The 60,524-nt window shown below is 53.8% G+C and overlaps 5 protein-coding genes across 11 annotated transcripts in view; 2 read left to right on the top strand and 3 right to left on the bottom strand.

Moving 5' to 3' along the window:
• Positions 1-5,619, bottom strand: part of PITPNM1 (phosphatidylinositol transfer protein membrane associated 1) — a 13,580-nt gene extending 7,961 nt beyond the window's left edge. For 2 of the 3 annotated variants that reach the window (XM_025286784.3, XM_025286785.3), the window contains exons 1-6: positions 5,408-5,619; positions 4,385-4,503; positions 2,691-2,905; positions 2,486-2,607; positions 2,058-2,282; positions 49-375 (exon numbers count right to left, since the gene is read on the bottom strand). In XM_025286784.3, the coding sequence (XP_025142569.1) occupies positions 49-375; positions 2,058-2,282; positions 2,486-2,607; positions 2,691-2,905; positions 4,385-4,462 (967 nt within the window). In that variant the 5' untranslated portion in view covers positions 4,463-4,503; positions 5,408-5,619. The remainder of the gene's footprint in view (positions 1-48; positions 376-2,057; positions 2,283-2,485; positions 2,608-2,690; positions 2,906-4,384; positions 4,504-5,407) is intronic. The other variant, XM_006072717.4, reaches the window with a different exon arrangement.
• A 1,264-nt stretch (positions 5,620-6,883) lies between these two features.
• CDK2AP2 (cyclin dependent kinase 2 associated protein 2) lies at positions 6,884-9,120 on the bottom strand. 2 transcript variants are annotated; one of them, XM_006072720.4, is made up of 4 exons: positions 8,556-9,120; positions 8,143-8,243; positions 7,922-8,054; positions 6,884-7,416 (listed from the first exon to the last, which is right to left on the bottom strand). In XM_006072720.4, exons 1-4 carry the CDS (start codon positions 8,635-8,637, stop codon positions 7,349-7,351), a joined length of 384 nt encoding a protein of 127 aa, XP_006072782.1. In that variant the 5' UTR covers positions 8,638-9,120; the 3' UTR covers positions 6,884-7,348. The 2 variants fall into 2 exon arrangements, with proteins under 2 accessions (XP_006072782.1, XP_006072783.1); XM_006072721.4 differs by having other exon boundaries at positions 8,430-8,568.
• A 5,538-nt stretch (positions 9,121-14,658) lies between these two features.
• Positions 14,659-21,535, bottom strand: CABP2 (calcium binding protein 2). Of its 3 annotated transcripts, XM_044943771.2 has the most exons (7): positions 19,979-21,529; positions 19,308-19,496; positions 18,722-18,752; positions 17,750-17,884; positions 16,948-17,057; positions 16,701-16,848; positions 15,324-15,572 (listed from the first exon to the last, which is right to left on the bottom strand). In XM_044943771.2, the coding sequence occupies exons 1-7, from the start codon at positions 20,033-20,035 to the stop codon at positions 15,547-15,549; spliced, it is 696 nt and encodes a 231-aa protein (XP_044799706.2). In that variant the 5' UTR covers positions 20,036-21,529; the 3' UTR covers positions 15,324-15,546. The 3 variants fall into 3 exon arrangements, with proteins under 3 accessions (XP_044799705.2, XP_044799706.2, XP_025142573.3); XM_044943770.2 differs by lacking the exon at positions 19,308-19,496 and having other exon boundaries at positions 14,659-15,621; positions 19,979-21,535; XM_025286788.3 differs by lacking the exon at positions 19,308-19,496 and having other exon boundaries at positions 19,979-21,521.
• A 6,132-nt stretch (positions 21,536-27,667) lies between these two features.
• Positions 27,668-30,539, top strand: GSTP1 (glutathione S-transferase pi 1). 2 transcript variants are annotated; one of them, XM_006072724.4, is made up of 7 exons: positions 27,668-27,878; positions 27,988-28,023; positions 28,438-28,544; positions 28,638-28,725; positions 29,740-29,843; positions 29,939-30,046; positions 30,292-30,539. In XM_006072724.4, coding segments are annotated over exons 1-7 (633 nt in total). In that variant the 5' UTR covers positions 27,668-27,877; the 3' UTR covers positions 30,481-30,539. The 2 variants fall into 2 exon arrangements, with proteins under 2 accessions (XP_006072786.1, XP_044799707.1); XM_044943772.2 differs by having other exon boundaries at positions 27,870-27,887.
• A 27,712-nt stretch (positions 30,540-58,251) lies between these two features.
• The window catches only part of LOC102395607 (glutathione S-transferase P), a 2,917-nt gene continuing 644 nt past the window's right edge, over positions 58,252-60,524 (top strand). The window contains exons 1-5 of the mRNA XM_025286789.3: positions 58,252-58,376; positions 58,575-58,610; positions 58,883-58,989; positions 59,113-59,200; positions 59,763-59,866. Coding sequence (XP_025142574.2) covers position 58,376; positions 58,575-58,610; positions 58,883-58,989; positions 59,113-59,200; positions 59,763-59,866 — 336 coding nt within the window. The 5' untranslated portion in view covers positions 58,252-58,375. The remainder of the gene's footprint in view (positions 58,377-58,574; positions 58,611-58,882; positions 58,990-59,112; positions 59,201-59,762; positions 59,867-60,524) is intronic.

The following is a 60,524-nucleotide window of genomic DNA, read 5'->3' on the forward strand; positions in this document are numbered from 1 at the left end:
GGCCGCGCTCCCAACACCCCACCACCAGTCCCCGTGCCCCAGCCTCACCCCCATGCTGGGATGAGTAGGAGGAACGGGAGGATGAAGACCACTGCTTGCTGAAGCTGGCATCAGGCGAGGCATCGGGGCCTGGGGGGGCCTCGGGCCCATCGGGGGTGCCGGCGTGGCTGGCCCCGGCCCGGGCCTCAGAGTTCGGCTTCCCCGGGGGCTGGGCCTCGGGGCCCTCACTGCCTGTGTTGCACTTGGCCATGCGCTGTGCCAGCATGCGGGCAGTCTCCTCCTCTAGTGCCCGGATGTCAGCCATGCTCAGCTCTGTCCACTCGTCCTGCCAGCACCAGGCCTGTCGGTGGGCCCGCAGCATCACCCGGCGCAGACCTATAGGTGCCCAGACATCAAAGCTGTGCCCTGCCCACCCCCAGTGTCCCTGCCCTGCATACCAAGCCTTGAATTCCCTTGAATTTGGGTAATGGCTCCCTTGGGCACACCACCCACCCAGAGCCGCAAAGTAGGGAAGGGTGAGTGCTGTCCAGGTGATGGCAGTGGGAAGTGGGGCATTTTTCTTCCTGTCCTACCTACCTCCCTGCCCACAGCCTCTTTTGTCCCTCCAGACACCCCAACTCTTAGCTCTGAGCTCACCCCGACACCCCAGGAAGCTGGGAGCAATGTTTGTTCTTGCTCTTTCAGCTGGCTCCCTGCTGACTTCATCAGAGGAGTCAACAATTAAGGCGTTAACAGTTAATGAAATTGTTGATGGTTAATGAAGGTGTTAATAGTTAATGGAAGTGTTGGCACTTAGTGAAGCAAAAACATGATACCCATTCTGGGATATTTTCATCTTAAGCAGAGGAGTAAAGTTAGAAACCTCAGTATCTAGGAAATAAGGTAATAATGATTGAATTATAAACTTCTGGAAGGAAATGCATTAGAATCTTAATAATGGTCATATGTGGGTGATTTTCACTTGCTTTTTTTTGGCTGTACCACATGGTGAAAGTGAAAGTGAAAGTTAGTCACTCAGTCGTGTCCGACTCTTTGTGACCCTGTGGACTGTAGCCCATCAGGCTCGTCTGTCAATGGAATTCTCCAGGCAAGAATTCTGGAGTGGGTTGCCATTTCCTTCTTCAATGGTATGTGGGATCTTAGTTCCCTGATCAGGGATCAAACCCAAGCCTCCTGCATAGGAAGTGCAGAGTCTTAACCACTGGACCTCCAGGGAGGCCCCTAATCTTATTTGTGCTTTTTGGACTTTTTCCAAATTTAGGATAAAGAGCCTGTATTACTACTCTCTGAGCTAAATTTCCTCATCTGGAATCATAATAGTCTTTACCTTGAGGGGTGTGGGGGGTGTGAAAGATATCTTGTATGGGAAGTGATTAGCAGAGGATTTGGCATCTTGTGATAACAATATCAGCTTTTGCTATCAGGCCCAACCTTTTCCTCATTTACAAAAGGGACAATTAAGGAAGCAGCTCCCTGGAGGGGAGATTCCATGAGAGTCCGTGGTGGAGTGGAACCCAGGTCCCTGGGGGCCCCCGTCCTTCTTCCTGTGGGGAGCCCAGCATCAGACCTGGGAGGTGGGGCAGGGCTAAGCCATGGGAGTATGACCTAGGGCCTGCTGGAGACCAGAGCAGGAGGATGGAACTCAGAGCTGGGGTGGGAGGGACTCTGACAGCACCCAGCTTCGGCCTGCACTCCACGGCGTGTTGCCAGTTACAGCTGGAGACCCTCCTGAGAGTCTCTAAGCCTCGCTTGACCCACAGAACATTGGCGTCTTAGAATTTTAATGGATGAGCAGATGCATCTCTGAGTGTCTGAACCGGCATGAACCTCAGAGATTATGTTGCCAGCTTCTTGCCCTTCTGACTCTTCCCTGTACCTCAAGGCAGGCTCCCCCAACCCCAGCTAGGCTGCGCTGCTCCCCTCTGCCCCAGCACCCACCCTATCAAATGGAAAGGATGGTTTTATGTTTCTGTGTCCCCGGCAGACTGGGAGCATCCCTGGCTCAAACACGCGGCCTAGTGCATGCTAAGTGGAACCTCCCAGGACAGGGTGCTCACCAACATCGTGGATGAACTGCTCGATCTTGGCCTGCATGCCCCAGTAGCGGAACTCGACCTTGCACAGCTTGTAAGCGCACATGAGGGGCCCGGTCTGGGCTGCTGTGCGCGCCCAGTCATCAGCCAGCGGTCCTCGGCCTGTCTTGGCCGAGCGGTACAGCCGGGGGTCCTCTTCTGCTTTGTACTCGCCTGGGGCCACAGCATCCCGCACAATGTCGATGGTATCTGGGGAGGTTCCAACAGCCCTGAGCAATATCAGCCCCCTCCAGCCCCTGCTACTCCTCCCCCACCTCAGGATTGGGAGGGCAATTTTTCACGCACAGAAAGCCAAGGCCAGGAAGTGAGCCTGGGACTTGTCAGAGGCCACCTCTCCAGGTGGCAGGTGGTCTGAGAGGGGCTTTGGGGTCATAACTGGCTGTAGGTCTCACCCAAGATGCGCTGTCTCCGCTCAGCTCCACTCAGGTTGAAGACATTGGGCTGCTGCCCCCCATCGGGCAGGTAATAGGTCTCAATTTCAATGGAGAATTTCTCCACAAAGGGGCAGGTGTACCTGGGCAGAGGGCAGGGGTGAGGGTCACTACTGGGCCCACCAGCCCTTCCCCTCCTGGCCCCTGACCCACCCCACTCACTCACCGGGTTCGGGTGTAGGGATAAGCATTCCAGGATTCCTCCTCCACCTGCAGGGCAGCCTTGGGCAGCAGTGCCCGGAACCAGCCTGGGATGTGGGAGCCCACGTGGTATACCTTGTGCGTGTACTGTCCACTGCCGCCCGGCCCATCTGTGTAGGGCCGGTTGGCCAGGATCTCCACGCCACTGCCCTCGCCACTCGACTCCTCTCGGCTCTTTTTCTGCAGCCCAGGGCAAGAGGAGGATGGGCAGCTCAGCCCTAACTCCGCTCCTGGGATGGGCTCCCCAGTTAGGCCTGGTCCCCGGCGCAGCTCTGAGGCCCGAGTCCCAGCTTTTCTAGGTCTCTGAAATCCCACTCTGCTCCCTTATAGCTACTGGGGTCAGGATTATAGCCTCTGACCAGTCCCCTCTGGGGTTCTGCAAGCCAGGACTTGTTCAGTCATTCAAGTATTTGCTGTCTGCTCTATTTCAGGCACTGTCTGGGCTTATATTCACTGGGATCTGGTGATGTACAGAGTAAAGACCCCTGCCTGCCCTTGTGGAACTGTACACTCCAGCGGAGGGAGACACAGTAGACAGAAAACAGAAAAAAAGCATCCTAGAGGGTTCTAAGTGCCATGGTAAAAAGAAAGCATAGACTAGGGTTAGGTGGATAGAGTTGGGGGTTGCAGTTTTGATAGGATGGGCAGGAAAGGCCTCACTGAAAAGATAACATGACCCTGATTTGAAGATGACTTGGGGGGGAAAGGAGGGTGTTGGGCAGATATGGGGTGGGGTGGGGGGTGTACTTCAAGCAGAGAGAGAGCCCGTGTAAGCTCCTAAGGGGGACAAGCTACATGCCCTGCCAGCAAGGGGCCAGGGTGGGCAGGCTGGAAGAATCAGGAGAGTAAAAGGGATCCCTGCCTTTCTAGGACCCCAACACCAGCTCCTGCCACACCCCTCCTAGTTGGAGAGCACTAAGATCCTGTCCTTATGTAGCTCAGGAGTTTGAACATGGCTCACCCAACCCTCTGAGGCCAGATCCCAGCCCTCTTGCCTGCTCAGATTCTGGTCCCACATTTCAGGGGATGCCTCTGGAAGGGGCACCGGTCTCCTCCCCTCCCCGGGCGCCTGCCCTGGCTCACACTTCTCCGCCCAAGCCTGGCTCCCTACCTGCTTCCTCTCAGCCCAGACCTCACCCTCTGGGTTCCCTGCCTACTCCTCTGACAGTCTCTGGCCCTGAGCCTCAGCCCATCTCCCTGACCGCCGGGGGTGGCCAGGTTCCTTCACCCTCTGGGAAACCTCTCCTAGTCTTTCTCTACCCCCTGGGACCCCTCCTCACTTTCTGCCCCCCACTCTTGCCTCCTTATGCGCTCCTCTCCCTACCCCCAGAGGATTACGGGTTCTAAGGAGGATTAAAGGAGATCAGATGGGGGCTGAGCGTTCAGCAGGGGCTGGGCACTCAGGGTGGGGAGGCACCACCAGGCCCTTCCGTCCCTCTTCGCACAGTCCTTAACCACCCCACCCCTCCCCCACATCCGACTGGGGACGGGCTCTCTTCTGCTCTGGCCTGAGCCCTCCCAAGCCCCGGGGCTGGACTGGAGGGGGATTGAGCTGGGCCTGGCCCCTTGTCCCAGGTGTGGCCTGCGCGCTCCTGCGGATACCCAGCATGAAGCATGCCCCCATCCCCTCCTCGGCCTCCTACTTGCCACCGCCCTCACCTGGATCATGTAGAGCTGGGCCACCTGGTACTCGTCCAGGCTCATGGGCAGCAGGATGTGGTACTCCTTGATGAGCATCCTGAAAGCGCTCGGCCGGCCGCGCGCGGCCTCCGCGGCTCCTGGCGCAGGGCACCGCGCGGCCGTCAGTGCGGGGCGGCGGCGCGCGGCCCCGAGCCCTGCGCGCGGGCCGAGGGGCTCAGGCGCGGGGACCCCATGCCCGGGCTCGCCACAGGGCAGGCAGCGGCGAGCCCAGCTCTGCAGCCAGCGCCGCGGGGGGCCGGGAGCCGCCGCGAAGCTTAGCGCTGACCTCTTTTCCGCGCAGCCCCCGCCCCCCACCCGCCCATCGCCATGGCAACCGCGCGCTGACGCGGGCCCCCAGGAGCCGCGGGAGGTGGCCGGCGGGCTGGCGGGCCAGCCTTGCTTCTCCGGCCGCGGCGGCGTCCTAAGCCCCTCGGAACAGCATCCTTTGGGGACCCGCCCCTGGGAACCCTGGGGCCCCTCCTTCCGGGCCGCCTTCCACCACCCGCCCCTCGGGGCCCGCCCCCTGCATCCCTTTCCCCGAGTCGGTCCGTGTCCCCCACTCCTGGACATCCACTTAGAACCTTGTCCCCCGCGTGTCTCTCCGCGGAGCAGCCCCGGGCGCCCCCCGCCCCCCACCCCCGAAACTACCTTCAAAGACTAGATAACACCTCCGCCCCGAGACCTGTCTTCCCCACCCTGACGGGCAGCCCAGGCCCCAGCTCCCCTTTCCCCGCTTCGTTCCTGGCCCCCAGGCACTCGTCTATGCAGCTGCCTCATCCTCCTTCTCCAGGGCTGATCACTCTTCAGGCTCAGGCTAGAAGTACCCTACGGGCCCCCGCCCTGCAAGCCCTGCTCCGTCCACCTGCGCCCCGACTTCGCTGCCGCCGTACCCCCACCTCGCACCCACTGAGCAAGCGAGAGGCCCCCACTTCCCTCTGCTCCCCGGTGTCCCCGTCCCCCGCCGTGCTCTCGATCGGCCCGCCCGCCAACGTCCCGGCTCACCTCTAGTCTAGGGTGGACGCCCCTCACCCGGTACGGGCGGGGGCCGACGGGCCGCGGGTCGGAGCCCCAAGCGCCCCCAGCCCCGGCCGCGGATTCCAGCAGTGGCCGGACCCTCTGGAGGCGCAGCGCGGGCCCATGGCCCCGACCTTCCTCCCGGTCTGCCCGCCGGCACCCCTCCGGTTCCTCCCCGCCGACCGCCGCGTCACTGCGGCCGCCCCGCCCCCTTCCTGGGCGCGCGGCCCTCCCCACCCCGGCGGGGTCCGGGCAGCCCCGCCCGCGGCGGCGGAGGGCGGCCCCAACCTTCCTTCCTTCCCCACGGCGGCGGGGGAAGAGGCCCTTCTCCAAATGCTGTCGCTGCTTAGGCCGGCCGTGTTCTTTGGGATCCCCAGACACTCTGGGATCCTTCCTCCACCCTGGCCCGGCCCTCCAGTGTGCTATGGAAATATGACAAGAGTCCCATCCCCAACTTCTCGGGCCCCGGGAACCCGGGGCCCAGGGTGGGGGAAGCGCCTCCCCTTCCCAAGTCTGGCCAGCGGCTAGTCTCTGACATCCCTGGCCTAGCCGGTGGGGTTCCGGTGTCCCAGACCGCCAGGTCATTCAGACGGCTGCAGTCACTTTCACTTCCAGTCTTGGGGCTCCTCCCGGAACGGGGCCCCAGCGCTTTCCCCACCTGTATCTTCCGGGTTCACAAGTCTGGCCAATGGCGCCAAGACCGTGGGCAAAAGCTGCCAGGGCCTAGGGCTGGGCTCTTGGGACCGCACCCAGTTGGCTAGAGGGCACTGGGACGGTGCAGGGCGGCGTGGCGCAGGGTCTCACCCACACTGGGGAAACCAGTTCTCTCTCGACTGTTTCTCAGGTCCTGGGGGTTGGGAAGCAGCCTGGCTCCCTTTCTTTCCTCGTAGGACTCGGAGATAGGGTGTACTCCGAGCCCCAGGGCTGATTCCAAGCTTAGGATGTTAGGGTGTTAAGGCATGCGAGGGTGAGGCTTAAGTGAACTGGCATTTCTACCCTCCAGGCACCTTTAGTCCAGAGAAAGAACCCTCTAGGCTCAGGCTGGAGACAGAGCCCTCCAGCTGTGGAAGCAGCCCAGGCCTTGTGCTGCCCCCTGGTGGCATCTTGTGAAGGAGGGCAGGGCACTCAGCTATTGGAGTTCAACTCTTGCCACAAACAGCTGGCAGGCTGAGGGCCAGGGAAGGGCAGGGTCCCACTCAAGGTCAATGGGCAGTGGAGGCAAGGCAAAGCTAGGCTTGGTGGGCCTCCCTCCCACTCACTGTACCCAACCATCTCCCTCCAAGTGTCTTCTTTCCCTTTCTTCGTGGCCCACCCGGGCTTAGAAGCACCAGGCTCAGAGAAACTATGAACTGTGGGCTTCTCTGGTGGTCCAGTGGTTAAGATGCCATGCTTCCAGTGCAGGGGCATGGGTCCGCAGTGCACGGATAAAAATAAGTAAAATAAAATAAAAAAAAGACTACTAGCTGAGAGAACAACTCCAAATTATATTTTATTTATATAAAAAGGGCATATTTAGCAAAAGACACACTGAGAAAAGAGTTGTTATGGCCCAGGAGAAAAGGCAGGGAGGCCATGGGCCTTCTGAGGCCCTGCTGGGGGAGAAGGGGTCTGGGCAAAGTAGATAAAAGTCCTGGGTAAGTGCTGAGTGGTGGAGGCCACAGAAAGGAGACAGCTCCAGTTGGATCAACACTGTTGGCAGGTCATGGGTGAGACTCACAGTGACCTCGCTGCTAACTCTTTCGGGGGGTTCCAGTTAGTGCTGCCGACTGGAGTTAAGAGCCACCCCACTGGTTCCTGGAGGGTACCCACCAAAGGACACAGGACAGGAAGCCCAGGACGGGAAGTGCAACTCGGGGTGAAGGCCAGGGAGAAGCAGGTGCTCTGCAGTGGCCAGGAAAGGTCCAGAAGCTGAGGTGGAGTCGAGTCCTGTTACGTGCGGGCGTTCCGCTCTGTCTCTGCCAGGCACTCTCTGACGAGGGCCCGGGCATGGATGATGCCTGGGGTGGGCATGGGCAAGTAACATACAGGATCTCAGCGACCCTCCACAGTCCCAGGTCTGCCCTCCAGAGGAAGACCCCTCCCTCACACCCAGTTTCCTTTCAGTGAAAGGGACTATAATCTAATGAGGGACTCGATGACATTAGAGGTTTAGACGTTAACCAGCAAATTTACCCCGCTGAAATACAGCATTGGATGGCATCACCAGCTCAATGGACATGAGTTTGAGTAAACTCCAGGAGTTGGTGATGGACAGGGAGGCCTGGTGTGCTGCAGTCCACGGGGTCGCAAAGAGTTGGACACAACTGAGCGATTGAACTGACTGACTGAAATACAAATTCCCTGGTCCTTCCTTAGAAACTGATTCAATTTCAGTTCAGTTCCAACACCTCTCTGAATAGTGATCCTTGCCCTCGTCTAGGCTTGGCTCAGGCGGCCTCCAGAAGTCCTTCCTTCACTACCTTGTGAAGGGTTGTTCAGTGTTTGTCTCCTGGCCTCACTTACCTCTCTTCAGGCGTTCCATGGCGCTCTTGCTGCCAGCATAGGTGGGCCGGATCTCTTTGCCCATCTCTTCTATGACAGACAACAGGTCGGTGTAAGTGCTCTGGGAGCCCTGGGCGCCAGGTGGTTTCATTGCCTACGTCAAAAGAGAACAGGGCAGTGAGTTCAGGCCAACAGGGCACCTCCAGTCCTTATCCCACAGGCAATCCCTCAGCTCCACTCACCTGCACATAGCCCATGGAGGGAGGTCCAAAGTCATTAAACAGTGGTCTGAAAGGGGCAGCGGCTCCCGGCACAGAGCCCGATGGTGATGGGACACTTCCAGCTGCAAGAGGAGCGAGTAAGCGGTCAGCGCGGGTCAGGAGCGCCTCCTCCCGGCGCTCCAAGCCTCGGACTAGATTCGCCCCGATTCCCTCCAAAGGCACGCTCCATTCCAGGCCGCTAAACTTCAGGACAAGCCCCCTCCCGCTGCGCTCAGCCAACAACCCTTACGCGACCACGCCCACTTCACAGGCCAGCAAACTGAGGCTCGGCGAGGACAGGCGGCGGGCCTAGCACACTGCAGAACTCGGGTCGTCTTCTCTTCGGAGACCTTGACCGCCCGGGCAGGCAAGCAGGGATGGAGCTGGGTCCTCACCTGTCGGGACCGGGGTGCCGGGCCCAGGCGTGCTGGAGCCGGGGGTGCTGCTGGGGGCGGGGGCGATGGGCTTGTAGGACATCCCCAACTCCTGGGTGCGGCGGACGCCGGCCGGCCGCTCCTCCCGGGTTGGCTGCCTGGCCTCTGAGCCGCACTCTGATTGGCAGGCCGGCAGCACGCCCCTGGTAAATAGAGCTCGGGCCGGAAGGGTGGGCGGGCACGAACGATCCTTCACTCCCGATTGGCGCGTGGAGATGTCACTCGGCCCTCCTCATTGGCAGAGACCGGCCCCAACAGGCCGCAACCGCTGCTGATTGGCCTCCGCCTTCCGGACCTCGCACCTGTCTGCTTCGGATTGGGCGGTGGCCGACACCCTCCACAATTGGAGAGTTCGCGGCCCGGGGCCGGCGCGCTTTCAATCCGATTAGTCCTCAAGCCTAAAGGGCGGGGCTTCGGCAGCCTGAGAGCTGGGTCTGGTCCGCCGCGGTTCGCGCCGAGCTGGGTTCCCCGGCGCGGGTGCCGCCCTCGCACCTCACTCACGTTGCTTTGTACGTCAGCGTCCCGCTGCCCCGTCCCGGTTCGGCTGGGCTGTGGCCGCCGCTGCCGTCACAGCCGCGGCGCGCGCGCGCGCGCCTGTCCTCCGCTCTGGGTGCCGGAGGACGCAGGGCTTTGACGTTCCCAGCCCCGCGCCCCACCCCGTCCGCTTTTACGTCACCTTTCACCGGTTCCACAACCTGTCCCCGATTCGCGCATGCGCCCTCCCCGAGGCCTCCCCATATGTTCCCATGGCAACGGGTCCTGCACCTACGCGGGTGATGCGTCTCTCCCTTCTAATTGCCTGGACCTCGGGTCTAGGTTGGTGTAAGGTCCAAGGGCGACTTCAAAGACTCCTCAGCCTGCCCCCTCTCCCCCCCCCTCCCCCCCGCCCCGCAACCCCACCAAATCCCCATGCCGGTGACTCATAATGACAATCGCAGGAACAGCTCACCTTGAATACTCAAACTGTTTGCCGGGCCCTGTAGCATGGACCGTCCTGGATCATGGACTACAGCACCATCTGTGGTCAGACTGATGGTTGGAAGCTTACATCACGTCCGCTAGCTGTTTGGCCTTGGGCAAGTCACTTCAATAGGCCTCAGTTTCCCCGTCTGTAAAATGAAGACATTCAGTTCACTTCAGTTCAGTCGCTCAGTCGTGTCCCACTCTTTGCAACCCCATGGACTGCAGCATGCCAGGCCTCCCTGTCACATTGCCAACTCCCAGAGTTTACTCAAACTCATGTCCATTGAGTCGGTGATGCCATCCAACCATCTCATCCTCTGTTGTTCCCTTCTCCTCCTGCCTTCAATCTTCCCCAGCATCAGGGTCTTTTCCAACGAGTCAGTTCTTCGAATCAGGTGGCCAAAGTATTGGAGTTTCAGCTTCAGCATCAGTCCTGCCAATGAATATTCAGGACTGATTTCCTTTAGGATGGACTGGTTGGATTTCCTTGCAGTCCAAGGCACTCATAGGGTTGTTGTGGGGATTAAATGAATATTCATAAAGTGTCTACTGTTTCATTTCCTTTTTCCTATCCATATCTCCACTCAGATCCCACACCCCCACCCCTCCACCCCACCCCCACCCCCCACCCCCGCCCCCGCCAGCTCTGTAGATTTTTTTCATGCCCAGGACATTGTTTATTCATTCAACAAACATTTTCTCACCCCATCCTCCATCTCAGGCCTTGTGCTGGACACTGATGGAAATGAACTAGTCATGGTTTCTGTCCTCAAGGAGATCCTAGTCTCCTTGGGAAGTAAAGGGAAGTAAAGCCACACAATAGAGTAAGACAGTGTGGATTCCTGGGGCAAGGAATTCCAGAGGGACAATTCCTCTGGAATTCAGAGTAAGGGTCCAGCCTTGTGACATCACAAAAAGCTTCCCAGTAGAGGTGGCTTTCAATAGGTGAGTCAACAAAGAAACTGATGTTTTTATTCAGCAATAAAAGGAAATTATCTACTCACAAAAAGACACAGACATATTGCTAAGTGAAAGAAGTCAGTCTGAAAAAGACATATGCAGTATGATGCCAATATGACATTCTGGAAAAGGAAGACTTATACAGAAGGTAAACAAAGTACTGGTTGCCAGGAGTTGGTGAGGGGTAAAATTGAGTAGGTAAAGCATAATCTGGAAATTGGAAATGAGTGGAGCCCATAAGAACAAAGACAAAAAGCACTGCACCCTAGTTGATGGTGTGGTTTCCCATGGGAGTATAGGCTAACAATTCTTGATGTTGGAATGAGAAATTACAGGTAAGTGAGGAGGAGGAGGACGCTAGAATGATCCATGTGGTAATGGACTAGAGTTGGAGATACCAATAGGAACTCATGTTTAGCTTGATATAAATACAGTTGGTTATATGCAGAAATACTTAAAATTTTTTATATCCACAAGTTAGTGTGCATATATATCCTCATTCTATTAGCTTAGAGTACCTAGAAACAACTTAACAGCCAGATCTTGGTTTCAAATACCATTCTCCAATAAAATGAAGCAGAGTTCCTTGGAGAAATGGCTGACTCTAGGACTGGGACCGGAAATACGCAAGATAATTCTGGAACAGCTAGTAGTGCCAGAAAGTAAGAAAACGCTAAAACAAAACTCAAAACTCCCAAACCCAAGCCCCTACAGTGATGGGGGTATGTCAGAGGGGCACAGGAGCCAAATGAAAGTGCTCTCAATGGCCAAAGGTGGAGCACTTTGAGCAAGAAAATTAATAAAATAGTACTGGATTATAACTTGTATAAAATATATATTGATATAAAAAAGAGTGAGCAAATAAATAAATGGAGAAAAGACAAATCGACCTTTAATAGGATTGGATGTAATAGGAGAAAGAAAATGAAATGAGTAATTTTACAGCACAAAAACTACTTTCAGCCAAGTGATCAATGTCAGAATCAATGATGAAGTCATGTTGATAATATAGATAGTATATGTTGGGATGAGAACACCATTCTTTTTTAAATATTTATTTGGCTGTGCTGAGTCTCAGTTGCAGCATGTGGAATCTAGTTCCCTGACCAGGGCAATTGAATCCCGGCCCCCTGCACTGGGAGCCCAGAGTCTTAGCCACTGGACCACCAGGGAAGTCCCAAGAACCCCATTCTAACTGTGGTAAAAACAAGCAAATCCCAATTTAGGGACATTCTATAAAATACCTGACTGGTATTCCTTAAAACTGACAAGATAATTAAAAAAGAAAATTCTGTAAAACCATCACAACCAAGAGCACCCTAAAAAGACATGATTTCTAATGTAAATGGTGTCCTGGAAAGCACTCTGGAACAGAACAAGGGAAGAAGAGATTAAATCTGCATAAAATGTGGTCTTTAATAATAATGCGTCACTATTAGTTCATTGGGCTTCTCTGTGGGCACAGACCGTAAAGAATCTACCTGTAATGTGGGAGATCCAGGTTCAATCCCTGGGTTGGGAAGATCCCCTGGAGAAGGGAATAGCTACCCACTCCACTATCCTGGCCTGGAGAATTCCATGGACTGTATAGTCAGTGTGGTCTCAAAGAGTCAAACACAACTGAGCAACTTTCACTTTCACAAGTGTTCTTGCCTTGAGAATTCCATGGACATGGTGGACTACATAGTCCATGGGCTCGCAAAGAATCGGACACGCCTGAGCGATTTTCACTTCACTTCACTCACAGTTCATAAGCAGTGTCAGAAGTACCATTCCAATGTAAGATGTTACTAGAGTGTCGTGGTTCATTCTGTGTATCGATCTGACTGGGTCATGGGGGTGCCCAGGCCGTAGGTCCAACATTATTTTGGAGTGTCTTGAGGGAGCGTCTGGATGAGATGCATCAAATCTGAGTACTAAGTAAAGCGAATGGGTCTTCGCAGTGTGGGCTGAAGATCTGAATGGAAAAAAAAGGCTGAGTGAGGGGGGAGTTTTGCCTGCCTGACCTTTGAGCAGGGTCACCAGGCTTCTTTCACTCTCAGACTGGAACTTCCCACATCAACTTTTCTGGTTTTGGGGTCTCTGGGCTTGGGCTGGAACTATATCACCAGGTCTCCCATATCACTAGCTTGCTGACTACAGATCTAAGGATGGCTCAGTGCCCATAATTGCCTGAGCCGATTCCTTAATAATAAATATCTTTACACTGACACGTCGCCTATTGGCTCTGTTTCTCTGGAGAGCCTTGACTAACACATGGGAGAAACTGGATGTGAGGTATTCAGGAGCTCCCTGTCCTGTCTTCAGTATAATTGTGTAAACCGGGAACTACTCTTAAATAAGTGCATTAACATCCTTATCGGGGTGATGGTTACCTGGCTGCATATGCATGCAAAAACTCACTGAACTGTACATTCATCCATGTTACTGAATGTACATTATACCTCAACTATTTAAAGTGAAACTGAGACTTCTCTGGTGGTCCAGAGGTTAAGAATCCGCCTTCCAGTTCAAGGGACATAGGCTTGATCCCTGGTCGGGAACAAAGATCCCACACGCTGCAGGGCAACTCAGCCTGAGCACTGCATCCACTGAACCTGTAAGCTCTAGAGCCCGTGCTCTGCAATGAGAGATGCCCCACATGCTGCTGCAAAGACCCTGCTGCTGCTGCTGCTAAGTCGCTTCAGTCGCGTCCAACTCTGTGCGACCCCATAGACGGCAGCCCACCAGGCTCCCCCGTCCCTGGGATTCTCCAGGCAAGAACACTGGAGTGGGTTGCCATTACCTTCTCCAATGCATGAAAGTGAAAAGTAAAAGTGAAGTCGCTCAGTTGTGTCCGACTCCTGGTGACCCCATGGACTGCAGCCCACCAGGCTCCTCCATCCATGGGATTTGCCAGGCAAGAGTACTGGAGTGGGGTGCCATTGCCTTCTTCAGTGCAAAGACCCAGTGCAGCCAAAATTAAAAATAAATAAAGTGAACTTAACGTAAAAATCTCAACTGACAGCTTCTCTTGGAAAACCAGGAGATCCTGTAGCTCTAGCCTATTCCAACTGGCAGCAGCCAGTGGGGCTGGAGGGCAGGTGCCCCCTTTAGACGGGGGAGGGGTTCTTGGCTCCACATAGTTGCCGCCTGCTTATTGGTCCTTCTAGCCCTGGTCCCTGCTCCAGCTGTGTCTGCTTGGAACTTCTGGGCTAACAGCCTTTTTGGGGTGGGAGGGTGTGTGGGGGATTTAGGGGAGCTGTGGGTACTGCTGATGCCAGCAGATACACGGCAGCCAATTAAAACCTCCCCACTAACCGTCCCCCCTCCCCGGTTCCAACCATAGCGCCTACCAAGCTGGGGCCAGTGGGAGGCTGACCTTGAACAGGGTCTGCTCTTCCCCTGGCCCATGTCCATCATTCTCCCCAGCCCCTGCAGAGGGGACAGATTTCTTCTCTGGCAGCAATGCCATCTGTGCGTGCTGGTGGAGGGTAGGGGGAAGGAGGGTGGACCATGGCTCCCAGACAACCTGCAACTCCCCCCTCATCCCCAAGCCTGCCAGACTGGCAGAAGAGATCACCTAATTGGGGATTAAGGATTAATTGTGATCTGCCAGGCAAGTGGTGCTGAGGCTGCTACAGCCAGCCCTGGCACCTCGGTGTCCAAGCTCCAGACTGAGCAAGGCGCTGGTGGCTGCCTGCCTGATCTGTCTCAAGGCCATCTTGTTGGCACAATCACTGAAAGTTCCTCCCCTTTCTGGGCCTAGAGGTCAAGTTCATCCTTCCTCCCAGCAGGTGGGAATGGTGGCTGGTCATGCAGGGCTAGAAGAGGCCTCAGCCTGTCCAGGGTCCACTCTGACCTGAAGGCTCCCTTTCTGGTTGGCACTGTGACTCTATAGTCCCCAGGCCTGGCTGAAGTCCCCCTGATGCTTCTTCCTAACATGTGTGACTGTATGCCAGTTCCTCATCCTCATGGAGCCTTCCAGTGCCAGGCACAGGGACTGGATCATCCCAGGGGGCAATGGGGGACCGTGGCCAGTTTCTGGATAGGAGTGTGACAAAATGGCATTTTAGAAAGAAAAATCTGGCAGCACGTGCTGCATGGCCAGGAGCAGGGAGAGGGCAGTGGAGCTGGGAGAACTCCCGCACGTTGCTGGGACCTGGCCTCCCGGGTCCCTCGATATGGAAAATGGGGTTATGAAGGCCATGGCAGGGCTGGAGTGAGGAGCTGTATCATTTGGTTTCCCTGGGAGGCAAACACCAAGATGAAGTTCGGAATGTGAAAAAGAGGAAGTGTGATGAAGAAGGATTGGGCAGAGAGTTGCTGATTTGGGGCTGACCTGACCACACCTCGGCTAACCTAGAGGGGGGAGCTTGGAACAGAGCCCACCTGTGTGCTCGGTCAGTGGCTGCAGGCTTCCGGGAAGAGTGAGGTGTGTGCCCAAAGGCTGAGATATATCCTGAAGGGGCCTGTCAGCTCCCTCACCCCCTGCAGCCCACCAGCAAATTCTTTCTTGCAGGGAGCTCTGAGCTGTGCCCCTCTAAGAGGAAATGGGAAGGAGCTTGGGAGAAGCCCTTAGGCACGTGGTCTTCGGTTGTAACCTTGGATCCAGAAGAGCATTTCACAGGGTGAGGGGCCACCATGCACCCAGCTCTGGGAGAAGCAGGTTGGGTTTACTCATCTGGGAACATTTCCCAGTACTTGCTCTGGGCTGGCTGTAGGATCTAGGGAGGGCCCCTTACCCACCCAAAGTTCACAATCGAGAGGACTTCACTTTGAGGGCCAGATACCTGCAGGATGAACAAGTGAGCAGTGGAAGCTGTGTCCCCAGCTCGAAGATGCTTTATTGTCAGAGAAACAGAGCTGGGCAAAGGGGCTTGGTGGAGGAGGGGGGTGGGGGTGTTGCAGGCAAGGGCTGTGCACACTGGCCAGGGCAGGGAGAAGAGGGGGAGGGGTCCCAGCTGGAGGTGAGGGGCTCCAAGAACACACTGGCAGGCAGTGGCTCTGGTCCCAAGTCCTGTCTGCTGCTTCCAGCTTCTGTGCAGGCTCAGCGAGACATCATTCGCACAAACTCTGCCAGGACAAAGCCAACATTTCAGTCTGCTCTCTGGACCTCGACACCCTGGAGTGAGGCGAAGATACTGGCTTTGAGGTGGGAGGGGGTGTGGTCAAGGGCAGGGCCTGCAACGGAGTCCCCTGAATTTGGTGGAGAATAGGCCAGGAAGAGGGGCTTTGTCTTTGGGGGAAAAAAAAAATCTTGTAACTGAACCTACTTTCCTCTTTGCTTTGGCTGCTAGGAAGCTTGGGAACACTTTTGGGCCTACCTTGGAGAATTTCTACACACTGACTTTCCTTATGTGTGTTTAGTCACTCAGTCGCGTCTGACTCGTTGTGACCCTATGAACTGTAACCCGCCAGACTCCTCTGTCCATGGACTACTCCAAGCAAGAATACTGGAGTGGGTAGCCATTGCCTTCTCCAGGGGATCTTCTTGACCCAGGGATTGAACCTTGGTCTCCTGCATTGCAGGCAGATTCTTTACCGTCTGAGCCACCAGGGAAGCCCTGACTTTCCGTGAAAGTGAAAGTTGCTCAGTTGTGTTTGGCTCTTTTCGACCCCATGGACTATACAGTCCATGGAATTCTCCAGGCCAGAATACTGGAGTGGGTAGCCTTTCCCTTCTCCAGGGGATCTTCCCAACCCAGGGATCGAACCCAGGTCGCCTGCATTGTAGGCGGATTCTTTACCAGCTGAGCCACAACGGAAGCCCAAGAATACTGGAGTGGGTAGTCTGTCCCTTCTCCCGCAGATCTTCCCTACCCCAGGAATCAAACTGGGGTCTCCTGCATTGCGGGTGGATTCTTTACCAGCTGAGCTATGAGGGAAGACTTTACTTTCCTTGGCTTCCTTTTATTATTTAATCCTTGTTTTCCCTCTGTTGGGAAGGGGTAGGCTTCCTGGATCTAGACGCTGGCTCCATCCACTTCTTTTGCTAAGCACCCTCGCTTCCCTAAGAACCGACTTTCTCCTCCTTGTGGGGTTAAGCCTGGCTTCCTCCCAGGTTCTCCTGATGGTTAGCCGGCAGAGGAGATAGGTGTGCTTAGCACAGAGCCTGACACACACACAGCGCTTGAGGCTCTTCCTCTGTGAAAACTCGCGCAGGGTCCGCAGTGCTGAGCATGGGGGAGCGGTGCGCGGTACCTTCGAAGTCCACCAGGCCGTCCCCGTTGAGGTCAATGTCGCGGAGGATCTCGTCCACCTCCCGCTGGCTGAGCCGCTCTCCCAGCAGGGCCTTCAGGGCCGCCCGGAGCTCACCCAAGCTGATGCAGCCGTCCCCGTTGGTGTCGAACTGCGGCGACACCGGGTCACGAACCAGTCATTGATTCGCGCGGCCCCGCCCTCGCCGCGGACACGCAGGCCCCGCCCGCGCCAGCCCCGGAGACCCCACCTCCCGGAAGGCGTCCCGCAGCTCCCGGACGCCGATCATGTCCGCGGTCTCCGCTAGCAGCTTGGGGCCCATCAGCTCCACAAAGTCTTCAAAGTCCACCTTCCCTCCACCTGGGGGCCACGCCCAGAAGAGACCCGGAACCATCAGAGACCCCTGCCCAGCCCTGGCCTCCTCCGCCCTCCCCTCCTGGCCTGTGTCCCTCTCCCCGCCTCACTGAATGGGCCTTTCCCTCCCTCTGGGTCTCCTAGGCTGTGTCTCCTGCTGGCTTTCCTTAATTTTCCTGAAGAGCTCAGTTGGGCTCAAGTTCCTGACTCCAGTGACCTGGCTGTGTGACCTTAGGCAAGTCACGGGGACCTTTCAGAGACTGGCTGCGTGCTAAGTCGCTTCAGTTGTGTCCAACTCTTTGTGACTCCATGGACTGCAGCCCGCCAGTCTCCTCTGTCCATGGGATTTCCCAGACAAGAGTACTGGAGTGGGGTTGCTATTTTCTTCTCCAGAGGATCTTCCCAACCTAGGATTTGAACCCCGGTCTCTTAAGCCTGCTCCGTTGATAGGCAGTTTCTTTACCACTAGCGGAGACTGTTGCCTCATCTAAAAAGTGGGCATGCTAGCCCTTGACCCACCCACCTCACGGGGGATGGTGAGATCTCTGGAGGCAGAGAGCTTGCTGTGAGAACGATCAAAGTCCCAGGTTCTGGGAGCCAACCTGTGTAGCCACCTCGGTTCCCTGAGCTGCCTGGCTGCCCTGACCATGGTCATGGCCTCTGGAGAACTGGGGGTGGGACAGGTCTCAGGCACATACTGATTTGCTGGGAGATCTCGATGAGCTCCATCTCGGTGGGCATGTAGCCCAGCGTCCGCATGCAGGCCCCAAGCTCCCGGTAGCCGATGTAGCCGTCCTGGTCTCGGTCAAACTCCTGAAAGGCGGCCTGCAGCTCTGCCAGGCAGGGCGGGGTCAGTCCTTTCCGCACGTCCCCTGGGACCCCAGCCTGGATTAGACCTTCTCACCTTGGTCCTGTCATGTCCTGCTTTCTAAACAGTTGTTTCTCTTTGCTACCCCAGGGTCTTTGCAAATGTTATTCCTTTCATTCACTGTGCAAATATTTAAGGGACATCTGCTCTGTGCCAAGTGCTACTCTCGGTACTGCAGATGTGGCGGTGAAGAAAGAAAAAGATGAAGGAGAGAAAGAGAGAGGGAGGGGAAGAAAGAGAGAAAGGGAGAAAGAAAAGAAGGAAGGAAGAGAGGAAGGAGAGAAAGGAGAGAGTGAAGGAGGTGAGAAAGAAAGAGAGAGGGAAAAACAATCCTTGACCTCATGGAGCTCACATTCTGGAACATTCTTGGTCTTTATGCCACCTATTCAAGGAGGTCTTCCCTCTCAATTCAGTCCCCTCTGGCTCCTCTGATCACTTCCTTGAGAGCGCATAGCACCATTTGTACTGGCAGTTGACCTGTTGACATCTCTCTCCAGAGGACACAGGCCAGATCTATCTGGTTGGCCACGTTTCCCAGTACTCAGAACTGGGCCAGGCCCACAGTGGGCACCCAGGAAGTGTTCGCTGGATGAATAAAAGGGGGACCATGTCCCACCGGGCAAATAGAAGCAGGAAACTGACATCTGGGGGTTCTCTCAACCCCGCCCTGCTCAGTCTGGTCCCCATCTTCCCGCTTGGATCCCCTCCAGCCTGCTTGCTCCCAGTTCCTCCTGGAGACTGCTCGGACCCCCACCCAGTGCCCCCCACTCCGGAAACTCGAGTTCTTTCCCCAACCCTTTACCTTCAATCTCCTCTGGCCGCAGCTCCCGGTCCTGAGGGAAGACAGAAGGGTTAAGAATTCCCTGGACAACCCCCCAGGTACCTGCACCTCCTCTTTCTGGTTCTCTGGGGCCCCCCACTCAGCCCCACAACATACAGGCACTCCTTCCCGCCCACCATTTATGCTGATGGGCTGGGCATCTGGGCCCCCCTTCCTGTCCCCTGTGCCCTCCTTCTGGAGCTCCGTTAGCCAGAGATGGAGCTGGGGTTGGGCAGACCCTCCGGCTTGGCCATGTCTCTCTTGTTCTCTCTATTCCTCTTTGGGGGCCCTGTCCCTTCCCTGCCCATCCCCTTGGTGGCTCCTGTCTCTGCTGTTTCTCTGAGACACTCTCTGCCCCCCTCTTCTCTCTTTCCTGGCCTGTTTCCCCAGGTCCCCCCCGTTTTGATCTTATGTCTGTTTCTCCATGCCTCTCTCTCCCCGACATTCCTAGATTGGTGAGCCTTTGCTCTGAGATCCCCACTCAGTCCTCTCCCCCCCCCATCAAGGAGAGGCAAAACGTGGGGGCAAGGGTAGGGACCGGAGGCAGGCAGGTGGTGGCCGTACATACGAGCTGGGTGGCGGCGATGCTGGGCCGCAGAAAGATGCAGGCGGGCCCCACCACGCTGCTGAGCACGGAGTAGCCCTGGACGCCCGGCCCAGGGGCCCCCGGCTCCTCGGGACTGGGGCTGGGGCTGGGGCTGGGGCCCAGGCCATGGCGGGACCCCCCTGGGGGGGAGCCAGGCCACTGCCAGCGGTCCTGCAGCAGAGCCAGCCATGAGCTGGGGCAGTGACCCCTCTCCACCCTCACTTGCCAGCCTCTCCCGTCGTTAGAACCCAGCACGGGACAGTGGAACCTCATCATCAATACTCTTGACGAGAAGGGTCCACTCCCTTACTGTTCAGTGGGGCAAACCGGGGCCCAGAAAAGGGGCAAGGCACAGGGCCATGGTCACTTCAGAGGGCAAGGGCAGCAGCAGGAAGGGGGCAGTTGGATGGGCAGTTGGGGGGCCTGACGAGCTTGGCAGCAGAAGGCCCAGAGGTCTGCAGGAGCCAAGACTACGATGGGTCAGAGTCTGGGGTCTGCCAGGGAAGATCTTGGTCGACAGTGGTGGGCACCAACCCACTCATCCCCCTGCTGTGCCCACCTGTGACCCCAGTTGGGCCCTGCCCACCCCATCAGACCCTTTCAGGGTCCAGCCCAGCCTCCCGGCCTTGGCTTCTCCCCCTTAACCCTCCTACCTTAGGCGCCCGGTGCCGGGGCCGCTTGGCACAGTTTCCCATGGGCCCTTGAACCATGCCAGGCCTGGAGTCCCGGGGGCAGCCCAAGGCTGGGCCTCAGAGGATGCTGTGGGCTCCCACCGGCTCCCAGTGAGAGTCTGAGATCACTGCAGGGGATTTTCCGAGGGTTTTGTGGGGAAGATCGCGGGCGGGTGGGCAGGCGGAGAGCCCGGGGCACAGGGGCTTGGGTCCTAATCTGGGATTATCTCTGAGCATCTCTGCTGGTGAGGGTGGCCACTTGGGGCGCAAGGCCCCCCCCTGGAAGGCACAGCTTCCCTGTGCTCACTCCTGAGGGTCTTGCAGACACGCCCTCTCCAGCATTCTCTCCCACCAGCCCAATCTGGAGAGATTTAATGTCTTCAGAAGCAGGGCCTAGACCTGGGAGGAGGAAGCCAGGTGCCTTGATTGCCAGGGTGGGCTGAGTCATCTCTCCAGGGAATGGCAGACCCAGGAAGCACCTGCCCCTCCCAGCTGGACCCCTGCTGTCACCTCAGAGCATCCGCCCAGCCTGCCTGCCCTCGGCACCCTTGCCTGGACCTGCCCCAGCCTGGCTACTTAGGCAAGGACCCAAGGACAGCTGACCCTGGGCTCTGCGGTCTGGAAACAGGGCTCAGTGATGGCAGAGGTTGCAGGGCATGCCAGCCTCTCTCTGGGCAGCTGAGTGGCTGCTGGCCCATCCATCAGAGTGCATGTCTGAACTCCCCTCCCTGGGCTCAGCCCTGGGTTTGTCCTGTGGGGCCCCGGCTAAGGCGTGGGGTCCCCGCTATTCCCTCATGGTTCCCTCAGCTGAGGATGATCCCACACCCCAGCCCCCTTTACCTGCCCATAGGCGGCCTGCACCTGAGCCTCCAGTTCCCGAAGGAGCGCCCGCCGCCTGGTGGCTGCTGGGCTGGCAGGGGCCCGGCTAGGCCCTGGCGTGACCTCGGAGGGGGTGGGGTCCCCCGTGGGGAGGCTGCCATCTGCCGGGCCCTGGGGAAGGGCCATGGAGACGAGCGCTTGGCACCTCCTGCCGTCTGAGGGGCACTGCCCACTGCACTTTCCCAGGGCCTGCGGGAGGGTGGCCGTGTGGGCAGCTGCAGGTGTGGTTCCCGCAGGGTCCCTGCTACTCTTCTTCCTGTTTCCGGCTCCAGGGGCTGGTGGGCCCCAGGCCCTCCAAGAACCCCATCTTTCCTAGCTCCCTGGACCCCTCACACAGCCCCTCCCTGAAACCCTGCCTTGCCACCCACCATGCTCAGGCTGCCACAGACCGTGCCCGGGGCTCCTCGCGTCACAGTGGCCTCTCTGCCCATCTCCCCATATGCCCCTCCGCCTCTGAGTCTGTGTTGCTCTCTGCCCCTCCCTGGCCCCTCTGCTCCGGGGGGGTCTCTCTGTGTCTGTCTCACCTGCCATTCTCGCTCCACCCCCTGCCCCCTGCTGACATCTGTCCAGCTGTGTCCCTGTGGGTCCCTCTGACCACTTGTGCCCATCTCTTTGTCAGTTTCCTCCCTCTGTTGGGTGAGACTCTTCCCCACATTGGTCTGTCCCTCTTTCTGTCTGTGCATTCTTGCTCTTCCTGTTCTCCGTAGGATACCCTCTCCCAGGATGGCTGTTGGACTCTGGAAAAACCATCCCCCTAAGCCCCATCCCAGATCTGCCCCACTTTCCCCGACCCAGAGCCCTGGGGTATCTCTGCACTTGCCCACCGCCCCACTTCCGCCCGCACCTCCCACTTAACCTGTGCAGACCTCCAACTTCCTGCTTCTTGGGGAGAAGGGTGAGGGTGGGCCAGGCAGCCTGCAGCGGCCTCTGTGTGCCCCTCCCCCCAGGTTTTGCCCCTAACCCACTTACCGCCCAGCTGCCGGCTCCTCACCTCCCAGAATGAGGTCAGTTGTCCTGCCCCGGCCCTGCTCCGGGCCCCTCATGATTTATTCACCTGCCCCCCGCACCGGCCTTTGTCCAAGGGAACCAGATCCCACCAAGCACCTGCCACCTGAGCTGGTGGCGCTGGCCTCTCTTGCCACAGCATGGCCATCCATTCATGTATTTCTTTTGCAAACACCAAAGGTCTGCCGGGATCCAGCCCCGGGTCAACACGACAGACCCCGTCTGCTCTGAGGGCCCTGATGTCAGGCACATCTAATTCAGCAAAGGGCTGAGAGACAGTCTCCAAGAGCTTTGGGGCAGGGACCTAGGCATCAGGAAGGCTTCATGGGGGAGATGGGTCGATGGGCAGCATTCTAGGCGTTGCCCACTGATGTTTACCTGGGTGAGTCCCAGGGTCCCCAGCAGGGACCAGCTGTAAACATGGGGTGTTCCAAGGCTCTGGAATCCAGCAGGGTCTGTGGGTGGAGGCCTTCAGGAGGGAGGAAGGGCTTGTAACCCCTGCAAAGGCCGCAAGAGGTAGGAGAAAACTCCCAGGAGACTCGATTTCAGCAAATGTTTGTGGACCCCCTGCTGTGTGCCTTCCTGGGACCTCCCACCTGGTTTGCACCTTCAGCAAACCCAGAGCTGATGTGGAGGGGTGAGCGCAGGGAAGGGCCTGACCGGCTGTCAGAGGAGGAGCATGGGGACCTTGATGCGATAGGGGCTGGGGAATGACCTGTGAGCTGAGACCAGAGGGATGATGGGAGTGACCACATGAAGGGGGGCGGGTGGACTTGCAGGCAGAGGGAACGGCCACCACAGAGCCCTGAGTGAATCTGAGCAAAGGCCAGGGTTGAGAGGCCAGTGGATGCCGGCCGGTGGTCAAGGGTGGCTCATTGTGACCATTCATGTTGACCATTTGAAGACTCAGCTTCAGCATCCTTCGGTCCCTCTGCACCCTGGGTCACAGCTCCTCCCAGAGGCCAGGCGTGCACAGCATCCCCAGTGGGACTGTAAACATCCCTTAGAGAATTCTCCTGTTTTCTGCATGGTCTTAGAATGGACCTGCAGGCCTGGGATCTCCCCTGCATTTGCTGTGTGACCCTACGCAAGGTATTTCATTTCTCTGAGTCTTACTTTCCTTATGGAAAGTGGGTAAGAAAGTTTCCTTATCTGGAAAATAGGGATTGACCTAGTATTTGCCTCATGGTGCCTTTGTGAAAATTAAATGAGAAAAGACCAATCAGGTTCCTGGCGTATTGGAAAGGCTCAAAAAACTGTGGATGTCACATGAGATGAAAGAATCCATGTCCAAATAACCGCCTAAGAAGGTGGGGAAGTGTTGAGAAATGTGTCCCAAAGTAAAGCCAAAGAAGTGGGGATTATCACTGGTCAGGGTATGTGGGCTGGAAGCATTTTCAATGAAGGAGCAAAGCCTTCATGTCCAACTCCAGGGTCCAAGATGCCCAGGTGGATCAGTGGTGGACAAATGAATGGATGGATGGTTTGGTAGATAAGTGAGTGGTTGGATTGGTTGCCAGATGATTTGATGGGTTTGAATGGTTGGTGGTGGGAAGGATGAACAATTGAGAAGCTGGATGGATAGACAAACATGGGAGGATGAATAAATGGACAGGTGGATGTATAGTTGAGAAGATAGATGGGAAGTTGGATGAATGAATGGATGGACAGTTGGGTGACTGCATGGAAGGATGGGTAGATGATTTGATGGGCTAATGGTTTCATAGACAGATGGTCGGTTGGATGATAGATGGGTGAATGGAAAGATGGAGGTACAGACAAGTAGAGGGTGATTGCGTAGGTAAATGAGTAGTGGCTGGGTAAATGAGATGGTGGGTAAACGGACAGGTAGATGTTTTGATGGACTACTGATCTAATGTTTGGTTGTCGAATGGCTGAATAACTGGGTGAAAGTGAAAGTCACTCAGTTGTGTCTGACTCTGCGACCCCATGGACTATACAGTCCATGGAATTCTCCAGGCCAGAATACTGGAGTGGGTTCCTTTCCCTTCTCCAGGGGATCTTCCCAACCCAGGGATCGAACCCAGGTCTCCTGCATTGCAGACGGATTCTTTACCAGCTGGGCCACAAGGGAAGCCCAAGAATACTGGAGTGGGTAGCCTATCCCTTCTCCAGAGGATCTTCCTGACCCAGGAATCAAACAAGGGTCTCCTGCATTGCAGGTGGATTCTTTACCAACTGAATAACTGGGTAGATGGGTATATAGATGGACAGACAGATAAATGGAGGCTGGGTGGATGGACTTGCTGTTGAAGGTCTTACATTCTTAAGTCAAAGAGTTCATTAGGGTAAAGACCATATTTTACTTGTTTCAGTGTCTTCCCTTATGTCCAGTCCAATCATTGCTGAGACACACTAATCAATGTGTGAATAAGGACCTGTGCTTGGGGACTTCCCTGGTGGTCCAATGGTTAAGACTCTGCACTACCAATGCAAGGGGCATGAGTTTGATCCCTGGTTGGGGAACTAAGATCCCACATGCTCCACAGCACAGCCGAAAAAAAAAAATAAAAACCAATAAGGATTTCTTAAAAAAAAAAAAGACTTGTGTCTATCTCCTCCTACTCTGAGTTGAGTTGTAATTCCCCTAAAGGCAAAGATGATGGTTCCTTCTCTACCCAGTTCCCCGCAAGCCAAACCCAGGCATGGCCAGTGGTAAGATATCACTTAAGTTATACACACACTCACCAGGACAGCTACAGTGAAACAGACAAACAGTAACAATCATTGGTGAGAATGTGGAGAAGTTGGAACCTTCACAGGCCGCTGCTGGGCTTATCCAATGGTGCAGCCACTTTGGAAAAGAGTTAGGCAGTTCCTCAAAATGAGTTACCACGTGACTCAGCAATTTCACATTTAGGTATATACCCAAGGGAATTGATAAGTTCACACAAAAACTTGTGTGTAACACTGTTACAAGGTTCATAAAGTAAAAGTTGCTCAGATGTGTCTGACTCTTTGTGACCCCTGGAATTCTCCAGGCCAGAATACTGGAGTGGATAGCCTTTCCCTTCTCCAGGGGATCTTCCCAACCCAGGGATCGAACCCAGGTCTCCCGCAATGCAGGCAGATTCTTTACCAACTGAGCTATCAGGGAAGGTGTTACTCATACAGTAAAAAAATGAAGCAACCCAAATGTCCATTAATACATAAATGGGTAAACAAAATGCGTATGTCCAGACAATGGAATATCATTTGGCCATAGATAGAAATGATGTCCTAACCCATCCTACAACATAGATGAAGCTTGAAGACATTATGCTAAGAGAAAGCAGCCGGACGTGAAAGGCCACATCGTGTATGATTCCATTTATATGAAATATCCTGAAGAGGCAAATCCATAGTGACAAAATAGATTGTGTGCATGTGTGTCAGTCGCTCAGTAGTGTCTGACTGTTTGCGACTGTAGCCCACCATGCTCCTCCGTCCATGGGATTCTCCAGGTAGGGATGGTAGGAGGGGGAATGAGGCATGATGGCTAATGGGTCCAGGGTTTCTTTTTGGAGTGATGAAAATGCTCTGGAATTAGTGGTGATGATCACACAACACTGAATATACCAAAACCCACAGAACATACACTTTGTAAGGGTGAATTTTGTGTAGCAATAAAGCTCTTACATACACTTTGCTGCTGCTGCAGCTAAGTCACTTCAGTCATGTCCAACTCTGTGCGACCCCATAGACGGCAGCCCACCAGGCTCCCCCGTCCCTGGGATTCTCCAGGCAAGAACACTGGAATGGGTTGCCATTTCCTTCTCCAATGCATGAAAGTGAAAAGTGAACGTGAATTCGCTCAGTCGTGTCTGATCCTTAGCGACCCCATGGACTGCAACCCAACAGGCTCCTCCGTCCATGGGGTTCTCCAGGCAAGGGTACTGGAGTGGGGTGCCATTGCCTTCTCCGACATATACTTTAAACTCCACCACAGACAGGGGCTGACATATACATGGACTGGAGGTGGGGGACGGACACAGGAAGCTGCCTGCCCCATGCAACTGGGAAAGCTGTGCTCTTGGCCTCAGAGGAAGAGGCCCCAGGGTGGCCACAAAGCTAGACCACAGGCTGGGCTGGGGGAGCCAGAGGACTGTGGGTAAAAGCAGTCAGCAGAACACTGCAGCATGGTGCTAAGGCCTGCCCCGCGGGCCCGAGTCATGACGGCTGGGGTGTGAGCTAGCAGGTGGCCTGCTGGCTGGCAGGGTGTCTCCAAGCTCCCAGGTGTGTGATGCTTGTGCACAGAAGGAGCACAGGCATGCCAGGCCAGAGCGGGTAACTGAGTCTTTCTGAGCCTTGGTGTCCTCTTCTGCATAATGGGAACATGACCCCGTTCCTCCCAGGCTGCGGTGGAGATAACATGAAACCATTTATGCAAAAGCTCTTTGTAAGCTGCTAAGTGCTGGGCAGATGTTCCTGCAGCTGTGAGTCAGGAATAGATCCCAGCTCTGGGGCCACCTCCCCCACCTGCTCCCAGACCCAGGCAGCTGTGGGCTCCATGAGGCTCAGGGATGCTCCTAATCGGGCTTGCCTGGGGTTTTCCCACGCTTGGGCTGCATACTTCTACACCCGGGGAAGGACAGCTTCCTTTTTTGGGTGGCTCTGATGAGAAAACCAGGCTCAGTCAGGTGCCAGTTACCAAGGAGGACCCCACCCACCGCCACCCCCAGCACCAGGAAGGGGCAGCCATGAGAATCAGGCTGCAGGTGCAGATGGGCCCATAGGGAGGATGGTACAGGCCCAGCCTGGAAAGACACAGCCCTCCCAGGCCCAGAAAGTCTTGCTCACTCCAGTTCATCTGTCTTTCCACTCACCCGTATCCCTTCAGCCTGTATGTGAAGAGTTGTTGTTTAGTCGCTAATTCGCGTCTGACTCTTTGCAACCCCATGGACTGTAGCCCACCAGGCTTCTCTGTCCATGGGATTTCCTAGGCAAGGATACTGGAGTGGGTTGCCATTTCCTTCTCCAGGAGATCTTCCCGACCCTGGGATTGAATTCATGTCTCCTGCATTGGCAGGCGGATTCTTTACCACTAAGCCACCTGGGAAGCCTCTTACAGAGCCCTTGCTGCTGCTGCTGCTAAGTCACTTCAGTCGTGTCCGACTCTGTACGACCCCATAGACGGCAGCCCACCAGGCTCCCCCGTCCCTGGGATTCTCCAGGCAAGAACACTGGAGTGGGGTGCCATTTCCTTCTCCAATGCATGAAAGTGAAAAGTGAAAGTGAAGCTGCTCAGTCGTGTCCAACTCCCAGCGACCCCATGGACTGTAGCCTACTAGGCTCCTCCGTCCATGGGATTTCCCAGGCAAGAGTACTGGAGTGGGGTGCCATTGCCTTCTCCATGCAGAACCCTTAGACGTAGTCAAATAACAAGGCCCTGCAGAAGACCGTGAGGATTGAAGGTGATGCCCTGAATCCAACCCGATGTATTCACTAGCCCTCTGACCTTGGGAACATCACTCTGTGCTTCAGTTTCCTCCTCTGTAAGATGGGATCTGAACAGGACCAAGTCTTAGGGTTGTAATAGGTGTAAGTTTCTCAGCGGCAGCCCTCAGTCCCTGAGGGTTTGCTATTATTATAAAGGAGAGAGGCTGCGGAAATGGGTGTTTATTGAAATAGCATTCATTCAAGCAAAAAGCATTTATGGAGCACCTACTGTGTGCCGGTGCTGGGGCGCTCAGTCCTGGCCCTCTGGGGGCCCTGAGGATGCTGTGTTCAGGTGCGGTGAGGAGGCCGGTAGTGGCGGCCCGGTGCTGAGTGTGGGAGCCTCTTGTAAAACCGCTGCGCAGCAGGCAAGGTGCACGGCTGCGGAGAGCCGGTGGGCCCCTCCGGCCCGGCTTCACCACACCCACACCTCGCCCCAACCCAGATCCGCTCGGTGACTCGGCGGATTCCCGGGGTGGGGCGCCGGGGTGGAGCAGGACCTTAAATATACGGCCTCTGGGTCCTCCCCACTTCCTGCCACACTTGAACTCCGCCGCCTCCAGTGAGTAGGGTATGGATCGGGTGGGGGAAGGGGCCGGCCGAGCCACCTCCTCCCCGGGCGGCCTGACCCCCGATCCTCCCGCATCGTCCGGTCTGTCTGCCTACCCTAGTGCCGCCCTACACCATCGTCTACTTCCCGACCCGAGGTGCGGCCGCTGCTCCTTTAGGAGGGCGAAGGGCTCCCGGCAGGACGCGCAGTCTGGACAGCGCCCGAGGCGGAGGCGGGACCCCGGGGCGGCGGGGCGGGGTCGCCGGCTGGGGTCCCGCCGCAGCGTCCTTTGTGGGGGCAGGGGGCCCGCGGGCGGTGCGCTCTATTCCTCCCTCTCGGGTCCCTCCCTGGGCCGAAGTGGGTTGGGCCTCCAACCCTGTCCACCTGGTCCAGACGCTGTGGGGGCCGGGGACTGCACTCTTTATCCGCTGCTCATCTTCTCAGCGGGCTCAGACTCTGGTCTGTGTCCTGTCTCCACATCCAGTTCCCATCCACTCCTGACTTCCCCAGGGGGCTGCTGCGAGGCTGGGGTCTCTGCCCACCCCCACTGCCCCATCCTCCCCTCCCCCAGGGCGCTGCGAGGCCCTGCGCATGCTGCTGGCCGACCAGGACCAGAGCTGGAAGGAGGAGGTGGTCACCAAGGAGAGCTGGCTGCAGGGCCCACTCAAGGCCTCCTGCGTGAGTGACGGCGCCCAGGCAGGTGGGGCAACCCTTGAGTAGGGGGCAGCTGAGCTCAGTGTCCCTTACCGAGCCGTGCCCCACCCCTCCCAGCTGTATGGGCAGCTCCCCAAGTTCCAGGATGGAGACCTCACCCTGTACCAGTCTAATGCCATCCTGCGACACCTGGGCCGCTCCTTTGGTGAGTCCCGAGGCTGAAGGCAGCCCAGTCCAGGAAAGCTCCTGAAGGGTCCCACCCAGATGTCCTGGGATCTGGTCCTACGGCTGGGGGATAGGCCAGATGGCCCTAGAGGAAGGGGCAGGGCCTGGGTTAGGAGGGTTCTGGGTGACAGGGCTGGGGCTTCTAGCCCCCCAGGGCAGGGACCACATGGCTTGGGCCGGCAGCCCTCCTGGGTTCATCGCTTCCTGGATGACAGCTCAGAGGTGGTCACTGGCCACCACATGGTACATGCCGCTGTAGTCTAGAGTCACTGTGGGTGTGACCAGGAGCTTCAAGGCTGGTCTCCTCCTGCCCTGGCCTCACCCGAATCTGCAAAGCCTGGTGCACACAATGAGCAGGTCTGTGGCCTTGTTTCAAGGGTGGCAGGAATGTGGCTTGGGGAGGTGACTGCCTCTTTTTCGGCCAGCTTGGGGGTTGGGGGGTGGGTACAGGAGGATGTGGGAAGGGGATCCCACATCAGGGAAGTCAGGGAAAGGGAGTGGGAGCAGCCAGGCCCAGGCCCACCCTGACTTCTTCGAGAGCCAGGGTGAGAGGACGGGGCCTCTGGTGTAGCCTGCCTCTCGCCGTCCCACCCCATGCAAGTCCTGCACTCAGAGGGACACGACAGTCTGCAGAGCCAGGTTCTGGCCAGGCCCCACAAGCGGGCACCCCTCGGGCCTGGGGAGGCGTAATCAGAGCCTGGCTGGCCCTTGCAGGGGGACAGCTTGGAGGAAGAACTGGGGGTGGCTTGGGCTGGGAGTTCCCGAGTCCCAGGGACCAGGGTCTGGTCTCAAAGACGAGCGCCTGGACTCCTGCTGGGTACGTTCCTTAGGCTCGTGGAGACAGGAGTGACAGAATTGGGCAGAGCGGACCCCCCAGAGCAGGAGACCTGGGTGTCCAGACCTGAGGCCTTCAGGTCTGGGGGGAAGGGGAGCACTGAGTGGGCCGGACCCCAGCCCGGACAGAACGTGACCCTCCACCCGGCCGCTGACGCAGGGCTCTACGGCACAGACGAGCGGGAGGCGGCACTGGTGGACATGGTGAACGATGGCCTGGAAGACCTCCGCAGGCGCTGCGGCCACCTCATTCACCACAAGCGCGTGAGCCACTGGGGCCGGCGCTCAGGGCTGGGGCGGGGAGGCTGCCTGGGGCCAGGCCCACCGCAGGCCACCACAGGCATCACTTCCTTTCACAGGAGGAGGACAAAGCCCAATATGTTCAGGAGCTGCCGGCGCACCTGAAGCCTTTCGAGACCCTCCTGTCCCAGAATCAGGGGGGCCAGGCCTTCATCGTGGGCAACCAGGTGAGCACTGGGGGAGGTTGGAACTCCCCCAATGTCTTCGAGAGCCAGGGTGAGAGGACTGGTGACTGGTCTCTGCTCCCTGGAGGTTGGAACCTCCAGCCATTGGAGGTCCATTTTTCAGATGGGCAAACCGAGGCCCAGAGCAAGGCCGTGACTGGCTCCTGGAGCAGCCAGTGTTCTGCCCCCTCAAGCCGCGCCCTCTCTCTCCTGATACCACTCAAGCCCTCCTGCCCCCTGCCCTACAGATCTCCTTCGCCGACTACAACCTGCTGGACCTGCTGCTCAATCATCAGGTGCTGGTCCCCGGCTGCCTGGACCCCTTCCCCCTACTCTCGGCCTACGTGGCCCGCCTCAGCGCCCGGCCCAAGCTCAAGGCATTCCTGGCCTCCCCGGAGCATGTGAACCGTCCCATCTTTGGAAGCCGCAAAATATGAGCCCAGCCTCCCCTGGGAGAGGGGCTGCCCTTGAGACGAATAAACACGGTGAGAGGAAAGCTGTGCTGTGGTCACTGAGGGACCGGGTGGCCACTGGGGATTCCCAGCCCTTCCCAGACTGTCTCAAAGAGGATGAGGGCTGGGCCTTGAAAAAGCTTCAGGCCCTCAGAGCTGCCAAGATACAAAGAGGAGTTCCAAGTCCAGAGAGGAAGGTGAGATTCCACACCTCCAAGATCCACCCTGGAGGGCTGCCTGCAGGAGGGGGTTGACCTCCCCAGGGCCGCAGCAACCTGGGAACCCTCTCCAGCTGAGAAAAGGGCTGCCGTGTAGGGAACGCGCAGTTCCTGACAGCTGTGTGATGGGTTCCGTCACCCAGCACAGGCAGGGTGACTGGTCTCTGCTCTCTCCGCTGCTGCGCACACGCGCCACTTGGAGTGACACACACCCTCGAGTGTTTCACACGCATGTCCATGTTGCCCGTTCTCGTGTGTCACCCACGGTCACCCGCAAGCAGTGTGAAAGGTGGCCAGCAGGGCCCAGGTGTATGGCTGAAGACAGTCCTGGGAGTTCTGGGCACGCCGTGCTGCTTGGGGACCTGGGTGGGGGTTAGTCAAGGTCCTCCAGCTCCTGGGGCCTCTGTCAGCGCCCCCTCCCACCATGGGAGCACCCTACCACCTGCCCAGGCCCAGCCCAGGTCTCCTTCCTGCAAGGCTGTGACCGCTCAGCCTGTCCCAGGCCTCCTGCTGCTCCTGGGACAGTGTGGAGGCAGATAATTCCAGAAGGCCTGCATTCCCAACGCAGAGCTCTCATGGCTCCTCACTGCTCTCCAGGCAGAGTCCTCAGAATGATGAGCCTGCCGGGCCTTCCTACATCTGAATTCTCTGGTTTCCAGAACTTTCCCCGCCCCCAGCCACCTGGTTCACCCTTAGAGCTGCTCTCTGCTCTCCAGACAGCCCACCTCTCCTGCCCCTCCCTGCCTTTGTGCTGCTGATGACCCACTTCCCCGCCTCCACCTCCCCTACCCCACTTTCCCCACCTTGCCTCCCCGACTTTCCCCGCCACCCCCCACAGTCATGCCCCTCAGCCCTCTCCCAGGTTCCCTGGGCACTTCTGCCTCTCCACTCTGTGGGTCTGGCCTGCCCAGTTGTCACCCCTCCAGCCCTCCCCTGTGAGGTCAGAGACCGGATCAAGTTCATTTCTGCCTCCCCTGACCCCAGGGGAGGTGCTGCTGACTCACCTTTGTTGTTACTCAATGTGTCTGACTCTTTGTGACCCCATGGACTGCAGCACTCCAGGCTTCCCTGACCTTCACCATCTCCCAGTTTGCTCAAACTCATGTCCATTGAGTCATTGATGCCATCCAACCATCTCATCCTCTGTCATCCCCTCCTCCTCCCACCCTCAATCTTTCCCAGCATCAAGATCTTTTCCAGTGAGTCGGTTCTTTTCATTAGGTGGCCAAAGTATTGGAGCTTGAGCTTCAGCATCAATCCTTCCAATGAATATTCAGGCTTGATTTCCTTTAGGATGGACTGGTTTGATCTCCTTGCTGTCTGAGGGACTCTGAATAGTCTTCTCCAGCACCACAACTCAAAAACATCAATATCTGTGGTGGTGGTGGTTTAGTCACTAAGTCGTGTCCAACTCTTTGCGACCCCATGGACTAGCCCACCAGGCTCCTCTATCCATGGGATTCTCCAGGCAAGAATACTGGAGTGGGTTGCCATTTCCTTTTCCAGAGGATCTTTTAAAACCAGGGAGTGAATTCAGGTCTCTTGCATTGCAGGCAGATTCTTTACCATCTGAGCCACCAGCGAAGCCTGCAACCTCCTTTAAGACAAGCCACAAGCCAGGATTCGAACCTGGGCTCTCTGGTCACAGAACCTTGCTTGTAACAACTCTCCCAGCTTGAACCACTCTTTTTTATATCCTGGTCCAGGGTGACTGCAGTTACCAGGTGCCCTGCAAGCTGGTAACTCTGGTGACCCCCTTCCCCCACTCAATTATATGGAGACAGGAGCCCTAACAGGTTGGGCTTCCAGCCTTTCGGGGTCGGGGTGGAAGTGAAAGTGGTTCCAGTTTAAAGGCTGGATCAGGAACTTCCCTGGTGGCACAGAATCCATCTACAAATGAAGGGGACATGGGATTGATCCCTGGTCCAGGAAGACTTCACATTCCGAGGAGTAGCTATGCCTCTCTGCCATAACTACTGATGCCCACACACCTAGAGTCCATGCTCTGCAACAAGAGAAGCCACCCAGTGAGAAGCCTGTGCACCGCAGTGAAGAGTAGACCCCACCCTCGACAACTAGGGAAAGCCCGGGTGCAGCAACAAAGACCCAGTGCAACCAAAAATAAATAAATAAAGAGTTGCAGGGGGAAAAAAATGGGGGTGGGGTGGGGACTGGAACATTTAAAGCCTGTTGATCGGATTTGCTCTCCAGCTGGGGAGGAGGGACAAGCAGTTATGGACTCAAAATGCCAGTCCTTGTGGGCGCTCCCAGTCCTCAACCAGCTGCAGCTGGGTCAGAAGAGGTGGAATAAAGGGGTTGATCTGTTTCTGTGAGAGTTTGCCCTTTGGTGGCAGCTCTGAGACTTGATAATCTCCCTCCCTGGGGTATTAGACCAGGGAGGTTGGGGGTTAGGGGTTTAGGGAGTCACCGCTGACCTGTAGAAGCCCAGCCTGCTATGGGGCCTTGAGTCCAGGTCTCAGCCTATGGGCTCTGCTCTGCCGCCACTCCAGAAGCTGCGGGGACGTCAGCTGAGTCCTTCCCAGGCTCGTCTCTGGCCTGCACCACCTTTTCCTGGCTCCGTCAAGGTCCTGGATGGCTCTAGCTTGGGCTCCATTCCCCGCCTCCAGCCCACTCCCCCTGAGCCCACTTGGTGAGCCACCTGAAGACTCTCTTCCCAGCCCTGGAGGCTGGAACCCCTGGCTGCCTTTCCCCAGGTGTATACCCTCTCTGTGGAGAAGACGATGGCACCCGACTCCAGTACTCTTGCCTGGAAAATCCCATGGACGGAGGAGCCTAGTAGGCTGCAGTCCATGGGGTCGCAGACGAAGAGTCGGACACGACTGAGCGACTTCACTTTCACTTTTCACTTTCATGCATTGGAGAAGGAAATGGCACCCCACTCCAGTGTTCTTGCCTGGAGAATCCCAGGGACGGGAGAGCCTGGAGGGCTGCCGTCTATGGGGTCGCACAGAGTCAGACACGACTGAAGCGACTTAGCAGCAGCAGCAGCATACCCTCTTTGGGCCTGTTTCCTCTTCTGACATCACGAAAGGCCACACAGTGTTTACCAAGCACCTTCTGTGTGCCAGATACTTGGTGGGCCCTAAAACTTCCATTTTACAGATGAGAAAACTGAGGTCAGAGCTAGAATTTGCACCCAGGCAGACTGACGGCCTAGCCTACATTCTTTCCCAAAGAGCCCCAGAAAATGCTCTCAAATGTGCTCTGCACGAATCTAGCCATCAACGGAGTGGTTATTTGCAATGTTAATGTTAGTGACATGTTAAATTTCCTGATTGCAATCAAGAGGGAGCCACAGGAATTTTAGAAGCCAGATCACAGGTCATGTTCAACTGCTGGTCTGCTTTGCAGTTTGCTTTCAAGGCCGAGAGGCTGGAAACCAGCTCTGCAAACATGTGGAAATGAAACCAGGGAGAGCACGAACAACTGGGAGGATCCTCTCATGACCCTATGGAGACGTTTACCCCCAAGAACTGTTGAGTATTTGTCCAGGAAGTGCTTTTGGCAGCAAAACTTGAACTCCAAATCTTCCTCTTGGAAGACTTTCCATCGGGGTGGGGGTGGGGAGCCTACACATCTCCAGATGGGATTTTCCACAAAGTCAGGAAAATAGCCCAGGATCCCGCGAGCTCTGGTTACTATTCCTCCAACTTACTTGCCTGAGCCTTGATCTTAAGAGAAGCATCTAGGGGAGAAAATAAACGAAGGCTTTTAGTTCGCCCATTGGCTGATCCCCTGCTAGGTTCTGGCTCAAAAGTGTGTCAACCTTGAGAAAATGGTGGTTTCTCAAAGATTTGGGCTCAGTATGTTTAAGTCTCCAGCTAGACCTACTGATTAGGCCACATCTGGGGAAAGTTGGTGGCTCAGTGTTCAAGAACCCACCTGCCAATGCAGGAGACGTGGGTTCCATCCTTGGGTCAGGAAAATCCCCTGGAGGAGGAAATAGCAACCTGCTCCAGTATTCTTGCCTGGAAAATCCCATGGACAGAGGAGCCTGCTGGGCTACAGTCCATGGGGTTGCAAAGAGTCGGACATGACCTAGTGAGTAAACAACGAGAGTGGAAAGTTACCATTTTGAGAGTTTGAAGCAGTGGCTTTTCCCTCTTATGCCAAAAATAAGGCAACTGGGAATTGGGCTCATAAATCAGGCTCCTGGAGACTGAGACACACAGCTGGCTTGGTCACTCAGCTCTAACCTGGTAATGTCTGTGGGCTTCTCTGTGAGACTTCATTGTCTGCTGCTGGTACCAGCCTCTGCCCCCCAGACACGTGTGACCCAAACCCAAGCCCTAGCCCTGGGCACAGTGTGGTCCAAGGGCTGAGCCCTGGCAGGGAGCTGGGTCCATCGGAGTCCTCCCATGACCCAGGCAGGGCAGTGCTGGCCAGGCACCAGGAGCTTCCTCTGCAACCAGAGCTTTCTTTTCTTCACGAAAGTCTGTGAGGGGACTTCCCTGGTGGCCTAGGGGTTAAGATTCTGCCTTCCAATGCAGGCAACACGGATTCAATCCCTGATCAGGGAACTAAGATCCCACATGCCACGGGGCAACTAAGCCTGTGCACCACACCTTCTGAGCCCGCCCACCCGCCGCAGTGAAGGCTCAGCACAGCCCCTGCACAAAAAGAGTCAGTGAGGGTGTGACTTCAGAGCAAACTGTGGGGTTGGTTATAGCTGAGAGAGTTGAGCCCGTGTGTGTGTGTGTGTGTGTGTGCGTGAGAGAGAGAGAGAGAGAGTTTTCAGCCATGATTCCAGTCTCCCAGAGGCCATGTCCTTCCTCTGATTTGTTCACATGACCTCAGACATGCTTCTGGTTTGGAGTTGAGCTTCTGTGATTTCAGCTGAAAGAGACTGTGGCAATTTTCAAATATGTCTACAGATCCATTTTCCCCGTCAGAATTTGGAATCAATCTCCTACCCCTTGGGTGTGGCTGGATGTAGTGACTTGTTTCCAGCTTACAGGTGTGGGAGAGATGGTGCAGATTGTCCGGGACTAGGTCGTGGAAGCTTTCTGGCTTGCTCCTGGCTCCCTCTCTCGGTGGCCAGCCAACCAGGAAGACACTCAAGCAGCCCTGGGGAGAGGTTCAGGTGATAAGGAGCGGAAGCTTCCTGCCAAGGCAGCACGAAGTCACCACCCATGTGAGCAAGCCATCGGGAGGGCCTCCTCCAGCCCCAGTCGAGCCTTCGGATGGCTGCAGCCCCAGCTGCAATGCTGACTGAAACCTCATGAGAGACTGCATTAACCACGTGTTTTAGTTTCTAGTTTTGTTTTGTTTTGTTTTGTTTTGGCTTTACTGGGTCTTAGATGCAGCATTTGGGATCCAGTTCCCTGACCAGGGATCAAACCATGGCCCCTTGCATTGGGAGTGTGGAGTGTTAGCCACTGGACCACCAGGGAAGTCTGATTTTCTGTATTCTGATGCTCTGACTTCTAGGGCCTGACTGACCCTGCAGGGTTAACTAATTCTCATTGGAAAAGACCCTCATGCTGGGAAAGATTGAAGGCAAAAGAAGAGGACAGCAGAGGGTGAGATGGGTAGATAGTATCACTGACTCAATGGACGTGAATTGACTAAACTCGGGGCCATAGTGGAGGACAGAGGAGCCGGGTGTGCTGCAGTCCACCACTTGGTGACCGAACAACAACAAAAGCGATGGTAAACAATTGGCCTGACAGTGTGCCTTTCAGATGCAAACCAACCAGTTCAGAGCCCATGTCCCGCCTCCCTCAACGGGCTCTTATACCCTGGCCATACACCTGCCATAGTCACCCCAGGGCCAGGTACCAAACAACCAGAGATGGCCCCTATGCTCCAGAGCCCACTGCAATGATCCAAACTCACCAATCCTTGGCCTGCCTACCCTGCCTTGTGTGTTTCTTTCCATGGAAACCACAGTAGAGGCTCTGCCCGAAGTTTCCCATCTCCCTCTGCCTCCTGACCACCCCCGGGTACATCCTCGGGTGGACGCCCCCCCACCCCTACCCCAGAATGGCATGCCCCGTTCTCTTGGGATCTGTGAGAAACTATTTCTTCGGTGGCAGATGCCTCTTGATCTGTTGGCCTTGCCAGACCTAAATAATAATAAAGACAATATTTAAAACAGTGACTCTGGGCAACAACCCCTCAGTCAAGCCACTCCCAAATTTCTGACCCAGAGAAGGAGATAATAAATGTTTATTATTTTAAGTGAATAAACTTTGGGGTCATTTGTTAGACAGCAGTAGATAACTAATACAGGGTCGGAACCAGGCCAGCAGCATCTGGTCCCAGCGTGGGATGGACATGGAGCAACTTTCCGGGTTCACAAAGCAAGGCAGGTGCTCTGAGGTTTCATGAGCTACTTCCCAGAGGTTTTCTGGTTCCTTTGGTTGAGGTTTGGTGTCTTCTCTGACACCACTGGGCACAAGTGCTGGTTAGTCCTCGGGATAAAGGTGCATTCTTCAAACAGGAATCTTTCCTTTGATGATCTCAATTCCTGATTGCAAACCCAGCACAGCCCAACGCCCCAATGCATATTCCAACAATTAGTTTTTCCATGCAGGTCATTCACATTGAAGAGCAGCTAATGAGCTTGACTTCAGGTCCCATGCCTTCCCCTCATTTGCTCTGTGATCCTGATTGCCATACCCAAACAAGGCAATACATCTAAAACAGCTCTGGACTTTTCGGGTGCTCCAGTGGTTAAAAACCTGCCTGCCAGTGCGGGGGACACAGGTTCAATCTCTGGTCAGGGAAGATCCCACCTGATGTGGGGCAACTAAGCCCATGTACTACAACTACTGAGCCACACACCTTGAACCTGTGCTCCACAACAAGAGAAGACACCGCAACAAGAAGCCGGGACACTGCAATGAACAGTAGCCCCTGCTCACCGCAACTAGAGAGAGCCCATGCGGCAAAGAAGACCCAGTGCAGCCAGAAATAAACAAATAAATCATTAAAAAATTCTTATCTGTGTCTCCCCTACTGCTTCGGTTTCTGGATAGAACGCTGACTAATACACTATTTAAACAGAAGAATAGGATACTTCCCTGGTGGTCAAGTGGCTAAGACTCCACACTCCCAGTGCAGGGGCCCAGGTTTGATCCCTGGTTAGGGAACTAGATCCCACACTCTGCAGCTGAGACCTGGAGCAGTCAAATAGATACAAATAGGCATTTAAAAATAAATTAATACAATTAAATTTAAAATTAAAAAAAAAACAGAAGACTCACCTATTGAGGGCTGTCTCTGAAAAGATTGATTTTCTATCTGTTGTGATTAGAACAATCCATTTGGTTTTTATTCTTCTTAAAATTTTTTTTAATTTTAATTGAAGGATAATTGCTTTACATTATTTTATTGGTGTCTGCCATACATGAACATGATGGCTTTTATTCTTGAATAACATGTTGATTTTAAAAATTGAATAATAGAAAACTTGATTTAAAAAAACTTTACTTGCAGAGGAAATCTCAAAGTAGTAATATTTCTTTATTTCATTCTACACGCAAGTGCTCAAATGATGACTTCGCTGAAAATGTCGAACTTCAAGTTTTGCTAGAGGTCAGCACATCATCAGTTGTTTTCTTTCCCCTCTTGCTCAATTGCATTCTTGTGCAAACGTATGATGAAAGAAGAGATGCCACCTTCCCAAGATGTTGAGATAGCCCCTAAGGTAAGGGTGATGAAAATACCTGCAGAGCTGGCTTCTTACAAAAATTGTGTTCAGCCATTTATTGAACATTTATTATGGGCCAGGCATTGAGCTAGAGGTTTTCTTTCTTTATTTTTTTTTTAAATTTGGGGGGTCTTCATTGCTACATGCGGACTACCCTCTACTTGTGAGGCACACTTGGCCTCTCTTGCTCAGGGCATGGGCTCTAGAGCGCAAGCTCAGAGTTGCTCTGAGCCATGTGGAGTCTATTTTATACATAGTAATTTGTATCTGCTAGTCCCAAACTCCTAGTTTACTTCTCCCACCCCTTTCCCCTTTGGTAACCACAGATTTGTTTTCTGTTTATAAGTCTGTTTCTGCTTTGTAAATAAGTTCATTTGTATCACTTTTTCAAGATTCCAAATATAAACAATATTGTATGACATTTGTCTTTTTCTGACTACTTCACTTAGTATGATAATCTCTAGGTCCATCCATGTTGCTGCAAATGGCATTCTTTCATTTTCCCACTTTTCCCTGGTGGCTCAGACAGTAAAGAATCCGTCTGCAGTGTGGGAGACTGGGTTTGATCCCTGGGTTGGGAAGATCCCCTGGAGAAGGGAATGGCTACCCACTTCAGTATTCTGGCCTGGAGAATTCCATGGACTATATAATCCAAAGGGTCACAAAGAGTCAGACACGACCGAGGAACTTTCATTTTCACAATTTATGGTAGGTGTGCTTAAGCATGTGTGTGTTGCTGCTAAATTGCTTCAGTTGTATCCAGCTTTTTGCAACCCTATGGACTGTAAGTCCGCCAGGCTCCTCTGTCCATGGGATTCTCCCCACAAGAATACTAGAGGGGGTGGCCATTCTTTTCTCCAGGGGATTTTCCCGACCCAGGGATCAAACCTGTGTCCTCTGCATTGCGAGGAGTATTCTTAACCACTGAGCCACCTGGGAAGCCTCCAGACTAACACATATATACTTCAGTGGGTGAGTGGTTTAATATACCAAGGAATATGACTCAGGAATAAAAGGAATGAACTGAGACTTCCGTAGTGGTCCAGTGGCTAAGACTCCACAATCCCAATGCAGGAGTCAGGGGTGGGTTTCGATCCCTGGACAGGGAGCTAGATCCCACATGCTGCAACTAAGAAAAAAAAAAGGAGACTCCTCGTGCCAAAACTAAAAGACAGAAGATCACAGGTGGGGCAACTAAGACCCAGTGCAGTCAAATTAATTATTTAATTGATTTTCAAAAAGAGGAAAGAACTATTGATTCACAGGGCAACCGGAATCCAGAGAAGTGTGCTGAGTTGGGAGGGAAAAGCTGATCCCAAAAGCTTACATACTGTTTGATTCCATTTATATAACATTCTTGTCATGACTAAATTATAGAAATGGAGGACAGATTGTGGTTGCCAGAGATTAAGGACAGGCAAGGGGATTGGAAGTGTGGAGTTGGGGCGGGGTGGGGGGGTGGGCGGGGGAGAGACGTGGGTGTGGTTATAAAAGATGATGTAAGAGATTGTGGTGAGGAACTGTTCAGGGTCCTGACTGTGGTGGTGGATGCGTGAACCTACACAGGTGATAAAATTGCATAGAACTAGAAATGGCACCCCACTCCAGTGTTCTTGCCTGGAGAATCCCAGGGACGGGGGAGCCTGGTGGGCTGCCATCTATGGGGTCACACACAGTCGGACATGACTGAAGCGACTTAGCAGCAGCAGCAGCAGCAGCAGACACACACATTCACATAGGAGTCCAGCTGAAGCCAGGGCACTCTGCACAAGATGGTTAGATTGTATCAGAGTCAATATCCTGGGTGTGACTTTGTAGCACTCCAGTTTTGCAAGATGTTATCTCAAAAGGAAAAGTTTAGGTCAAAAAAAGTAAATAGATATAAAGGTTCTAATTAAAAGACACAGGATGTCAGAATGACAAAAGAACATTAAATTACATTCTATGTATAAGAACACATTTCAAGTGTAGGATACAGAGAGGCTGAAAGTGAAAGGGTGAAAAAGGCATGCTGTGCCACCTGAAAGAAAGTGTAGCTGCATCAATATCAGGACAACAGCACTTGGAAGCCAAAAGTCAATACATAATGAATGAAAAACTTAAAAAAATATAGAGAGGGAATTTTGTTAATGAGAAAAGCCTCAATATTTATCCAGAAGTAAAAAAAACTCTAAGTTTGTATGTATCTAATACCATGGCCTCAAACTTTATAAAGCAAAACATGATGGAGTTGCAATGAGACATACACAAAGCTGAAGTCATTACGTGTGTGTGTGTATTTGCCAATCTTGTTTCATTTATATTTTCTTTCAGTCTGTATTCAGATATTTTAACATGCTTCTCTTAGTAACTGATAGATCGGGCAGGGAAAAAATTCAAAATAATATGGAAAAGCCAAACAACCACAGAATACACTTTTATTTATTTATTTGGCTGCATTGGGTCTTAGTTGCGGCATGGAGGATCTTTCCTTGAGGCACATGGACTCTCTAGTTGTGGCTCAGTGGTCGAGGAGCGTGGGCTTAGTTCTACTGCATTTGGGATCTTAGTTCCCCGACTAGGGATTGAACCTGTGTCCTCTGGATTGCGAGGAGGATTCTTAACCACTGGACCAGGGGAGTCCCAGAATACACTTTCTTTTCAATACGCGTGTAACATATACCAAAATTGATTCCGTAGAAATGTCAGTGCATTCCAGTGGATTGAAATTGTAGAGTCCGTTGCCTGTGCACAGAGCAAGTGAGCTAAAAGCCAATTTCCAAAAAGACAACTCAGATGTTTGTGATTAAAGGACTATTTCAGGAGCTGAGTCCTCATGCCAGCAAACCACAAGTACCACAGAGAATCATTGCTTCATAGAAAGCGAACCAATATGCAAAATGGTAAAAGAAAAATTTACCTCAACTTGTTTTTAGAAAATTAGTTAATTTATTTATTTAATTTTAATTTAATTTGGGTCTTCATTGCTGTGAGGGCTTTTCTCTAGTTGAGGCGAGTGGGGGCTACTCTCTAGCTGCGGAATGCGGGCTTCTCATTGCGGTGGCTTCTCTGGTTGTGAAGCATAGGCTATAGGGTGTGAGGGAGCAATAGTTACGTCTCGCAGGCTCTAGATCACAGGCTCAGCAGCTGTGATGCGTGGGCTGAATTGCTCCCTGGCCTGCGGAATCTGCCCAGATCAGGGACCAAACCTGTGTCTCCTGCATGGCAGGAAGATTCTTTACCACTGAGCCACCAGGGAAGCCCAAATGTGTATTTTGCTTTTTAACTTTAGGGATAAATTTTGCTGTTGTTGAGGTATTATACATCCATAAATACATTATTATGCCTACAGTGCACATACTGTAAAGTACACTCCTCTTTAAGTGGATTTTGTGAGTTTTCAGATTCATGCAGACCTCTGCAGTTACCACCAGATCAAGAGAGAGAGAATGTTTCTAATACCTCAACCCCATAAAGTCCCCTCAAAGTTAGTGCTCTCCAAACCACACATCATTCTGGATCCTAATGCCATAAACTAGTTTTGCTTGTTTCTGAATTCACATAAATGGAGTCGTATACCAGGCATTATTCCATGTGGCTTCTTTGGCTTAGTGTAATGTCTGTGGGTTTCATCCCTGTGGTGTGTGGCAGCGTCCGTTGGGTGTGTTAGTCGCTTAGTTGTGCCCAACTCTTTGTGACCCCATGGACTGTAGCCCACCAGGCTCCTCTGTCCATGGAATTCTCCAGACAAGAATACCAGAGTTAGTTGCCATTTCTTTCTCCAGGGATCTTCCTGACCAAGGGATCGAACCCAGGTCTCCTGCCTTGCAGGTAGATTCTTTACCATCTAAGCCACCAGGGAAGCCCTCCACCGGGTGACCATATCATAACTGACTGGTTGGCATTTGGGTTGAATGTCTGGTTTGGGGCTATTATGAGTTACTGCTACTGCTGCTGCTAAGTCGCTTCAGTTGTGTCCGGCTCTGTGCGACCCCATAGATGGCAGCCCACAAGGCTCCCGCGTCCCTGGGATTCTCCAGGCAAGAACACTGGAGTGGGTTGCCATTTCCTTCTCCAATGCAGGAAAGTGAAAAGTCAAAGTGAAGTCGCTGAGTCCTGCCCGACTCTTTGCAACCCCATGGACTGCAGCCCACCAGGCTCCTCCATCCATGGGATTTTCCAGGCAAGAGTACTGGAGTGGGGTGCCATTGCCTAAGGATCAGCTTATTAGATTGTGGAAGCTTGGTAAATCCAAAATCTGAAGGGTAGGCTGGCATTGTCTACTGATTTAAATGTCAATCTCATCTAAAAAAAAAACAAACCTTCAGAGAAACATCTAGAATAGTATTTGACCAAACATCTGGGTACTGTGGCTTATTCATCTGGGTACTGTGGCTTATTCAAGTTAACACATAAAATTAACCATCACAAATATATACCCAGGAGTGGAGCTTTAGTAGAGAACACGATTTTTCCAAGTAGTTGAATCATTTTAACACTCCCACCAAGAAAGCATGAAAGTTCCAGTTGCTCTATGTCCTTGCTAACACTTGGAATTGTCAGTGCTTCCAGTTTTCCTAATGGATGTATAGTGGCAATCTAATGGTTTTTATTTCCTTGATGACTAATGATGTCACACACCTTTTCTTATGCTTGAGGCTTGTGTAATATTGCCACACAAAATATTTCCAAACAGCAAACTCTTTCCCCCCCCTTAATTTTATTGGAGAATAGTTAATTTCCAATGTTGTGTTAATTTCTGCTCTACAGCAAAGTGATTCAGTTATGCACATTTATGTATTTTTTTCATATTCTTTCCCATTTGGTTTATCACGGGGTACTGTTTGCAGTGTTTTATGCCATTCACTAGGAACTTGTTGTTTATCCATCCTCTGTATACAATAAGCAGTTTTTATTTTATTTATTTATTTTTTTGTGGCGTGTCAGATCTAGTAGTCTGACCAGGGATGTAACCTGGGCCCCCTGCATTGGGAGTGCGGAGTCTCAACCATTTCCTTGGACCATCAGAGAAATCACAAACACTTTTTTTTAAAAGATGAGAGTTGGACTCTGAAATATGGGCACAGGTGACTAGTAATCTGCTCCCCTTTCGAGCCAAAGGATTTAAATATTTAGTCATCACATATTAAATATTAAGTTTGGCCATATAAAATATGCTTTAAGAAAAGAGATTGTTTACAGAAACATATTCACTTTCCGGGGCTGGAAAAAACCTTCATAGCCATTGCCTACCTTTCTGCTTCTTTGTTATTACTCTTTAGTTACTCGGTCATGTCTGATTCTTTGCAGCCTCATGGACTGTAGCCCACCAGGCTCCTCTGTCCCTGGGATTGCCCAGGCAAGAATACTGGAGTGGATTGCATTCCCTTCTCCAGGGGATCGAACCCACGTCTCCTGCATAGCAGGTGGATTCTTTACCACTGAACCACCTGGGAATTCTTGCTTCCAGTTGTATATTAATTGGATATAAGTTCAACTGAGGTTACAAAGCTTTCAAGTAACAGAAGCTGAAACAAGTTAGTTCTCTTCTTGTTCAACTAACAGTCCAGAGTCATCTGGATGGGCTGGTATCCACTCCCCGTGGTGTTGGAGACCCAGGCTCCTTCTGGCTGACTCTGTCACACGGTTGGCCCATCTCTTGAGTTCCAGCCAGGGGAAGGGGGTCTCTGAACCACATCTGCTGGGGTGGCACCTTCTGGGGTTTACAATGCAGTTGGTAAAATAAGTTACTTGCTGCCAATACCCGGTGTGACCCCATGCAGCATTTAGTTTGGAAGTTCTGACTTTCGATTGACAATGATTTCTAGTGAACAGGACTTGCAAAAAGCCTCAGCAAAGAGAGGCAATGTTATCAAGAAGTCCCTTTTTTCCTCCATTTTCAGCACTTTGGGGGGGCAGGGCGCAGCACGGATCAATTCATATTCAACCAGTTATTTTAAGGAATCAAGGTTGGGGGGGGGTAAGCTGCCTACTGTATAACTGGTTTATTTCAGTTATGTTTCATATACAGGCCCCCAGGGAAGCTCCCCGTGGGCTCCGCCCAAGCCCCTGTCTGCCTGGGGTAACACATCCCTGGTTTGACAGCAGCGATTCTCTCACATTCTACCAAGCATCTCCTGAAGCCCACAAACATGCCACCACCACAGGGCTGGAGGGCTCACTCCTAACACTCTCTCCTCCACTTGTGTTAGAATGATTTGGACTGCAAGCCACAGAAACCCCACTCAAAGCAAAGTGAACGGACTGACCTAGCCGGCGGGGAGAGGACAGTGCTTCTGACTCGAGGCTCACCTGCTCAGCTCCAGCCCGTCCCAGTCTCCCTGGCCCCTCACCCCTGCTCCCTGAACCACTGCCCCAAACCAGCGGCCTGCCCCAAGCCATGTCCTGGTCTCGGACTCTGCTTTCTGGGGAGTCCCAGCCTGAGACAAGGAGCTTGTTATGGTAAGTTTTTTGTGAGTATTTCCAACCTTGAGAAGGGGAGTGGCTAATCTATTTAGTCCCAGTGGTTTTATTGATAGAATCTGTCAATGCACAGGGAGGAGGGGATCAGGCAGGTTCCATGGGCTCAGGAACTCTGTCTCACCCCCTGCTGAGTTCTCGGTGCCTTGACCAGTTCCTGATATTCAGTAGATGTTCAAGAAAAAGCTGTGGAAGGTGTGAGGGGGTGGGTGGTCCCTCTGTTCTTGGGCAGCATCTTCTGGTCCTGTCTCTCTGTACCAAGTTTCTTCCTGGGTTGCACCTTCCTCCTGGCCGCTGAACTCCCTGGTTGTGCCTCAGGAAGGTACCAGAACCTTGGCATCTAGAGAGGAAGGGTGCTCCCACAGCCAGGCCCTGCACCTGACAGTCCCTGGCTGGGTGTTTCAGGATGTGCGCCTGGAGGGAAACCAGTTTCTCCCACACGAGGCGGGAACTCATCAGCCCCTGGCAGGCGTGGGGATGGCTCTAGGGTGGGGTGTGCTCCCTGGAGCCAGTCTCAGGGAGCAGAGATCCTGAGAGCAGAAAAGGCATCTATCCCAGGATAGATGGGGAGAACGAGAGGTCTGGATCCTGAGTTGACCCAGTGGGTTCTGACCACCTTCCCTCTGCTAACTGGGGAGGTGGGAGAGAAGAATCTGTGGCTCTATTTGGAGTACAGGGCAGCGGGCAGGGACCAGGTCGGGTACGAATGATACCTCTGTGTGCCAGTATCATCTCATTTAATTCCCACAGCTTGTCTCCACTTTGCACGAGAGGAAAGGGAGGCACAAAAATTCTAAGGAGCTAGGCCAAGGTCCCTGAAAGCATGTGGGAGCTATAATGCAAGCCGCTTGGCCCCAAGAGTGCACTCTTGCCCTTGAAGTCCAAGAGGGGGAACTACAACCCAAATGCCACCAGGGCAGGGGACTTGCCTTCTTGATTGCTCAGTTTGTGGAGGCCTATGCTTTCGAACTATGGTATTGGAGAAGACTCTTGAGAGTCCCTTGGACAGCAAGGAAATCAAACCAGTCAATCCTAAAGGAAATCAACTCTGGATATTCATTGGAAGGACTGATGCTGATGCTGAAGCTCCAATATTTTGGCCATCTGATACGAAGAGCCAACTCATTGGAAAAGATCCTGATGCTGGGAAAGAGGGAAGAAGGATAAGGGGGTGACAGAGGATGAGATGATTGGATGGCATCACTGACTCAGTGGACATGAATTTGAGCAAACTCTGGGAGACAGTGAAGGACAGGGAAGCCTGGCGCGCTGCAGTTTATGGGGTCGCAAAGTCACAACTTAGAGACTGAACAGCAACAACTCAGCTCTGGACCCTAACTGTGTCTTCCCAGGCTTTTAGTAAAGCAGGCGGGGTGCAGGCTAGTCCCTGAGAGCCATGTAATGGTGAGGTGTGGTCTGTCTGGTGGCAGGGCTATTATTTTTAAATTAAAAAAATTTTTTTCAAATTTATTTTGGGCTGCACTGGGTCTTTGTTGCCACACACAGGCTTTCTCTAGTTGTGGCACACACGCTTCTCATTACGGTGGCTCCTCTTGCCTCGGAGCACGGGCACACAGGCTTCAGTATCGGGGTGCACAGGCTTTAGTAGCCCCCAGGTATGTAGGATCTTCCTGAACTGGGAATTGAACTTGTGCCCCCTGCATTGGCAGGCCGATTCTTAACCCCTGGACCACCAGAGAAGTCCCTGGGCTGTTATTGTTTTATTTATTTGCACCACTTGGCACGCAGGATCTTAGTTCCCCCACCAGGGATTGAACCTGTGCCCTCTGCAGTGGAAGCACAGACTCCTAAACACTGGCCCTCCAGGGCTGTCCCAGGGCTGTTGCTGCTACTTTCTCAAGGCCTGTGCGGGGGGAGCTGTGTCTGCGGCCTTCCCCTGTCCTCGAGCACGGTGGACACCCGCATCCTGGCACTAAGAGGACGCAGACCCTGGAAGAGCCTTGCTGGCACCAGCTGGCCCTGCTCCAGCATGGCTGGAGATGCAAGCCCTTCTGGGGTTTCCGGTTGCTCCGGGAGGTTTGAGGGGATTACTCTGAACACTCACCTGGTTATCAGCTTGTGCTGGGACACCACGAATGATGTGAGCAGGGCCCCGGAGCCCCAGGAATCCAGCCCCAGTCCCTCTAAGCCCTCTGGGGAGCAGTGGGGTGAAGTCGTCTTCCCTTCGTGCCCCTGGCTTGGCCTCTGAGGCCTGACCAAGCCCGAGCCCTTGGTCATGCTTCCCATGGCACGTCGGTGGGCATAGAGCGGCAGTGGATCAGCCCAGGGCCGTGGGCTTTTCCTGGCATCAGCCTGCTCTTGGGGACCGGCTCCCCATGGGCGGTGGAGCTCCCAAGATGGGCTGTCAGCATCTTCCAGCGAGGCCCACGGCTGGGCCGTCAGAGGTCAGGCAGCCACGGTGACCAGCCCGTGTTTGCCCAGGCCCCTCAGCAGGCTGCTGAACCCACCGTGGGAGGGGCCCAGAGTGATCTGAGGGGGAGCCTCCCCATTCCGGGCCTCCTCCTCCCAGGGCCTGGCTCACAGAGGTGTCAGCCCAGGCTGCTGGGTGCTGTCGGGCTTGGGGGAGCAGAGAGGGGCTCCAGGTCCCTGGTCTACTTTCTTGCTTCGCACCCTGATTTGGCTGCAGTGAAACTTCACACGGATTCCTAAGAAAGGCATGGAAGCTAGCTTTTTCGAAGCCTTCGTATCTAAAATGTCTATCTTTCCATTTGACCCATCATTTGGCTGAGTGGATATTCACAGCTGGAAATCATCCCTACCTCAACCTGGAGGTCCTCTCACCTCTACCCTGGGTTGTTGGGGTAAGGAGGTGGTGGGGGGGGGAGGATGCTGGGGGGTAGGGATCTAAGGCCAGTCTGATTTCACTCTTGTGTGAGCAGTGCTTTTTTCCTCCAAGGAAGCGTTTAGATTTTTTTACTCTGGATATTCTGAACCTCCTCAGCCATGGCTGTAGATGTCAGTCTTTTTTTTTTCCCCTTCATTCCCCTGGATTCCTAAGGTTTCTCAGTCTGGGGATGCATGTCCATTAGCTCACAAAACCCTCTCCTACCACCTGTGCAATAATGTCATTTTCTGTTGGATGGCAAAACTCTTGGTTTCATTTTTCTTGTCATTAGTCTTTTTCTTTTACCTGCTGAACAGTAACAACAACAACAAATCTTAGACCGTCTCTTTATACTGCAACCCTTTAGTTAGATTTTTGTGTTGGCAATCATTTTGAACTTCTAAGAATTCTCTCTTCTGTGCTTCAGTTTTCCTCTCCGGGGAGATGCTGTACTGCCTGCTGAGAAGAATTCCCTTCTGAACCGAAGGGCAGGACCAGCTCCCCAGCCCTGGGCACTCTAGTGGCAAACAGCCTTGGGCAGTCCGCCCTCTTTGGAACTGCTTTGGAAGACATTCGAGTTCACGCCTGAGTTCACGCCTCCTTCCCAGCCCACATCCAGTGACTGGTTAGTTCATTTTTTACTGGAAGTTCTGCTTATTTATTTATTTGGCTGTGCTGAGTCTTTTTTCAGAAAGTAATTTAATTTATTTATTTTTGGCTGTGCTGTGTCTTCATTGCTGCCCGGGCTTTTCTCTGGCTGTGGCAAGTGTGGGCTACTCTCGAGTTGCGGCGCATGGGCTTCTCATCGCCGTGGCTTCTCTTGTTGCAGAGCACAGCCTCCAGGGTGTCAGGGCTCAGCCGTGGTGGCTCCCAGGCTCCAGAGCACAGGCTCAATAGTTGTGGTCTACGGGCTTAGTTGCTCCTTGGCATGTGGGATCTTCCTGGGTCAGGGATTGAACCCATGTCTCCTGATTTGGCAGGCAGGCAGCTTCTTCACCACTGAGCCACCAGGGAAGCCCTTGTGCTGAGTCTTAGTTGCGGCACGCAGGACCTTCGGTCTCTGCTGCAGGGAGGGGGATCTTTAGTTGAGGCACGTGCGATCTAGTTCCCTGACCAGGAATTGAAACCCCCACTCCCTGCATTGGGAGCACAAGTTTTACCACTGGACCCACCAGGGAAGTCCCCAGTGACTGGTTGACACAGGAGTAAAAACACTCAACCTTTGTCTGAACTCAGGACAATCTTCCAGAACCATCCAGCTTCCACACTTTCCACGGGGTTGGCTGAGACCTTCACGGATATCCCACTTCAGCTCAGTTTATCCTCCACCCAATCCTGTTTCCTTCCTTTCTCTCCCCTGGGTGTTGACCCTAAGAACTCTCCCTATAAACCTTCCGCAGGCCGAGCTCTGCTTCCTAGGGAGCCAATACAGCAGCTGGTAACAGAAGTGACTCAGAAAGCAGACACCCAGTGGGAGTCTGGAGTAGGGTCACTCGTCACCCAGCTGGCCGTGACGGCACGCCATGCTGGTGGCAGAGAGAGCTCCTGGCCCAGGTAACAGAATGACTGCCATACTTTAATTGGGGGAGGGGGGGAGAGGGAGTGGAAAGGAATGTACCAGCTGTCCAGCTAGATGAGGCATGTGAGAAACAGGAGGGCAGGTGTACCTACAAGGATGGTAGAATCAGATGTCCACTGCTAAGCTTGATTGATGCTTTGGAAAAAAAGACAGTGAAAGGCTGAGCGCATTTAATTGGGATGAAAAGCTATGGGGTGTGAAGGAAGAGAGCTAGGCTTCCACCTCCCTGCAGAGCTGGAGGGCAAAGTGCCAGGCCAGGAACTTAATCCGGAGAGCAGCTGAGCTCTAAAGAAGGTACAGTTTCCATCGAGGCATTTCTGCTGTGCCCAGGTCAGGAGACTCTGCCGTACAGCAGGGCAACATCTGGGCTGACACACCCCCAAATTCTTGAATCTCCAGCTTCCGGTGAACCTTCAAGCCAGAAGTGGCCCACTACTCTCGGTTAAGGGCTAATGCTCAGCCCCACCCCTGTCCCATGCAAGACAGCATGCAGCACCTCCCCCCCCCCCCCCCCCCCCCACCGCCTCTTCCAACCACTGTGTAAATAACTAGGTGAGATCACCATACGACTAGGTGGGGACAAGCTGGGCTGATAAGGGAGGAATAAGACTGCCTACAAAGGAGCCAGAGACCCAGAGGGCACGGACCAGGAGAATGTGCCAGGGGCTGGACGGTGTCAAAGGAATCTGATGTTGAACCAAGGAGAGTTTATTGAACTGGGAACACTCTCCAGGGTTATTGGATTCAATTTCTGGCAAGGACACCAGGAAATGAGGCACTAGAACTGTTAGGGTGGCTCCTAGCAGTAATATCCACACCAAGTGAGGTAGAAATGCTAGGATTGCCATGATAGATGGTGGAAGGTACAGGTACGGGTTAAGTCGCTAAGTCGTGTCTGACTCTTGTTACCCCATGGACTGTAGCTTGCCATGCTCCTCTGTCCATGGACTTTTCCAGGCAAGAATACTGGAGTGGGTTGCCATTTCCTTTTCTAGAGGATCTTCCTGGCCCAGGAATCGAACCCGGGTCTCCTGCATTGCAGGCAGATTCTTTATCGACTGAACTATAAGGGAAGTGTAGGTATAAGGCTCAGAGAAGTAGGCACGCAGGGCTGGTTATTCTGCGTAAGGCTGGGAACGCCACATAAACCAAAGAAGTAAAGGTTGCACTGGTGAGAGGGCCCCAGCCTCGCTATGAGTCTCACGGCCGTGCCCCTCTGCAGGCCAGAGCTGACAGTAGGGGAAGCTGTGCAGATCTGGGTTCCCCATGGCAACAGGATGCCAGAAGCCTGAAACAACGAAGCCAGGTGGGCGCTTACCCAGAAGGAAGTGGGAGCAATTACTGTTAAAAAAAAAAAAGAGAGAGAGAGAGAGTAGAATCAGAGTCAGGCTCTGATCAGCAGCTCAGGTCCTGATTGCAGAGGGGTATGTTTGTTTTTTCACTTCAAAGCAGAAATTTGGTGTCATGGTGATAAAGAGGGAGAAGAGGAAAAATATTGCAGCATTTCTAAGAAGAAAACGTCTCCCTAAAGGACATGTCCAAAGTGCAACCGTGGCGTTCCCTCTTGCTGGAGCTCCGGATGCATTTAAAATTGAAGCACAAGGAGAAGATGAAAAAGTCCTTCTGGACCTGTGGTTTTCAATTGTTGGAGATTGAGCGCCCCCAGGGGGCATCTGGCACTGTCTGGGGACATTCTTGATCATCCAGGGAAGGCTGCTGGCTCGTAATGGGTAGAAGACAGGGGTGCTGAGAGGCAAGCTGCAGAATACAGGACAGCCCTGGATACAGAACTATCCAGACCACAGTGTCTGGAGTCACATCTGAGGAGCTCCCTTTTATTTTATTTGAATTTATTTATTCATTTGGCTGCATCAGGTCTGATAGTTCACGGCATGTGAACTCTTAGCTGTGGCATGTGGGAATCTAGTTCCCTGACCAGGGATGGAACCCAGACCCCCTGCACTGGGAGTCAGGAGTCCTAGCCACTGGACTTCAGGGAAGTCTCAGCTCTGTTTTACTTTTTTTTTTTAAATAATCTTCTTTTTTTTAAATTATTTATTTTTGGTTGTGCTGGGTCTTTGCTGTCAACCGCTGTGCCCACAGTGCCCACAATACCTCTGCTGTTTGTTCTTAATAAACTCACTCCTTTCTGCAATACTCTGTGTCTGGAAATTCTTTTCCAGCCCTTGCTTGGACTGCCTCAACAAATATATCATCTAGGAGTGCTACAGTCCATGGGTATCACAACAGAGTTGGACAAAGCTTAGTAACTAAACAACAACAATAAGAAAACAAAAAAGGAATTCATTAGAAATGTATCAGTATAATTTTCTACACAAATAAAAATAAAGGAGAAACACCATCTGACTACATGAAGCAATGTAGGAAACACATTTAATAAGATTTATTTATTTATGACACAAAGTCTTATTAAATTGGGAATGGAAGAGAATTTCTTGAACTCGATGCAGTTTCCATGCCAAAAATTCACAGCAGATATTCTACACAATGGCCCTTAACCCTGGCTCAGACACCCTGACCAGGGGCAAAGTCACCCCGAGCCATGCGAAAAGGGAGGATTTAGATAAGACATTTCCTTCTTCATTCATGCTCACATGTCCCTTTAATATCAAAAGCAAGATATTCATATTTAATATAGTTCTGGAGGTTCTGGCCAATGAAATAAAGAAAGTAAAATAAATTAAAACTGTATGGATTGGAAGAAAGGAGATAGAACTCTCCTTATTTGCAGATGATGTGAGCATTCATTTAGAATGAACTCAACAGACTATTAGAATCAATAAGATTTCAGTAATATTGCTAGATAGAAACCTACAAAATCATAGTATTTCTAGAATTTCTCTACATCTTTAATGCTGCTGCTAAGTTGCTTCAGTCGTGTCCGACTCTGTGCGACCCCATAGACGGCAGCCCACCAGGCTCCCCCGTCCCTGGGATTCTCCAGGCAAGAACACTGGAGTGGGTTGCCACTTCCTTCTCCAATGCATGAAAGTGAAAAGTGAAAGTGAAGTCGCTCAGTCTGTCCGACTCTTAGCAACCCCATGGACTGCAGCCCACCAGGCTCCTCCATCCATGGGATTTTCCAGGCAAGAGTACTGGAGTGGGGTACCATTGAAAACAGATTTTATTCACAGCAGCTAGATACAAAGTATCTAGAATATATTTTGTTGTTGTTTAGTTGCTAAATCATGTCCCACTCTTTGCAATCCCATGGACTATAGCCTGCTGGGCTCTTCTGTCCATGGTATTTCCTAGACAAGAATACTGGAGAGGGCTGCCATCCCCTTCTCCAGGGCATCTTCCTGACCCAGGGATGGAACTCAGGCCTCTTGCATTGGCAGACAGATTCTTTACCACTGAGCCACCTGGGAAGCCCAATCTAGAATATATAAGAATATGTAAAACCTCTTGGCAGAAAACTTTAATAAAAGATATAGAAGAGAATCTGAACAAGCAGAGAACAAGACTATCCTGTGGGCTTCCATAGTGGCTCAGGCGGTAAAGAGTCTGTCTGTAAAACAGGAGACCCTGGTTCAATCGCTGGGTCGGGAACAACCCCTGGAGAAGAGAATGGCAACCCACTCCTGTATTCTTGCTTGGAGAATTCTGTAGACAGAGGAACCTGATGGGCTACAGCCCACGGGTTGCAAAAATCGGACACGACTGATCGACTAAGTTTCACTTTCTTTCAGGCGATAATATCGGGTAAGATGACAAAGTTACCGTAATGTGAGTCCTCTTCAAATTCATCTCTAAATGTAATGCAGTCCTAATCAAAATTCGGTTGGATATTTGGGAGAAATTTGATAAATTCACAAAAGCATTTTTATAGATGAATAAAGATTCATAAATAGCTAAGAAAACCTTCAAAGAAGAGGAGGACTCAGGAAAGGAGTGTGTGTGTTTCCTTACCAGAGTTTTAAGACCATGAAAGTGAAAGTGTTAGTTACTCAGTCATGTCTGACTCTTTGTGACTCCATAGACTGTAGCCTTCCAGGCTCCTCTGTCCATGGGATTCTCCAGGCAAGAATCCTGGAGTGGGTAGCCAGTCCCTCCTCCAGGGGATCTTCCCAACCCAGGGATTGAACCCAGGTCTCTTGCATTGCAGATTCTGTACTGTCTGAGCTACTAAGGAAGCCCTGTAAGGTTATAGTAATAATAATAAAAAAAAAATTACAGGGACTTCTCTGGTGGTCCAGTGGCTAAGACTCCTTGCTCTCAGTACAGGGGGCCTGGGTTCGATCCTGGGTTGCTTGCACATGTTCGCATGCCACAAGCTGGAACTAAAAGATCCCACGTGCTTCAACTAAGAGCTGGCACAGCCAAATAAGTAGATTAACTAAATAAATATTTTTTGAAAAATTATGGCACTGGCCAAGGAACAGACACAGAAGAGAATACAGAACTGACCCGACAGCTTCAGGAGCTCAGTATGTAAGTTGGTACATTGTTCAGTAGATGGTGTTGGTGAGGTGAATTCCTCCCTGACAGTACAGGCAAGGCGGCCTCTTGATTGATGGTGTAAATGTGAAAGTGACGACAAAGTTAATAAAAGAAAACATAAGAGCATATTATTGTGATCCAGGGCTGTAATTAAAGACGTTTCTTAAAGTTGTTTTTGTTTTTAAACAAGCTGTGTGACCTAACTAGAAAATATTGCCTCTTACAACTTACGCAAGTATAAATGTTCCATGTATTCTCTCTTGTTGTTAAAACAAGCAGTAACAGGACTTCCCTGGTGGCTCAGTGGTTAGGACTCCACGTTTCAAATGCGAAGGGCACAGGTTCCGTCCCTTGTTGGGGAAGTAAGATCCCGCATGCATGCCGCTCAGCACAGCTAAAAACAGCACAGAACAAAATAAAAAAATTCAGAAATAAAAGGATTTTTAAACAAAGTTTCAAAAGCACAAAACACAAGCAATCCACTCCCCCAGAGAAAACCCCTCCTGATTACACTGTTTAAAGAAAGACATCTTGAACAAAGGGAAGAGACAGAGTGAACAGAGAAGGTTTCTGTGATGCTTGAAACATTTCTGACCTCAAGGACTGTACCCCTCCAGGCTCCTCTGTCCATGGGATTCTCCAGGCAAGAAGAATACTGGAGTGGGTAGCTGTTCCCTTCTCCAGGGGATCTTCCCAACCCAGATGGGAACCCAATGCCTCCATCATTGCAGGCAGATTCTTTATTTTCTGAGCCACCAGGGAAGCCCGATATCTAGAATAAACTCCTGCAAATCAACAAGAAATAGGCAGCAAGCCAAACAGAAAATGGTCAAGATATGAAGGGCAAAACAGAAGAGGAAAGCAAAATTCAAGGTGCATGGGACGAGATGATGCAGATCCTAGGAAAGAGGGATGCCATTTAGAACAACTTTATACCAATAAGACTGGCAAACATTCCAAAGCTGCTGATGCTGCGTGTTGGGGGTACATGGGTCTGGAATGAGTCTGAAGGGTAGGAATGAATCTGAAGAGTAGCTGGGGTTTGGGGCGGGCTGGAGCAGCCATTTGGGACAGCAGCCTGGCGCTACTTATGTAAATCGAGTGTTCACATACCTGGGACGCAGCAGAATGAAATGTGGGGATAAAGGGAACACGGAACTAACTAAATGCACACAAAGGGGGAGGGCGGAGCCAGAGCAGACGTTGGACCAGAATCTGAGGAGCAGGCGTGCTACACACACACCATACACACCCTTGAGGTCCAGCAGGCAGGAACGGCCCAGGATGGCCCTGCGACTGCGCCGTGGGAGGAGAGAGGGATGAGACAAGTTGAAATGAACCCGGAAACCAGCAGAGGAGTGGAGAAAACACCTAAGCCAGCCGTCTGGCCTGACCCCTGGACACACCCCTACTACCCTCACTCAATATAAGGAACAAGCTCACCACCACTGCCCCCCACAACATGCCAGAGAGCAAGGGAAACTGTTGTTTGCTCTGTTCTCCATCTCCCTTGCTGTTACCAGGAAATAAAAGTGAAAGTATTAGTTGCGCAGTTGTGTCAGACTCTTTGGGATCCCACAGACTGTAGCCCACCAGGTCCCTCTGTCCATGGAATTCTCCAGGCAAGAACACGAGTGGGTTGCCATTTCCTCCTCCAGGGGACCTTCCTGACCCAGGGATTGAACCTGGGTAGAGGCCCCAATAAAGCCCTGCCTGAAAAAATAAAACGAACCCTGGAGATCTCTTAAGATCCACATGGCACAGGAAAGGAGAGTAGGGGTAGACAAATGCTCCTGTATACCCCGGGGCAATCAGGGAGGTTGAGTTAAGTCTACTCAGAACCGTGGGAAAGGGACAGAGTCTGGGGCTGGGGCCACAGCAGGACGGGTGGGGGCGGGGAACACCAGCCAGGGTCACCCCCCAACCTTGTCCACCTCAACCCCCCACTTCAATTGCCCAGACCTAGGAGGGGAAGGGGGCGACAGAGGATGAGACTGTTGGATGGCATCACCGACTCGATGGACATAAGTTTGAGCAAGTTCCGGGAGATGGTGATGGACAGGGAAGCCTGGGGTGCGGCAGTCCACAGGGTCGCAGAGAGTCGGATATGACTGAGCAACTGAACAGCAGGAAGCACCCTGCCTGTACAGGAAGATTGAGGTCTGGCTGTCCCTCTCAGGCCCTCGAGACCCCAGAGGAGGGGGCCTCTGCGGTGCCTGGTGAGATTCTAGTCCCGATCATTGTGCGTGGGGGTGTGCAGGTGTGTTTGAGTATGATGTGTGTGAAAGGGTTGTGCGGGTGTGGGTGTGTCTTTGCAGGTGGGGGGCGTGTGGTCCTCATCAGGGCTGTGGAATGTGCTGCAAAGGGAGAGTGTAGCAGGAAGGGAAATGTACAGGAAGTTTGTTTTTGATATAAAATTGCAACTGTTTATGTTTTTCTTTGCTCTTTGTAGCTCATTGAATACAGGATGTTAAGAACTGGGGGAGGCAAATTTCAGGTGACTTTTAGCTCAGGTCAAACAAGCAAAGGGAGCTCTTCTGGAAGAAAAAGAAGAAAAAGAGTTTTGTGCCTTAAGGGATGAAGACGGTGTTGGTGGGACCTGAGGGAAGAGGGTCGTGAGTAGAGGAGGAGCAGAGACCCTAAGTGCTGGCCCCTGGCGGGTGGGAACCTGGAGCATGTGCTAAGGCCCAAGGACTGCGCTGATGGCTTGGCCCAGCCCTTCCGGGGGCCAGAACTGACTGCCTCAGAGCAGTCCTGTCCTTGCCTGTACCTCCTCTGCCTGGGCCAGTGGTGATGTATAAGGAAATGATAGTTTCATTATCCACTTAGAAAGTTACATACTGACGATATTGTTCAAGCTTTGCATGGCCCCTGAAGAATCCCTGCTGGGGTGGGGCAGGGTGGGGGTGCAGGAGACGTCAAGGGGTCAGGAGAGGCGCACTGGTCCTTAGGCAGGAATGTGGTTCTCCTGACTCCTGTCTGGGTTTTCTTTCTGCCTCTGCCCCGACTGCCACCCCAATCCCACAAACACCTGGACTCACCAGGTCCAGCACGATGTTGGATGTCCTCCCAGTGGCTGCCTCTCCTCCTGGGTCCCCCTCTCCATTTCCCATAGGGCTTCCTTCCCCACACAGTCACCAAGTCCAGAAGCTTCCACCTGGATGTGCTTGGAGAACTTGCCCAGGGCTCAACCCAAGGTGTCCTGCCTGGGGCCTGGCTCCTCTGCATCAGGCCAGCTCTAGGGGAGGGGTCCTTATGAAACACCACCTGGACACCCCTCTCTGAAGCTTTCTCCATCACTGCCAGAAGGGAGACCCAGAGTAGTGCCTGAACGACTTGGAAAGGGGCTCCCAGGTGGACAGTTGGGGTTAAATAGCTTGGATGCTTGTCCTGGAATCCTTAAAATCACTCTCAATCCTGATGGAACTGAAGGACGCTGATCAGCTGGGTGTTATTGTGCCAGAAACACCTAACCTTGTTAGTGGCACGTTTGAAAAGGGAAGATCAGACCGTAAAGAATGTGCCTCCAGTGCAGGAGACCTGAGTTTGATCTCTAGGTCGGGAAGATCTCCTGGAGAAGGAAATAGCAATCCACTCCAGTATTCTTGCCTGGAGAATTCAATGCACCACAGAGCCTGGTGCGCCACAGTCCATGGGGTCACAAGGAGTCGGACAGGACTGAGCAACTAACACACACACACACAGTGTCCCGTTGTCTGGGATTTACAAAACCATCTTGTTCTCGGGTCGCGTTTCTACAGTGAGGTACTTGTCACAAGTGCTGCTTGCTTCCACTTACGAGAGTAAGACAGGTTCCCTCTGCAGGCATATCCGAGCTGAAGTGAGAATTAATTTGTGTGTGTGCTCAGTCGCTTCAGTCTTTTCCAACTCTGTGACCCCATGGACTGTAGCCTGTCAGGCTCTGTCCACGGGACTCTCCAGGCAAGAATACTGGAGTGGGTTGCCATGACCTCCTCCAAGGGATCTTCCCAACCCAGGGATGGAACCAGGGTCTCCTGCACTGGCAGGCAGGTTCTTTACCACTAGCACCACCTGGGAAGCCCAATTAATGTTTAAATTAATTAATTTAGATAAAAATGGTAAGGAAGGGGCAGCAGGGCACATGAGTCATACAAGAACTCCACGGTGGCCTCCAAACGATCCACGGGTCTGAAAAGCCAACCTAGGGCGTGAGCTGGGTGTGCAGGCTTCGGTGCACAGGGGCGTGTCTCTGTCTTTGTGTGCAGCATCTGCCTTTTGTCTGTGGAACAAGTGTCCACACGCAGGGGTTTGCGTGTCTGGGGTCTGCGACCCCACTAGGGGTCGGACCGCGCGGACCCTCCGGGCTCTGGAAGCCCTCGCTCATCAGTGCCCGGCGGACGTTCAGCAATCGGTCCCCGGCGAGCTGCGGGCCTCCAGGGGATGGAGATTAAGTGGTGGGGCGGGGGCGGCAGCGCCGCGGCTCGTAGCCAGCGCCGTGACTCAGCACGGGGGGCGGGTCGGCCGGCCGGGCCGGGCCGGGCCGGGCCGGGGCGGGGCGGGGAGGGGCGCGCCCACCGCTATAAGGCTCAGGCCGCCGCCGAGCGCGCTGGAGCCTTGCCGCAGCCGCCACCTTTACCGACTTCCCCGTCTCCAGGAGTGAGTTCCCCGTTGCCTGGGGCTCCCAGGGATTCCGAGGGGGGCGCCCAGGGTGTTTGGGGGGGCAGTTGGGGCTCTCGAGGGGGCGGGCTGGAGCGCCCAGAGCCGGGGATGGGACCCCGGGGAGGACGCGCCGGTGTCGTCTCCCCCGGAACAGGCCTCTCCCGCCGCTAACTGGCTTCTTTGTGCATCCTGCAGTGCCGCCCTACACCATCGTCTACTTCCCGGTTCAAGGTAGGGGCCTGGGACGGCGGGGGTGGGCGGGAGGGGAGCCAGAGGTTGAGGGCTGCAGCCCACACCCCCGTTTTTTCCCCTGGCATCACGTGGCTACTAACTCGAGCCTCCTTCCTGGGCCCCGGAGCTGCCCGGGCTAACGTACTTCTAGCCTCCCGGCCCTGGCCCGCCCCTCCGCCGTGTGCTGTGAGGTCTTCCGAGCAGTCCCCAGCCCCCTTGGCCCCTGCCCAGGGCACTGCCCACCCTCATTGCCCCGTCCTCCCCTCCCTCAGGGCGCTGCGAGGCCATGCGCATGCTGCTGGCCGACCAGGACCAGAGCTGGAAGGAGGAGGTGGTAGCCATGCAAAGCTGGCTGCAGGGCCCACTCAAGGCCTCCTGCGTGAGTACTTTTGTCCCGTCCCCAGCTCAGGAGCTGGACCTTGTGGGGGCGGGTGGGGGGCGCAACACTGGGGTGAGGGGCAGCCGAGCTCAGCGTCTCTGACAGAGCTGTGCGTCCCCCCAGCTGTACGGGCAGCTCCCCAAGTTCCAGGACGGAGACCTCACTCTGTACCAGTCCAATGCCATCCTGCGACACCTGGGCCGCACCCTCGGTGAGTCCTGGCACTGCAAGTGGCTCAGCCCAGGCCGGGGCGGCAGGCATCAGCCAGCCTTCCTGAGCACCTGCTGAGCCTCCTCCATGTCAATCAAATCGCCTAGCCACCCTGTGGAATGGAGGCCTGCGGAGGTTATCTAGGGCTTCCCTGGTAGCTCAGTTGGTAAAGAATTTACCTGCAACGCAGGAGACCCCGGTTCGATTCCTGGGTTGGGAAGATACCCTGGAGAAGGGATAGGCTACCCACTCTAGTATTCTTGGGCTTCCCTTGTGGCTCAGCTGGTAAAGAATCCACCTGCAGTGCTGGAGACCTGGGTTCGATCCCTGGGTTGGGAAGATCCCTGCCTTAGAGCGGGACCACCTGCCCTGAATTCGGAGCGCGGACTCAGCAGACTCAGCCCCTTTCTTCCTGCGCATCCTTCTCTCTCCTGCCTGGCCCAGGTGCACGGGCAGCCACATGGCCTGGCTGCGGTGGGCGGGGCGGGGCGGAGGGGGGTGGGGGTCAGGTTGCCCTGGCTTTCAGGCTCCCACTCACGCCCTCTGCTCTTCTGCCACCCCAGGGCTGTATGGGAAGGACCAGCGGGAGGCGGCCCTGGTGGACATGGTGAATGACGGTGTAGAGGACCTTCGCTGCAAATACGTCTCCCTCATTTACACCAACTACGTAAGTGCAGGCGTGGGGGTGGACATGGAGGACAAAGAAAGAAAGGGGCTTGTTTCCTTCTAACCCTATACCGCCCCCCTCTTGTGGCTCTGGCTGATCCCCGGGGGTGGGAATCAAGAGCCACTGTAGACTGGACACACCCTTCTGCCTCCCTGCCTGGGGGAGGGACTGGTCAGGTAGCAGGCCATGGCAGAACGGTGCTAGGACAGGAGACGACCAGCCAGAGATGGTTCCCTAATCCTCAGCCCGGGGAAGTCAGGAGGGCTTCCTGGAGCAGGTGCAGAAGGAGGAGCTTCTGGAAGGGATGCTGGTACTTTCGGATGCACGAAGTGTGCAGGCACAGGGCACATCTGGGCACTTGGGAGCAGTTTTGCAGAGGCAGGGTGTGCCTCAGTGTGTGTGCGAAGGAGAGTGTCAGGAGATGGATGGAGCTGGAGGGACAGCAGGCCTGCTCCTGAAGGCCTCGGCCAGCTGGCTTGGAGATGCTCTTTGGGGAGTCTAAGCAGGGCAGTGTCTGTGCGATCTGGAAAGATCCTGTGAGGCTTTTGCAAGGCTGGGGAATGATCATGACAAGAGTGGACTAGAGAAGACTCAGCCTCTGAAATGGACAGGATGTGGCAATAGCCTGGGGTAGGGAGTGAGGAGAGGAGGGTGGGGC

The sequence above is a fragment of the Bubalus bubalis genome, chromosome 5 (genome assembly GCF_019923935.1).
Source record: "Bubalus bubalis isolate 160015118507 breed Murrah chromosome 5, NDDB_SH_1, whole genome shotgun sequence".
Lineage (NCBI taxonomy): Eukaryota > Metazoa > Chordata > Mammalia > Artiodactyla > Bovidae > Bubalus > Bubalus bubalis.

What these genes read in the sequence shown, in the direction of transcription:
- CDK2AP2 (XM_006072720.4), bottom strand. Translation starts at nt 8,637, where the DNA reads ATGTCCTACAAGCCCATCGCCCCCGCCCCCAGCAGCACCCCCGGCTCC. An exon ending in CGGCACCCCGGTCCCGACAG is followed by an intron (nt 8,244 to 8,555) that starts GTGAGGACCCAG and finishes CTCCTCTTGCAG; the next exon opens with CTGGAAGTGTCCCATCACCA. An exon ending in CATGGAACGCCTGAAGAGAG is followed by an intron (nt 7,417 to 7,921) that starts GTAAGTGAGGCC and finishes TGCCCACCCCAG; the next exon opens with GCATCATCCATGCCCGGGCC.
- CABP2 (XM_044943770.2), bottom strand. Translation starts at nt 20,035, where the DNA reads ATGGTTCAAGGGCCCATGGGAAACTGTGCCAAGCGGCCCCGGCACCGG. An exon ending in GCGGCCAGAGGAGATTGAAG is followed by an intron (nt 17,885 to 18,721) that starts GTAAAGGGTTGG and finishes CCTGCCTGGCAG; the next exon opens with AGCTGCAGGCCGCCTTTCAG. An exon ending in CGGCCTGGTGGACTTCGAAG is followed by an intron (nt 15,622 to 16,700) that starts GTACCGCGCACC and finishes GCCTCACTCCAG; the next exon opens with GGTGTCGAGGTCCAGAGAGC.
- GSTP1 (XM_006072724.4), top strand. An exon ending in ACACCTGGGCCGCTCCTTTG is followed by an intron (nt 28,726 to 29,739) that starts GTGAGTCCCGAG and finishes CCGCTGACGCAG; the next exon opens with GGCTCTACGGCACAGACGAG. An exon ending in ACCTCATTCACCACAAGCGC is followed by an intron (nt 29,844 to 29,938) that starts GTGAGCCACTGG and finishes TTCCTTTCACAG; the next exon opens with GAGGAGGACAAAGCCCAATA.